General features: G+C 39.8%; 1 long non-coding RNA gene and 1 pseudogene across 1 annotated transcript; one reads left to right on the top strand and one right to left on the bottom strand.

The window, feature by feature from the left end:
• Positions 1–1,564: 1,564 nt before the first annotated feature.
• LOC149119081 (uncharacterized) lies at positions 1,565–28,024 on the bottom strand. The gene is made up of 3 exons (XR_016228808.1): positions 27,900–28,024; positions 4,923–5,058; positions 1,565–1,845 (listed from the first exon to the last, which is right to left on the bottom strand). It is a non-coding gene; the product is annotated as an uncharacterized LOC149119081 (long non-coding RNA).
• On the top strand, positions 2,108–2,175 carry LOC138848195 (U6 spliceosomal RNA; annotated as a pseudogene).
• Positions 28,025–72,089: the final 44,065 nt, after the last annotated feature.

Raw genomic sequence — 72,089 nt, forward strand, 5'->3', positions numbered from 1 at the left:
CTCTCACATGGTAGGTCAATTTTTATCTTAGTTTAATTTTTGTTATTTATTTGAAAGAGTTACAATAGAGGTAGAGACACAGAGAGGTCCTCCATTAGCTGGTTCGCTCTACAGATGACTACAAAGGCCAGAGTTATGCCATTCTGAAACCTGGAGACAGGAGCTTCCTCTGGGTCTCCCTCATGGGTGCATGGGCCCAAGGACTTGGGCCATCTTCTACTGCTATCCCAGGAGATAGCAGAGAGCTGGATTGGAAGAAGAGCAGCTGGAACTAGAACTGGCACCCAAATGGGATGCTGGCCCTTCAGGCCAGGGCTTTAACTCACTGCACAACAGCGCCAGCCCCAATTTTTATCCTTTTTAAGGAATGACCATACTGTTCTGCATAACATCTGTACTAACTTGTGTTTTCACCTACCATATATGGTGGTTTTCTTTTCCCATGTGCTCTCTAGCATTTGTTATTTTTTATCAGTTTGGCATAAAAATGATATAGTATTGTTCATGTTTTTGTGTATTTTGAAATCAGTTAATTTGTTTATTAAATCTTTATTATTTGAAAGGTGGATTTAGAGAGAGAGGGAAAGACATAGATAGCTTTCATCTGCTGGCTCACACCCCAGAGAGTTTCAACAGTTGAGCCTGGGGCATGCTGGAGTCAGGAGCTTCATCCAAGTCTCCCACATGAGTGGCAAGGACCTGAGTCCTTCGTCCATCTTCTGCTGGTTTCCCAGGTGTTTAGCAGTGAGCTAAATTGGAAGTGGAGATTCCTAAACTCAAAGTGGAACTCAGATGTTATGCTGGCCTCACAGATTGCAGCTTTCCCCACTTGGCCACAATGCCAGCCCCTCTATCAATTTAATTCCTCAAAAATAGCTCAGTAATGTTGGCATCTATCTCATTTTGTTTTTTCTCTGTTATTATTCAACTTATTGATGTCTTATTTTTGTTCACATTATTCCTCTCAATTGCTCTACCTGAGGTGAGTAGGGCTGCTGTGTTGCTTAAATGAAGTGTATGCTTTAGATTACTCATTTAATGAGTGCATGTCATTCACATAGCACTTCACTGAAGTTCTACTATGTCCCAAATCCTCTTCTAGGCACAGAATTTAGACCACTTTTCTCTTAGGCCCAGATCTTGCCTTTAACATACTACTTGGAATTTAGTAGCTCATGAAATCTGCAGACTGCATAAATGAATGAATATTTTGAGGGCTGTGCTTTTGTGGAGGAACTTCATAGGAGACCGAAGGAATAAAATAAATCAAAAGTATCCACAGTATATAGAATGTATACTATTTTACAAGTCACAGAGAAGAAGAAGAAGAAGGAAAGTAGTAAGACTAGAAAGTTTGTGGCAAGACTAACAGGCGCTGGTCAAGAACTTAATAAGCACATTAGGAAAGCAGTAAGGTTTCTTTTTTTTTTTTTGAGGAAAAGTTTTTATTTCTAGTGATGAAATTGGCTACAGAACATTATGAAAGTTTAAAAATACAAAGAGAAATTGTCTATAATTAATAGATTCAAAATTTGACAATCAGTGAATATCATTATTAGTCATTACCAACAACAGTTATTGATTTGAAAGGCAGAGTGACAGGAAGAGGGAACCACTGCTTCACTCCCCAGACACTTGCAATAGCCAAAGCTTGACCAAGCCAAAACCAGGAACTGGGAATTCATTCTGGATGTCCCATTTGGGTGCAGGGACCCAAGCACTTCTGCCATCCTCCGTCTCCTCCCAGGGTGCACACTAGCAGAAACTTGCCTCAAAGCAGAGAAGCTACCACTCAAGCCAGGCATTTGTATATGGGATGTGGGTGTGTGGTGGTGATAGCAAGCCCTCATGGATAAAAAAAAAAAAAAAAAAAAAAAAAAAAAAAAAAAAAAAAAAAAAAAAAACAAAGTTATTTCTATGCCAAGGAAATTACTCTGTAGTCTTTCTCTTATAAACTACGTATTGCTGAACCTAGATAATTTTTCCTTTATTTAACAATGACATGAAAATGTCAGTTGAGTTGGCTTTCCTGAAGACCTTGTTTCTTGAATATTAGTGGCTAGCTGAGATAAATTCTTTTCATCTCTTTCTCGCTTCGGCAGCACATGTGCTCGCTTCGGCAGCACATATACTAAAATTGGAATGATACAGAGAAGATTAGCATGCCCCTGCGCAGTAAGGTTTCTTTACCTCCCTGTAGGCTCTGCTCTCCAGAGGTGAACAGGGTCCTCTAAACCCACTTGCTGCACACACAAACACCTGAGTGTTGTATTCTCCCACAGGTGTTGGAGACTGATATGGTGTTCTGATTTATATTTACATAATGGCTAGTGACATCGGGCATATTCACATGTTTTGACCATGTACATTTCTTCTGAGAAATGTCTATTCAGATCCTTGCCTGTTTCTTCACTGTATTTTTTGGAGTTTTTCCAATTCATGTAAATGTTCTGGAAATCTGTAAACATTCAGAGTTTTAATTTTTCCTGCCATCTGTTCATTGTATCTACACTCTGATGTTTACTTTGTTGTGAAGAAGTATCTTAGTTGGATATACTCAAATGTCTCTGTTTTTATTTTTGTGACTATTGCTATTGGAATCTTACCCAAAAGCTATTGTGTGTTGACAATATTTAGAGTTTCCCTATGTTTACTTGGGTTTGGGTCTTATGATTACATTTTAATTCACTGTGAGTTCACTTTCACATAGTGTAAGAGATGTTGGAGTCTCTTTTCAGGCTTCTACATATGGATAATCAAGTTCCTCTGCACCACTTGTGAAAGAGATTCTTCTTTCTCCAGTTCATTTTAGTTCCTTTGTTAAATATGAGTTGCTGGTAGAAATTTGGGTTTATTTCTATGCTACCAAGTCTTTTCCATTGAACTATGTGTCTGTTATTATATCAGTGCTAACACTTCTTCTTTTTTTTTTTGCAGTATATTTATTTGAAAGGCAGAGTTACAGAGAGGTAGAGGCAGAGAGAGAGAGAGGTCTTCCATCCACTGGTTTACTCCCCAAATGGTCACAATGGCCGGAGCTCTGTTGATCTGAATCCAAGTGTCAGGAGCTTCTTCCAGGTCTCTATGCAGGTGCAGGGGCCCAAAGACTTTGGCCATTTTCTACTTTTTTCTCAGGCTATACCAGAGAGGGGTATAAGAAGTGGAGCAGCTGGGAAACATACTGGCACCCATATGAGATGCCGGCACTGCAGACGGTGACTTTACCTGCTTTGTCATAGTGCTGACCCCTGTAATATGTCTTAAAATATGGTGTGATGTCTCCAGCTTTTTTTTGCTTTATAATATTGCTTTAGATGTTAAGCATCTCTCATGTTTCTATGTGAATTTTAGCATCATTTTTTCTAGCTCTGAGAACATCGTTGGTATGTTGATTGGGATTACATTGAATTTGCAAATTGCTTTTGGTAGTATGGATATTTTGGTATTATTCTTCCCATTCACAAACATAAGTTTTCTGTGAGACTTTCAAAAAGCCTTGACAAAAATTGGACTTTATTACACAAAAATTCATCACTTTTTGGGATCATTTAAATCCATAATTTTGCACTAATATTTGATAAATAATTAAAGACTTTGAGCATTTTAGTAGGAGAAATTAAAATATTTATCAATTTATTCAAATATTGTTTAGATGTGATATTCAAATATTGTTTAGAGCCATTGTCTATATTCCCTCTAAATTACGATCTTTTTGCTTTTTGCCTGTTAAACTTGTCCCTTGATTCAAGAACCCTTTTTAATGTAATGTAAACTGAAAATGTCATTTCATAAGCTAAAAAAAATGACAAAGAAGGAAAAAGAAGGGAGGGAGGTTGAGTATATAATTATGTTCTCCGAATTTTTTCTATAAAACATATTGAATCATTTAAAAGCTAATGAAAATTAAACTCAAAATTGGACCATTATGACCAATATTTAAAACAAGTGATTAAAAACTGTAGATGTCTTCAATTTTGATTATCATTCTTCTTTAGAATATCTGAAAGAAATCCGGCTTCTCACTTTAAAATATACCAGTGTGTTAGAATTCAGTATTAAATGACTTTGTTTAAAAGTTTTATTTAATCTATTGCTTTAAGTAGTAATACTATGGCCATTGTAAAACAAAATCCTTATCATTTTTCATAAAACAGAAAGGGCCTTTAAAACATCATCACTAAAAATATTAAGAGACCTAAAATATAACATTCTTAAAACCCAAGTGATACCATTCAAAATTTTCAAATATGCAGGGATAGTTCATGTCAAGTAACTAAATAATTGTTAAGTGTATATATGGAATAGCTTCTATAAATTCTTTTGGCAAGGGCTGGCACTGTGGCATAGTGGGTGAGGCTGCCACCTGCAGTGCTGGTATTCCATAGGGGCATCAGTTCAAGACCTGGCTGCTCCACTTCCTATCCAGCTCTCTGCTATGGCCTGGGAAACACTATAAAATGGTGCAAGTCCTTGGGCCCCTGCAACTGCATAGGAGACCAGGAAGAGGCTCCTGGCTCCTGCCTTCCAGTCAGCACAGCTCCAGCCATGGAGGCCAACTGTGGAGTGAACCAGTGAATGGAAGACCACTCTCTCTGCCTGTCCTTCTCTCTCTGTGTAATTCTGACTTTCAAATAATATAAATAAATCTTTAAAAATTCTTTTGGCAAATAGATGAAGCTACTTGTTATACATTTCAAATAAATAGCAAACATACTAGAAAAATATATTGAATAAAATTTAAGCAACTCATAGCTATACACAGAAATTTCTCACCATAACAACATAGCAACCACTAAATTTCCAAATTCAATTTTCCACAACTTAGAATCTTTAACTCCAGAAGGAGTACAAAATTGACAGAACAGTGGCCTATGTATCAGGATACCTAATGCTAATACAGAATTATCCCTGCCACAACTTACCTATGTGACCTTGAACAATTCACTTTACTTCTCTGGGCTTGGCATTTAGCATCCTCATGTGATAAAGGAGGCTTGGATAAGATCAGTTGTACTCTATCTTGAGACTTCAATGATCTCTCAGTTTCCAAACAGGCACCTTAAGGGAAAGTAAACCTTTAGATCAAAGCTTACATTTTTAAATATAAATATATTTTAAACTGTTTCTACAACTAGTACAAAACAACACATTCAAATGTGTACCATGCCACTTTTCAATATTTGGGAATAATTAATGCATCATTTTAGAGCATTGTCTTGAGGCCAGTGCTGTGGTGTAGCTAGTAAAGCCACTGCATGCAGTGGGGGCATCCCATATGGAGGCCGGTTCAAGTCCAGGCTGCTCCATTTTCCATTCAGCTGTCTGCTATAGCCTGGGAGAGCAGTAGGAAGTTGGCCCAAGTCCTTGGGCCCCTGAATCTGCATGGGAGACCCTGAAGAGGTCCTGGCTCCTGGTTTCAGATTGGCATATCTCTGACCTTTTAGGCCATCTGGGGAGTGAACCAGCAGATGGAGGACCTCTCTCTCTCTCTCTCTTCCTCTTGTTCACTATCTGTGTAACTCTGACTTCCAAATAAATAAATAAATAAATCTTTTAAAAAATCAAAAGAATATTGTCTGGCACACAGTGAACCACTAAGTACAAGATATTATTAGTAATATTAGATTGAAATATTGAAATAAACTAGGCAATAAGCCTTAAGATGCAAATTAATACCAAGAAATATAATCTCAAATTTCTGTGTTCAACAAGGTAGTCTCTTTTCACTACTAACTTTATACTAAATAAGATATTTTGATATTTTGTTAAGAGTAAATTTATCGGGGGCCAGCGCCGTGGCTCACTTGGTTAATTCTCCACCTGTGGTGCTGGTATCCCTTATGGGCAAAGTGTTCTAGTCCTGGTTGCTCCTCTTTCAGTCCAGCTTTCTGCTATGGCCCGGGAAGGCAGTAGAGGATGGCCCAAGTGCTTGGGCCCTGCACCCGGATGGGAGACCAGGAGAAAGCACCTGACTCCTGGCTTTGGATGGGCACAGCTCCAACTGTGGCAGCCATCTGGGGACTGAACCAATGGAAGGAAGACCTTTCTGATTTCTCACTGTATATAACTCTACCTGTCAAATAAAAAAAATTACTAGTTTTTCATAAAAACTGCAGTATTGAAAAAGTTCTAAAATCCCTCTAATTCTAAATGTCTGTGACTGCTAACTCATTAGCACATATTGCATTCTTTACATCTGGGTAATCATGACAATTCACTTTTAAATGATTAACAGATCTGCTGTTATATATAAATACATGCTTTTCCGAAAATCATACAATAAGCAGGCTACATACTTTACTTCAAGTAGAACTGCCATATCCAGTCCTACAATTGTAAATAAGACAGTTTCAATTGTTCAGCATTATCAATTATAAATTCCAATCGTGTAGCAATACTCATAAGAATTTAGGGGGCCGATGCTGTGGAGTAGCAAGTAGAGCTGTGGCTTGCAGTGCTGACATTCCAATTGGGTGCCAGTTCAAGTCCTGGCTACTCAAATTACTATCCATCTTTTTAGGCAAGTAAGACTTACTATCCAGCAGTAGAGGATGGCCCAGGCCCTTGGGCTCCTGCACCTGCATAGGAGACCCAAAAGAAGCTGCTGGCTCCTGGCTTTGGATTGGCAGAGCTCCAGCCATTGTGGCCAAATGGGGAGTGAACCAGCGGTTGGAAGACTGCTCTCTCTCTCTCTCTCTCCTTCTCTGTGTAACTCTGATTTTCAAGTAAAATAAATGAATCTTTTTTTAAAAAGGATGAAATAAAAAGGAAGATGAAGATTACAAAATTGTTTAATTTTTTTAATAAATATAAATTTCCAAAGTACAGCTTTTGGATTACAGTGGCTTCCCCTCCCCCAAAACATCCCTCCCACCCATAATCCTCCTATTTCCTGCTTCCTCTCCCATCCCAGAAGATTACAAAATTGTATGAAGGACATTTGTACAGTAAACAAATATACTGATTTCCAATGCAATATTTGAATACTTGAAGCAGGAAGGCTAAGTACTTCTTTGCCAAAATAACATGTTTTGTCCAGTGTAAAACCCATTTGCCATCCCAATACACAAAGGGATTTGGGGCAAGAAGGAAAAAAGAAGTCCACACATGCAGAAATTTTAAGCAAAACAAAATAGAGAATGTATTTAGTTTCATGTAAATCACATGAGAATTAATAGTATTCTACCAATTTGCAACAAATATTTTTAACTTTAATGAATGAATGAACTTTCAGTTACATAGCAGGAAACTTCTACCCTCTCCCATAAAACTGAAAGAGAAACTTTTTAAAAGTAAAAACTGATGAAAGAATTCTGCAATACATGTTAATGTTAAGTAGCCCAGCAGAGTTTATTTAGAAATACAAACACACACACAGAAAATAAATACATTAAAATCTTACTGAATAGTCCAGTAATAGTTCAGGATCCAATATGTGTGCAAAAGATTCTGGATTTCCCAGTCACTTTGTATAGGAAATGATGTGCTTTGCTATGTAGCATGTAACTTTAGATTCCTGAACACCTCCACTTTGCTTCTTACCCTGAGTCCCAGCAAATACAGGAACACAGCTGTTGAGTCATTTATTTTCTGGATTTGGGAATATCAAAGAATTAATGAGTATAGAAAGTTGTACAGCAAAGACCAAGAATATCCAAGGGAGGTCAGGAAAATCAATTGAACAAGTCAAAATACTATGACTGTATACTGAATGCTCTGTTTTTAATATGTCTTACTTACCTAAAAAGACATGAGGGCTATTGCTCTCTCTCTTAATACAACTAAGGAGAAGATATCACCAATGCTCAAGAAAAATGAATACACAGCAGAGCTAATACAAAATCCCCAAATTCCAAAATAGAAAAACTGGATATGCACTCCTTACACACACCCTGAAGTGGCAATGAAGTAGAACAAATCTAAAATTAGAAAAAAATCTTTTTTTAAAGATTTATTTATTTATTTGAAAGTCAGAGTTGCACAGAGAGAGGCAGAGAAGAGAGAGGGGTCTTCCATCCACTGGTTCTCTCCCCAGTTGGCTGCAATGGCCAGAGTTGTGCCAATCCAAAGCCAGGAGCAAGGAGCTTCTTCCAGGTCTCCCACATGGGTGCAGGGGCCCAGGACTTGGGCCATCTTCTACTGCTTTCCCAGGCTATAGCAGAGATCTGGATCCATATGAGCTGCCAGCACTGCAAGTGGTGGCTCTACCCACTATGCCACACCACTGGCCCCGAAAATTCTTGTCAAATTAAGAACATTTAACCTTTGTTTTAGAGTGCATTATTAAAATATCTAAACTGGGGGAATACATAATTTCTTTCTTTAGAAATCAGAAGAGAAAAAGAACACTTCAAGCCTACTGTGACACCACACAGAAGGAATGGAGAATCATGATCTCAATTAGCCTAGGGACAGAATAAAAGGGAGGGAAATAGGAACAACAGAATTAAGATGAATAAGCTTTGACAGCTGAGGGAATCTGAATGTAAAGAAAAGGCATGCAGTTAACTGAAACAATAGAGATAATTCTGAGAGGAAAAAACATTGTTAAGTCATATTAATGGGGCCAGAGCTGTGACTTAGTAAAGTAAAAAAAAAAAATCTAAAATTTGTTTTTAAATTATATAATTAAAAAAGATTAAAAAAAGATGTTCAATCTTAAGTCTCTACAGCATAAGATATACATCAATTTTCCCAGGTTCTATTTGCATTTATTAACAAAGTTTCATGGGTATAATCACTAAAGTGGCTCCAATAAGTCTTTTTATAAAAATTATTTTTTATTTTGACAGGCAGAGTGGACAGTGAGAGAGACAGAGAGAAAGGTCTTCCTTTTTCTGTTGGTTTACCCCCTAGTGACCGCTGCCGCCAGTGTGCTGCGGCTGGCACATGGCGCTGATCCAAAGCCAGGAGCCAAGTGCTTCCTCCTGGTCTCCCATGCAGGTACGGGGCCCAAGCACTTTGGCCATCCTCCATTGCACTCCTGGGCCATAGCAGAGAGCTGGACTGGAAGTGGAGCAACTGGGACAGAATCTGGCTCTCCCAGCAGGACTAGAACTTGGTGTGCCTGCACCGCAGGTGGAGGATTAGCTTATTGAGCCATGGAGCCTGCCTCCAATAAGTCTTAACCTGGGATGCAACTAAATTTAACAAGGATACTCAATAGGAATTTTAGAAGAATTCCAAAATATGTATCAGAATAAAAATAAATACTTTACTTGGTACATCTCATTTTAACTATACTATTGTCTAAATTTCCAAATGTCAGATGTACTAAAAAAATCCCCAAAGCAGCAGAGTTGGTCCGACATGATGAGGAATAAAATAAAGAAAATGAGAATTCGCAGATCCCAGATTAAAATAACCAAGAAGGCCCAATAAAAGAAAACTCAATGTCTTCATACACTAACATTTATTACCTCAGATTTATTTAACAAAAAGGTGATTATTCCAGCTACATCCCATTAGGTAGCCCAATTTTACCTGCTAAATCCATTTAAAAAAAGCACCTCATGATATATTACTAAAATCATATTGCTATATGCCATCCACCATGTCCACCGTACCTTATACCTAATGTTAACAGATCTGATGAAAATCAGTAGATAAATGATGTGTCTTAACCACGTGTGGGAAATGTCTTTTGTTCAACGTTTTTCCAAAAACCCCTCAGTCTCAGTTTGCCTTCACCTTGAAAAGACACTTCTGAGGTTTACTAATCAGTCCAGCTTCTTCGGGCCTCCCTCCAATGAAAGGGGCTAAAATCCATCAAAATAAACTCTAGGCACTGTCCTTGTGCTCCCAGTGACTTTTTCACTCTAGGGGCTCACAAACCTTCTAAATTCTTTAGATCACCTGTGATGTCCATTAGTTCTCAAAGACTATGATGCAAGTAATTTCCCCTCTTGGAACCTTGTTATTAACTGTGCTGTATGAGAAATGAAGTCTCCTACACACCTTGTGCTTACGATTCTCCAAACCATGTTGCCTGCTAGGACTTTGGCCATGAATATAGGACAGCAATACCTGAACATGATTACTGAGATCTCCTTAATAAAGGATAGACTGGGGCCAGCACTGTGGTGCAGTGGTGTAATCCTTTACCTGCAATGCTGGCACCCCATATGAGCACCAGTTCTAGTCCCCATTTCTCCTTTTCCCATCCAGCTCTCTGCAATAGCCTGGGAAAGCAGTAGAAGCTGTTCCAAGTGCTTTGGTCCCTGCCAAAATATGGGAGACCTGGAAGCTCCTAGCTCAGATTGGCCCAGCTGCAGACATTGCAGTCATTAGGGGAGTAAATGAGCATATGGAAGACCTTTCTGTGTCTCTTCTTCTCACTCTCTGTAAGTAAACCTGTCAACTACATAAATAAATTCCTTATATATATATTTACATTTATTTATATATTTATGTATATAAATATATTCATATATAAAATATATTATAATTTATCATACAATATATTATATAATATATAATTATAAACAGATAATATTATATAATTTATTATATGTATTTATATATATATATATATATATATATTATTGAGATGACTTCAATAGCCAGAGTGTGGCCAGGTTGAAACCAGGAGCTTTTCCTCTGATGTGTGTCCCAGGAACCCAGGTACTTGGAGCATCTTTCACTGCTTTTTCAATCCATTGGTAAGGAGCTGGATCAGAAATAATTATTTATATATAAATAACAAATTCATATATAATAATTATATACAATTATATATTTATAATAATTATATGCAATTCTATATTATGTATAGAAATATATAGTATAATATATAATATATATTATAATATATAAATATATATATGATGGACCAAAATATGGTATTCTCCATTTGGCAGAAGGGACAGGCTCCAATATCTACTGTCTATGTCAGTATGTCAGCACAATGTAGGAGGTAACCCCTCTACCAAATAAGAAAAGCTATTTCAGTTCAGCTGGACATCATTCTGCTGACTGTTGACCTTATTACTGTTAGTCTGGATGCTTTCATTGGTTGCAATCCAGAGACCCAATTTTCCCATAGATATAAACATCAGCAAACATGAAAATTTGGTAAGAAAAGCTTAAACTGAGAGTTATGATTAATAACTATTTTTTTTAATTTTTATTTAATGCATATAAATTTCCAAAGTACGACTTATGGATTACAATGGCTTCCCCCCCATACCGTCCCTCCCACCCACAACCCTCCCCTTTCCCACTCCCTCTCCCCTTCCATTCACATCAAGATTCATTTTTGATTATCTTAATATACAGAAGATCAGCTTAGTATACATCAAGTATGGATTTCAACAGTTTGCTCCCACACAGAAACATAAAGTGAAAAATAATAGATGATTTTTTTTTTAAAATGATGATGAAATCAGAGCAGACGTATTGTCATGTTTAATCCCAGTGAGAGTCAAGTTGGGAATTGATAATTTCTTTTTTTTTTTTTAACAGAGGATCAGTTTAGTATGCATTAAGTAAGGATTTCAACAGTTTGCACCCCCATAGAAACACAAAGTGAAATATATTGTTTGAGTACTCGTTATAGCATTAAATCTCAATGTACAGCACATTAAGGATAGAGATCCTACATGAGGAGTAAGTGCACAGTGACTCCTGTTGTTGACTTTACCAATTGACACTCCTGTCTATGGCATCAGTAATCTCCCTATGCTCCAGTCATGAGTTTCCAAGGCTATGGAAGCCCTCTGAGTTCTCCGACTCTTATCTTGTTTAGACAAGGTCGTAGATAACCCCACGGTTCGACCCAGCCATCCCACTCCTTGGAATTTACCCAAAGGAATTTAAATTGGCAAACAAAAAAGAGGTCTGCACCCTAATGTTTATTGCAGCACAATTCACAATCGCTAAGACCTGGAACCAACCTAAATGCCCATCAACGATAGACTGGATAAAGAAATTATGGGATATGTACTCTTTAGAATACTATACCGCAGTAAGAAACAACGAAATCCAGTCATTTGCAACAAAATGGAGGAATCTGGAACACATCATGCTGAGTGAAATAAGCCAGTCCCAAAGGGACAAATACCATATGTTCTCCCTGATCAGTGACGACTGACTGAACACCAAGAGGGAAACCTGTTGGAGTGAGGTGGACACTATGGGAAACGGTGGCTTGATCAGCATAGCCCTGACTGTTAATGAACAACTTAATACATTATCCCTCTTAGTAGTTTTTTTTTTTTATCTGTTCTACTTAATATGACTGGTTTAGATCTGTAATTGATGCACAGTTATTCTTAAGTGTTGAAAATTAACTGAAATGTGATCCCTGTTGAACATGGTGGTGGGAATGGGAGAGGGAAGAGATGTATAATTTGGGACATGCTCAGGCTGACTTGCCCCAAGTGGTGGAGTTGGAAGCATACCAGGGGATTCCAATTCAATCCCATTGAGGTGGCATGTACCAATGCCATCTCACTGTTCCAGGTGATCAGTTTCAGTTCACAGTTGGTCATGGTGGAGGGACTGGGAGTCAAAGGGAGCACGTAGACAAGTCTAGTACCTGCTAACGCTAACCGATGGAGTAAATAAAGGGGAGAGTGATCCAACATGGGAAGTGAGATACTCAGCAGACTCATAGAATGGCAGATGTCCTAAATAGCACTCTGGCCTCAGAATCAGCCCTAAAGGCATTCGGAGCTGGCTGAAAAGCTCATGAGAGTATTTCAGGCATGGAAAGCCAAGACACTCTGGCAAAAGATCTCTGCGAGTGAGATCCCAGTGGACAGAACAGGTCATCAAAGAAGGAGGTACCTTTCTCTGAAGGGAGGAGAGAACCTCCACTTTGACTATGACCTTGTCTAAACAAGATTAATAACTATTTTAACAAAATTTCTCAGAACCCATCTAATCCAAACCTTGGACAATTGGAAGACATTGTACTTGGCCCACCCATAATCAAAATGGATTCTAAATCCTTCAACTGCAAGGAGAGTATCATAGACATTAATGCTCCAAACGGATCCAGTTCTCTGCTAATGTGTCTGGAAAAGCAGCACAGGGTGACTCAAATATTGGGGCTCCTGCACCCTTGTGAGAGACCTGGAAGAAGCCCCTGGCTCCTGATATCAGTCTGGCCTAGCCGCAGTCATTGCAGCCATTTGAGGAGTGAACAAACCAGGAGGAAGATCAATCTCTCCCATTCTCTCCATCTAGTGCTGCCTTTCAAATTCATAAAAGGATCTTTAAGAAAATAGATCACTTCAATAAATTTGCCATTGCTCAGTCATGATGACTTTTACTACCTTCAGTTCTTTTTCAAAAGATTTATTTATTGGAAAGGCAGATAGAGGAGCTGGTGGTTGTGGTGCAGTGGACAAAGCTGCTATCTGTTACATTGGCATCCTGTATGTGCACCAGTTTAAGTACCAGCTATTCCATTTCTGATCCAGCTCCTTACCAATGGACTGAAAAAGCAGGGAAAGATGGCCCAAGTGCCTGGGATGCTGCCACGCACATTGCAGGAAAAGCTCCTTGCTGCCATGCACATCGGAGGGAAAGCTCCTGGCTTCAACCTGGCCACACTCTGGCTATTAAAGTCATCTCAAAAATGAATTAGGTGGTGGAAGATTTCTGTCTCTCCCTCTCTCTGTAACTCTTTCAAGTAAGTAATTAAATATTTTAATATGATAAAAAAGGCAGAGACACACAGAGACAAAGAGAGAAGGAAGGAGAAGCAGAGAGATCTCCCATCTGCTGGTTCACTTTCTATATGGCTACCACTGTGCAAGACCAGGTTCTCAAGTCCCCATTGAGGTTACAGTTCTCCAATTTGACGACAGGAATGAAAGAATTTGAGCTATTATACATTGCTTCCCAGGGATATTAACATGAAGCTGATTTGGAAGTGTAGTACCCAAAACTCAGATTAGCACTGCAATATAGGATGTGGGCATCTGTTGTGACTGCTAACAAATTTGGAAATCCTAGAGTAAAAATCAACAGATTCCTGGACATACACAATATACCAAAATTGAGTCATGAAGACACATAGAAAAGCTAAACAAATCAAAAACCAAGACAGAGATTGGATGAGTAATAAAGACCCTCCCAACAAGCAAAAGTCCAGGATCAGACAGCCTCACTATTGAATTCTACAGGACTTTTAAAGAACTAATGCTTCTCAAACTATTCAACACAATTGAAAGAGAGACAATCCTCTCAAACTCCTTCTATTAATCCTGCATCACCTTAATTCTTCAACTAGAAAAAGATACAGTGGAGAGAGAGTACTATAGAAAAATATCCCTGATGGGGGCCAGTGCCATAGCACACTGGGTTGATCCTCCACCCGTGGAGACGGCATCCCATATGGGTGCCAGTTCTGGTCCCGGTTGCTGCTATTCCAGTCCAGCTTTCTGCACTGGACTGGGAGGGCAGTGGAGGATGGCCCAAGTGCCTGGGTCCCTGCACCCGCATGGGTGACCAGGGAGATGCTCCTGACTCTGGCTTCCGATTGGACCAGCACTACCTGTTGGGCCATATGGAGCATAAACAAGCAGATAAAATACTTCTGTCTCTCTGCCTCTGCCTCTCCATCTCTGTAACTCAATCTTTCAAATAAATAATTCTTTTGAAAAGGTCAACAAACAATAAAGGCTGGTGGAGAGGGAGAGAAAAAGGTACCCTAATCCACTGTTGGTGGGAATGAAGCTAGTGCAACCATTATGGAAGGCAGTATCAAAGTTCCTCAGAAATCTGAAAACAAACATACCATGTGATCCTGCCATCTGACTACTGGGAATTTATCCGCATGAAATGAAATAGAATATGCACAGGCATGAGTTATCTGTACCCTCATGTTTATTACAGCTCAATTCACAATAGCTAACATGGAATCAACCCAGATGTCCATCAACTGGTGACTGGAACAAAAATATGAGCTATATATACAGTGTAAAATACTATTCAACCATAATTGAGAATGAAATCCCATCTTCTGTAACTAAATGGATGAACTGGAAACAAGTATGCTTCATGAAAGAAGCCAGTCCCCAAAAGACAAATACCATATGTTTTCTCTGACTGGTGGTAATTAATATATAGACAACAAAAAGCAGCATATGAGTTAAATTGACATTTTGAGATTTGAGTATTGTTCATAGCACTTTTCTGTACTCTTTGATAGAGTACACAACATATACTCATTGATATTTCTGCTACTACTTGCTGAATTCTTTATTTTGTAGAGGGTTAAAGCTTGTGATTCTAAAATAAAATCAAAGCATGCAGCTGTCAAAATTAAAAGAAAATAAAACAAGAAGGAGGGAGTTGGAAATATGAGAACAAGGGAAGATAGGATAGGATGTTATCAGTTTGCTCTTCAATCTGTATATATAAATTACATGAAATTTGTTCACTTAATATGCATTTAAAAATATAAACTTAACACTGGAAGAAAAAGACCTGAGATCAGTGTTTTCTGGATTACCACTAATAAAATTTAGTCTTCATTTATGTCTGACCATATTTAATTTCTTATTTATTTATTTTATAAGAAAATTAACATCACCATTCCTAACAAGTCCATCCTGCTTCATGCATATCTATCAGTTCCCACTATGCTAATAATTTCTCATGAACTTAAATCCATATCATCTTAAAAAGATGCAATGTGGGGCTGGCGCTGTGGCATAGCAGATAAAGTTGTTGCCTGCAGTGTCGGCAAGCCATATGGGTGCCAGTTCAAGTCGCGGCTGCTCCACTTCTGAACCAGCTCTCTGCTATGTCCTGGGAAAGCATTAGAAGGTGGCCCAAGTCCTTGGGGCCTTGCACACATGTGAAAGACCCTGAAGAAGCTCCTGGCTTCAGATTGACACAGACCAGTCATTGCGGCCAACTGGGAGTAAACCAGCCGATGGAAGACCTCTCTGTCTCTGTCTGTCTGTCTCTCTCTCTCTACCTCTTCTCTATTTGTGCAACTCTTTCAAATAAATAAATTAATATTTAAGAAAAAAGCCTGATTCATGTTATTATTTATGTGTTTTAGAGGCTTTGCAGATGTTGATTACATGTGCCATGAAAACCCATTAAAATGCAAATCCTATAAGAGGCAACTCCATGTGCACTAAACTGGTAAAATCCAGTGCATGTGTTGAGAAAAACACACTAGCAATACATTTCAAAAAGCTGTGAAATATTATAAGTGGCTGTCAAAAGCTAAAAATCTGACAATGACTCATTATGTCATTTATTTATATATAATGCTGAGAAAATCAGAAGTATTTGTTAAAACTTCTGCTAAAATGCACTAGATTTATAATTTTTAAATGCATCTTTCCTAGATGTAATGCAGTCCTGTACTACTTTAGAGTATCAGAAATTTAAAATGTTGGACCGGTGCTGTGGTGGAGCAGGTTAACACCCTGGTCTGAAGCGCCAGCATCCCATATGGGGGCCGGTTCAATACTCAGCTGCTCCACTTCTGATCCTGCTCTCTGCTATGGCCTGGCAAAGTAGTAGAAGATGGCCCAAGTCTTTGGGCCCCTGTACCCATCTGGGAGACCGGGAACTAGCACCTGGCTCCTGGCTTCAGATCAGCACAGCTCTGGAAGTTGCAATCAATTAGGGAGTGAACACCAGATGGAAGACCTCTCTCTTTCTCTCTGTCTCTCCTCTCTGTCTGTAACTCGACTTGTACATAAATAAATAAATCTTTAAAACAATTAAGAAATTTAACATGTGAAAGGTTTTTAAAACATGTATTTCTTTATTGTGAGGCAGAGTTACAGATATAGAGAGGAAGAGAAAGAGAGGTCTTCTATCAACTGGTTCACCCCTAAATGGCCAGAATGGCTGGAGCTGGGCCGATCTGAAGCCAGGTGCCAGAAGCCAGGAGTCAGCAGCTTCCTCCAGGTCTCTCACATGGGTGCAGGGGCCCAAGAACTCAGGGCATATTGCACTGCTTTCCTAGGCCATTAGTAAAGAGCTGGATTGGAAGTGCAGGAGCAGGGACTCAAACTGGTGCCCATGTGGGATGCTGGTGCTGCAGGTGGATGCTTAATCTACTATGCCACAGAGTGGGCCCAGTGAATGGTTTTAGGAAGACATCTTTCATGTAGACTAGGCTGCAATATTGCAAGGTAAGGTTTAGCTTTTATTCCCACACATCAGTATTCATCTTTTAGCAACTATAAATACTGAATATCATACATATAGACATAAATATAGGTAACTGCAGATTTTGTTGTCATTCTTTCTAATTCTCTTTTTAATGTCTGCTAATAGGCCATCTTATGGATTATTATATTGATGTTACCCATACACAAGCATCAGGCATTTCCACTGTTGAATGTGTTTATGAGTACAGGTAGATTTGTGTGTACATGAATGCACATTTGATGGAGATAGCACTGACAGTAATACTGTGAGAAATCCTAACGCTGATTCCAAACTTTCTGTCCTCCGCAGAGATGGCTGTCATTGAAGTAGACCACAGGGCCCCTTTTGCTGTTATGGACTGAAATGTGCCTCCCTAAAACTCTAACACGGAAGTGCTAACCAGCAACATGACTCTACCTGAAGAAAGTGCTTTTAAGCAGATCAAATGGTAGATGTGTCTGTCACATCGGAGAAAGGCTTCTGGAAAAATCGAGCCTATTTAAGCACCTTGATCTGATATTTTCAAGCTCTACAACTCTGAGAAGTAAAATTCCATGATTTAAATCATATTCTCTGTGGTATTTTCTTAGCAAATTAATATATCCTCATTTCTGCCAGCATTTTCTATTGTCATCCAGAAGGTCCTAGTGATTAGCAGAGAAATATAGAAACTAAAAACTGTGATTTTAGATTATCAAGTATCTACTAACACAAAAAGATCCCAGAAGCCACCTACTACCATCGTCCAGGACCCAGAAAAAAAACAGGAAGGAGTCAAGTTGCAGGGCAGTAGAAAAAAGTGAATAATGAAAGATCACAGCAGAAGTAAATAAGGAAGTGTTTGGTGCTGTGGTGTAGTGGATTAAAGCCTTGACCTGCTGTGCATGCATCCCATATGTTGCTGCTAGGAGACCAGGTGCTCCACTTCCAATCCAGCTCCCTACTAATGCACCTGGGAAATTGGTGGAAGATGGACCGTGTTCTACGGTGCTGGCACCCACATGAGAGACTTGGAAGAAGCATCTGGCCTTTCCAATAAATAAATAAATCTTAAAAATATAGAAACAGTGTTAGCACTGTTGGAAAACAGACTCATAGTTCAGTGTAAAAGTATAGGCAGCTGAAATAAACCGACTTTTCTACAGGCAACTCCTATTTAACAAAGGAAAGAAAACAAACAGGAGAAAGAAGAACCCCTTTAGCATATGGTTTAAAGGAAAGTGATTATCCATATGTAGAAGCCTGAAAATATACCCAAAACCTCATACACTATGTAAAAGCAACTCAAGGTGAATTAAAAGTCTAAATATAAAACCAGAAACTAAGTAAACATATGAGAAACTATAAAACATAAGCATAGATAACAGTTTTAGGTAAGATTCCAAAAGCACAAGTAACAAAAATAAAATATAGAAATTTGAGCATATCATATTAAGATACATCTTCACAACAAAGTAATCAACAGAGTGAACATACAATGGACAGAATGGCAGGAAACATTGAAAACTCTGATTATGACAAAAGATTGATAGCCATAACATACATATATAGAACTGGGAAAATCTCCAAATAAGAAGCAAAATGTACAGCTAAGAAATGGGCAAGGATCAAAACAGATGTTTCTCAGAAGAAGAAATCTCAATGGTCAAGACATAGATGAACATGCCCAATATCACTAGCCATTAGGGAAATGTAAATCAAAACCAATAGCAGACTCCATCTGTGGGAGAAGACAATGCTTGGGTTTTCATTTGTGCAACAAGTGGGTTTAGAGGACCCTGTTCACCATAAGAGGGCAGAGTCTACATGGAAGTAAGGAAACCTTAATGTTTTCCTAATGGGCTTGTTAAATTCTTGACCAGTGCCTATTACCTTTGCCGCAAACTTTCCAGTCTCACTACTTTCCTGCTTCTTCCTCTTCGCTGTGGCTTGCAAAAACAGTGTACCTTCTATATACGGAGGATACTTTTGTTTTGTTTTATTCCTCCTATCTCATGATGTTCCTCTAAGAAATCACAACCCTCCAAGTATTCATTAATTTATGCAGTCTGCAGTTTTCATGGGCTACTACATGGCAAAGTACTAGGTTAAAGGAAAGGTATAGGTCAGGAACTGAGCAAAGTTCACAATGATGAAGCCATTGGGGAAATGAACCTGATGGAAGACCTCTCTCTCTCTCTCTCTCTCTCTCTCTCTGCCTCTCCTTCTCTCTCTGTGTAACTCTGATTTTCAAATAAATAAATAAATCTTTAAAAACTAACAAAATATACTAAAAACCTGGTGGCAACACCTTTCTATCAGAACATGTGAAGCACTCAAACACAGTTTGTCCCAGAAAGTCAACCATAGGGCATATCTTCTACTGCACTTGTGGACATCTCTGAGGGGGGTAAGGGGCACTTATTTCTTCCCCTCTTCTTTCTTAGCACTCTCACAGTTATAACTTCTATCGATGCTTCCAAAGACCAGTCTCTATGAAATTGTAGAACTAATATCCTCCCATGTCAAAAGTGTCATGGGTTTAAACACAGAACCCAAAATAAGATAAGTAACTGGCCTTCTTAATTACACAGTGTGGAATGTAAGATTCTCAGTGGAGCACTGGGTAATATAAAGTGCTGGGCAGAGAAAAACTGTTACTTATCTGTATTTATGATGCTGTAATTCTCCTCTTTATGCAAACTCAGATTAAAAGAGCTCCCATTAGTGGGCAGCACTGTTGCATAGTGGGTAAAGCTACTGCTGCCTTGTCAGCATCCTATATGGGTGCCGGTTGGGATCCTGGCTGCTGCACTTCCCATCCAGCTCTCTGCTGTGGACTGGGAAAACAGTAGAAGTTGGCCCAAACCCCTCATCTCCTGCACCCACCTATGAGACCTGGACAAAGTTCTGCCTTTCAAATAAATAAATAATTCTTTAAAAAAACAGCTTCATCTCAGAAGGAGCTCCTGGCTACTGGCTCCAAATTGGCATACCTCCAGCTATTGCTGCCAATTGGGGAATGAACCATCGGATGGAAGACCTCTCTCTCTTTCTCTCTCTCTCTCTCTCCTCTCTGTGTAACTCTTTCAAATGAATAAATAAATCTTTAAAAAAGTAGCTCCAGTTATTGACAACACAGTAGACTTGCATTAATTTTGGTTCCCTTCTCACTTTGCAAAGGGATCAGTGGCAGGTCAAAACAGTTGACAGCCTTGCTAACAGGAGAAGAGATAGCTGAAGACAGAAAATGAAAAGCAGCCAAATACATCATCAAAGAAAGAGAAGTGGACCCCATCCAACACAAACCTTTAAAAGTGGATGCTCACAATTAATGAGTGAAACAGCTGCCCACTGAAATCTTGTCTAGGGAGGGAAGATGTCCTAAGTTCTGCTTTTGTAAACTCCAGTCATAAATCTGTCCTAATAAATCTGTCCCTGGCATCTCTTTTACAAACATACTGGACCCACTGACCATTGGAAATGTGGTTCTAATCATGTAGGCTGCCATTTAAACCCACCAATGCTGTAACAGCTAAGAAACTTGAATTTGATGCTCAATTCTCAGGAAATCATTCCAGCTGAGCCTAGGGCCATTAATAGAAACTCCTTGGATCCTCCACTGTCTCTGTGCCTGTTTGAAAGAAGGGAGATTTCCCACCCCATGTTTCTGGAACAGCTTCAAATTCCACATTGGAAAAATTTGATAATTAATACTTGAGAGGGATCAACACACAAAGCAGCTATTCACGCTTCACACTGCTCCCCACCAGGAAGATGAGGTGCAGGATGAGAGCAGTGGGGCAGATCCTAGACAGATCCTCCTGCCCACCCCTCTGCTGCCCCAGGCTCCCTCCTGAGGGCCATCCAGCCCCACCCTGCAGGAACCAGCCCAGGAAACATCAAGAGACCAGGCCAGACTGCATTCTGAGACCACCCACAGTGGGAACCCGGCTTATTTAACTGTGGAGATCAGGAGTCTTTCTGCCTTCCTTCCCTGTGAGTGCAGGTTCCCAGAACACTGCCCCCTCTCTCCTGTAACCACTAAATAAAGCACATTAGGGACAGTTTAGGTGAGGTACTGCAGGAGAGAGTCCGGGCACTTTGAGCCTGGGAAATAGAGGTGGGAGACAGAGCAGCCCGGGTCCCAGCCCTGACCTCGGGAGAAGCTGCCAGGATCGCTGGCACACTTCTCCCACATGTGTCTCCGCCCCTTCCTGCATGCCAAACCTGCAGCAGAAAGTCCCTGGAGCAGGTACCCTTTCTTCCAGATACACGGGGAGTGAAATTGGGAGTGTGGAGAAGAGAGTCCCTGGCATGTGGGACCCACAGTTGGTGGATGAAGAGGGAAGAAGCAGCAGGAGGCAGGCTCAGGGTGAGCACTCGGAAACTGCCTGGGATCGCACGTGCAGAGCAGGAGTTGCAGTAAATGCCAGAGAAGGAGCAGCATAGCCCCCAGGGTTGACACTGATCAAGGAATGAACTCCCCTGGTCCAACTCTGAGCCCCAGGGACTGGCAGTGGGAGGTGCATGCCCACAGGTATTTGGAAAGCAGAATACCTCGGAGCTACTGGGAACTCTGGGAAATGGAGTCCAGGCTGCAGCATCCCTAGAGACACCAGCTGTTCCTCCGAAAAGCTGCAGTCAGGGGTGGGTGCCCACAACCAGAGGGCATTTGCTTTTGTTAAGTCCCTCCTTCCTTTCCTTCCCACACCAAAATCTCAGGGATCAGTTGCTGTTCCTTTCCTGCATCAAATCTGAAAGAGTGACACTCACTTCTGCTAACTGACCCCAAATCCTGGCTCCCTCATAACCTCTGTCTCTTCCAGAAAAATCTTATTTACTACTTTGGCCCTAGAAATCATAAATGACTATGATAGAATGTAACTTTTAACAGAGGTGTAGAAGGCATGGTTTAATATCCAGTTTTGAGAATACAATTTTCATTTGTGTTTTATTGATGTTTATACTTCTTTTAAGATTCATTTTTTTATTTAGAAGTCAGAGTAACAGAGAAGGAGAGGCACAGAGAGAGAGAGAGAGAGAGAGAGAGAGGTGTTTTCCATCTCCTGCTTCACTCCTCAATTGGCAGCAGCAGCACAGCGCTGACACCTTATAGTTCTTTACAAATCATTTTACACTGTCTTTTTATTCATCTAGTAAAGAGACAGAAGAATGGACACAGAGCTAACTCTGTCCAAAATCTTGCTTGTATTGCATCAGAATACAAAATTTGGGAAGGAAGAAGGCAAAACTGACTCAGACCCAGAAAACATGTAGGAAACTGCCACTCAAGAAACCAAAAGTCAGCTGAGGCACCCAAAACAAGGACAGCAAGCCAGAATTGGAGCAAGCCAACAGCTGTGCCCTGATTGAAAAAGACCATTCCTCTTGTGCCCTGAACTCAATATTGCCGGCTCAAAACAAAAGCTCACATCAGAAAATTCATTACAAACCATGATACATAAGAAAAAAGAGAAAAAAGCCAAAAAAATGCAAAAATCCATAAAGATATTGGGCTTGATTTAGTCGCAGGGAAACCGGCCGTTCCCGGATTCATTCACCCCTCCAGCTGACTGCTTGTGGAATTCTGACTGAATTAACCTGAAAATCACAGTGAAACTCAGTTTGGAGGCAATTAATATCTGTCACCTCAGCCAAAGTGTTCCATTTGATTTTCCAAAACACAAAAACTCACCTTGGTCATGTTGCCTGTAAATTTCTAAGCTTCAAACACCTATTAGTTGTCTTTTTTAATTCATAATGGCTACTCTGTCCAAACTCTTGTTTGTATGGTGTCAGAATACAAAATTTAGGAAGGAAGAAGGCAAAACCAACTCAGACCCAGAAAACATTTAGGAAATTGCCGCTCAAGAAACCAAAAGTCAGCTGAGGCACCCAAAACAATGACAGCAAGCCAGAATTGGAGCAAGCCAACAGCTGTGCCCTGTTTGAAAAAGACCATTCCTCTGTTACCCTGAACTCCATATTGCCGCCTCAAAACCAAAGCTCATATCAGAAAATTCATTACAAACCATGATAAATAAGGGAAATGTGGAAAAAACAAAGAAATGCAAGAGTCCTTTGTAATATTGGACTGGATTTAGACACAAGGAAACTGGCTGTTTCCAGATTCGTCCCCCTTCCACAGACTGACTTTGGAATCTGATTGAATTCATCTCAAAATCGCACTCACACTCAATTTGGAGGGTATTAGTATCTGTCCCCTCAGCAGAAGGGTTCCATATCATTTTCCAAAACACAGAAACTCATCTTGGTCGTGTTGCCTGTAGATTTCTAATCCAAAAAGGACAATGCGCTGTGTTTTTATTTTTCTTTCATAATGTCTACTCTGTCCAAAATCTTGCTTCTATTGCATCAGAATACAAAATTTGGGAATAAGAAGGCAAAACCGACTCAGACCCAGAAAATATGTAGGAAATTGCCACTCAAGAAACCACAAATCGGCTGAGGCACCCAAAACAATGACAGGAAGCCAGAATTGGAGCAAGCCAACAGCTGTGCCCTGTTTGAAAAAGACCATTCCTCTTGTGCCCTGAACTCAATATTGCCACCTCAAAACCAAAGCTCACATCACAAAATTCATTACAAACCATGATAAAAAAGGGAAATGTGAAAAAGCCAAAGAAATGCAAGAGTCCTTTGTGATATTTGGCTGGATTTAGACACAAGGAAACTGGCTGGTTCCAGATTCATTGCCCCCTTCCACAGACTGACTTTGGAATTCTGAGTGAATTGACCACAAAATCGCACTCACACTCAATTTTTAGGGAGTTAGAATCTGTCCCCTCAGGAAAAGGGTTCCATGTCATTTCCCAAACACAGAAACTCGTATTGGTCGTGCTGCCTGTAGATTTCTACTCCCGAAAGGGCAATTTTCTGTGTTTTTTTTTTTCTTTCCTAATGGCCGAGGCACCCAAAACAAGGACAGCAAGCCAGAATTGGAGCAAGCCAACAGCTGTGCCCTGATTGAAAAAGACCATTCCTCTCGTGCCCTGAACTCAATTTGCCAGCCTCAAAACCAAAGCTCACATCAGAAAATTCATTACAAACCATGATAAATAAGAAAAAGGAGAAAAAAGCCAAAGAAATGCAAGAATCCATAATGATATCGGAGTTGATATAGTCGCAAGGAAACCGGCTGTTCCCGGATTCATCCACTGCTCCAGCTGACTGCCTGTGGAATTCTGACTGAATTAACCTGAAAATCCCAGGGAAACTCAGTTTGGAGGCAATTAATATCTTTCACCTCAGCCAAACTGTTTCATTTTATTTTGCAAAACACAAAAACTCACCTCGGTCGTGTTACCTGTAGAATATAATCTTCAAACGCCTATTTGTAGTGTTATTTTTATTTCATAATGGCTACACTTTCCAAACTCTTGTTTGTATTGCGTCAGAATACAACATTTGGGAAGGAAGAAGGCAAAACAAACTCAGACCCAGAAAACATTTACGAAATTGCCGCTCAAGAAACCACAAATCGGCTGAGGCACTCAAAACTACGACAGCAAGCCAGAATTTGAGCAAGCCAACAGCTGTGCCCTGATTGAAAAAGAACCTTCCTCTTGTGCCCTGAACTCAATATACCAGCCTCAAAACCAAAGCTTACAACAGAAAATTCATTACAAACCATGATAAATAAGAAAAAGGAGAAAAAACCAAAAAAAATGCAAGAATCCATAATGATATTGTTCTTGATTAAGTTGCAAGGAAACCAGCTGTTCCCGGGTTCATCCACCCCTCCAGCTGACTGCCTGTGGAATTCTGACTGAATTAACCTGAAAATCGCAGTGAACCTCAGTTTGGAAGCAATTAATATCTGTCACTTCAGCCAACGTGTTCCATTTGATTTTCCAAAACACAAAACCTCACTTTGGTCGTGTTACCTGTAGATTTCTAAGGTTCAAACGCCTATCTGTTGTCTTTTTTAATTCATAATGGCTACTCTGTCCAAACTCTTGTTTGTATTGCGTCAGAATACAACATTTGGGAAGGAAGAAGGAAACACCAACTCAGACCAAGAAAACATTTAGGAAATTGCCGCTCAAGAAATACAAATCGGCTGAGGCACCCAAAACAATGACAGCAAGCCAGAATTGGAGCAAGCCAACAGCTGTGCCCTGATTGAAAAAGACCATTCCTCTTGTGCCCTGAACTCAATATTGCCGGCTCAAAACAAAAGCTCACATCAGAAAATTCATTACAAACCATGATACATAAGAAAAAAGAGAAAAAAGCCAAAGAAATGCAAAAATCCATAATGATATTGGGCTTGATTTAGTCGCAGGGAAACCGGCCGTTCCCGGATTCATTCACCCCTCCAGCTGACTGCTTGTGGAATTCTGACTGAATTAACCTGAAAATCGCAGGGAAACTCAGTTTGGAGGCAATTAATATCTGTCACCTCAGCCAAAGTGTTCCATTTGATTTTCCAAAACACAAAACCTCACCTTGGTCGTGTTTCCTGTAGATTTCTAAGCTTCAAATGCCTATTTGTTTTGTGTTTTATTTCATAATGGCTACTCTGCCCACAGTCTTGTTTGTATGGCGTCAGAATACAAAATTTGGAAAGGAAGAAGGGAAAAGCAACTCAGACCCAGAAAACATTTAGGAAATTGAGGCTCAAGAAACCACAAATCGGCTGAGGCACCCAAAACAATGACAGTAAGCTAGAATTGAAGCAGGCCAACAGCTTTGCCCTGTTTGAAAAAGACCATTCCTCTCGTGCCCTGAACTCAATATGCCAGCCTCAAAACCACAGCTCAAATCAGAAAATTCATTACAAACCATGATAAATAAGTAAAAGGAGAAAAAAGCCAAAGAAATGGAAGAATCCATAATGAAATCAGAGTTGATAGAGTCGCAAGGAAACGGGCTGTTCCCGGATTCATCCACTGCTCCAGCTGACTGCCTGTGGAATTCTGACTGAATTAACCTGAAAATCCCAGTGAAACTCAGTTTGGAGGCAATTAATATCTGTCACCTCAGCCAAACTGTTACATTTTATTTTCCAAAACACAAAAACTCACCTTGGTTGTGTTACCTGTAGATTTCTAAGGTTCAAACGCCTATTTGTTGTGTTTTTATTTCATAATGGCTACTCCACTGAAACTCTTGTTTGTATGGCGTCAGAACACAAAATTTGGGAAGGAAGAAGGCAAAACCAACTCAGACCCAGAAAACATTTAGGAAATTCCAGCTCAAGAAACCAAAATCGGCTGAGGCACTCAAAACTACGACAGCAAGCCAGAATTTGAGCAAACCAAAAGCTGTGCCCTGATAGAAAAAAAACCTTCCTCTTGTGCCCTGAACTCAATATACCAGCCTCAAAACCAAAGCTTACAACAGAAAATTTATTACAAACCATGATAAATAAGTAAAATGAGAAAAAACCAAAAAAATGCAAGAATCCATAATGATGTTGTTCTTGATTAAGTTGCAAGGAAACCAGCTGTTCCCGGGTTCATCCACCCCTCCAGCTGACTGCCTGTGGAATTCTGACTGAATTAACCGGAAAATCGCAGTGAAACTCAGTTTGGAGGCAATTAATATCTGTCACTTCAGCCAAAGTGTTCCATTTTATTTTCCAAAACACAAAAACTCACCTTGGTCGTGTTACCTTTAGATTTCTAAGGTTCAAACGCCTATTTGTTGTCTTTTTTAATTCATAATGGCTACTCTGTCCAAACTCTTGTTTGTATTGCGTCAGAATACAAAATTTGGGAAGGAAGAAGGCAAAACCAACTCAGACCCAGAAAACATTTAGGAAATTGCCGCTCAAGAAATACAAATCGGCTGAGGCACCCAAAACAATGACAGCAAGCCAGAATTGGAGCAACCCAACAGCTTTACCCTTTTTGAAAAAGAACCTTTCTCTCGTGCCCTGAACTCCATATTGCAGCCTCAAAACCAAAGCTCACATCAGAAAATTCATTACAAACCATGATAAATAAGAAAAAGGAGAAAAAAGCCAAAGAAATGGAAGAATCCATAATGAAATCGGAGTTGTTATAGTCGCAAGGAAACCGGCTGTTCCCGGATTCATCCACTGCTCCAGCTGACTGCCTGTGGAATTCTGACTGAATTAACCTGAAAATCCCAGGGAAACTCAGTTTGGAGGCAATTAATATCTGTCACCTCAGCCAAACTGTTTCATTTTATTTTCCAAAACACAAAAACTCACCTTGGTTGTGTTACCTGTAGATTTCTAAGGTTCAAATGCCTATTTGTTGTGTTTTTATTTCATAATGGCTATTCTACCCAAACTCTTGTTTGTATGGCGTCAGAATACAAAATTTGGGAATGAACAAGGCAAAACCAACTCAGACCCAGAAATCATTTAGGAAATTCCTGCTCAAGAAACCTCAAATTTGCTGAGGCACCCAAAACTACGACAGCAAGCCAGAATTTGAGCAAGCCAACAGCTGTGCCCTGATAGAAAAAAAACCTTCCTCTTGTGCCCTGAACTCAAGATACCAGCCTCAAAACCAAAGCTTACAACAGAAAATTTATTAGAAACCATGATAAATAAGAAAAAGGAGAAAAAACCAAAAAAATGCAAGAATCCATAATGATATTGTTCTTGATTAAGTTGCAAGGAAACCAGCTGTTCCCGGATTCATCCACCCCTCCAGCTGACTGCCTGTGGAATTCTGACTGAATTAACCTGAAAATCGCAGTGAAACTCAGTTTGGAGGCAATTAATATCTGTCACCTCAGCCAAAGTGTTGCATTTGATTTTCCAAAACACAAAAACTCACCTTGGTCGTGTTACCTGTAGATTTCTAAGCTTCAAATGCCTATTTGTTGTGTTTTTTATTTCATAATGGCCACTCTGCCCAAACTCTTGTTTGTATGGCGTCAGAATACAAAATTTGGGAAGGAAGAAGGCAAAACCAACTCAGGCCCAGAAAACATTTAGGAAATTGCCGCTCAAGAAATACAAATCGGCTGAGGCACCCACAACAATGACAGCAAGCCATAATTGGAGCAAGCCAACAGCTGTACCCTGTTTGAAAAAGAACCTTCCTCTTTTACCCTGAACTCAATATGCCAGCCTCAGAACCAAAGCTCACATCAGAAAATTCATAACAAACCATGATAAATAAGAAAAAGGAGAAAAAAGACAAAGAAATGCAAGAATCCGTAATGATATCGGGCTTGATATAGTCGCAAGGAAACCGGCTGCTCCCGGATTCATCCACCCCTCCAGCTGACTGCCTATGGAATTTTGACTGAATTAACCTCAAAATAGCAGTGAAACTCATTTTGGAGACAATTAATATTTGTCACCTCAGCTAAAGTGTTCCATTTTATTTTGCAAAACACAAAAACTCACCTTGGTCGTGTTACCTGTAGATTTCTAAACTTCAAATGCCTATTTGTTGTGTTTTTTATTTCATAATGGGTATTCTACCCAAACTCTTGTTTGTATGGCGTCAGAATACAAAATTTGGGAAGGAAGAAGGGAAAAACAACTCAGACCCAGAAAACATTTAGCAAATTGCCACTCAAGAAACCACAAATCAGCTGAGGATCCCAAACAATGAAAGCAAGCCAGAATTGAGGCAGGCCAATAGCTGTGCCCTGTTTGAAACAGAACCTTCCTCTTGCTCCCTGAACTCCATTTTGCAGCCTCAAATCCAAAGCTCATATCAGAAAATTCATTACAAACCATGATAAATAAGAAAAAGGAGAAAAAAGCCAAAGAAATGCAAGAATCCGTAATGTTATTGGGCTTGATTTAGTCACATGGAAGCCGGCTGTTCGCGGATTCATTCACCCCTCCAGTTGACTGCCTGTGGAATTCTGACTGAATTAACCTGAAAATCGCAGTGAAACTCAGTTTGGAGGCAATTAATATCTGTCACCTCAGCCAAAGTGTTCCATTTTATTTTCCAAAACATAAAAAATCACCTTGGTCATGTTACCTGTAGATTTCTAAGCTTCAAACGCCTATTTGTTGTGTTTTTTATTTCATAATGGCTACTCTGCCCAAACTCTTGTTTGTTTGGCGTCAGAATACAAAATTTGGGAAGGAAGAAGGCAAAACCAACTCAGACCCAGAAAATATTCAGGAAATTGCCGCTCAAGAAACCAAAAGTTAGCTGAGGCACCCAAAGCAATGACAGCAAGCCAGAAGTGGAGCAAGCCAACAGCTGTGCCCTGTTTGAAAAAGAACCTTCCTCTTCTGCCCTGAACTCAATATGCCAGCCTCAGAACCAAAGCTCACATCAGAAAATTCACTACAAACCATGATAAATAAGAAAAAGGAGAAAAAAGAAAAGAAAAGCAAGAATCCATAATGATATAGGGCTTGATTCAGTCGCAAGGAAACCGGCTGTTCCCGGAATCATCCGCCCCTCCAGCTGACTGCCTGTGTAATTCTGACTGAATTAACCTGAAAATCGCAGTGAAACTCAGTTTGGAGGCAATTAATATCTGTCACTTCAGCCAAAGTGTTCCATTTTATTTTCCAAAACACAAAAACTCACCTTGGTCGTGTTACCTTTAGATTTCTAAGGTTCAAACGCCTATTTGTTGTCTTTTTTAATTCATAATGGCTACTCTGTCCAAACTCTTGTTTGTATTGCGTCAGAATACAAAATTTGGGAAGGAAGAAGGCAAAACCAACTCAGACCCAGAAAACATTTAGGAAATTGCCGCTCAAGAAATACAAATCGGCTGAGGCACCCAAAACAATGACAGCAAGCCAGAATTGGAGCAACCCAACAGCTTTACCCTTTTTGAAAAAGAACCTTTCTCTCGTGCCCTGAACTCCATATTGCAGCCTCAAAACCAAAGCTCACATCAGAAAATTCATTACAAACCATGATAAATAAGAAAAAGGAGAAAAAAGCCAAAGAAATGGAAGAATCCATAATGAAATCGGAGTTGTTATAGTCGCAAGGAAACCGGCTGTTCCCGGATTCATCCACTGCTCCAGCTGACTGCCTGTGGACTTCTGACTGAATTCACCTGAAAATCCCAGGGAAACTCAGTTTGGAGGCAATTAATATCTGTCACCTCAGCCAAACTGTTTCATTTTATTTTCCAAAACACAAAAACTCACCTTGGTTGTGTTACCTGTAGATTTCTAAGGTTCAAATGCCTATTTGTTGTGTTTTTATTTCATAATGGCTATTCTACCCAAACTCTTGTTTGTATGGCGTCAGAATACAAAATTTGGGAACGAACAAGGCAAAACCAACTCAGACCCAGAAATCATTTAGGAAATTCCTGCTCAAGAAACCTCAAATTTGCTGAGGCACCCAAAACTACGACAGCAAGCCAGAATTTGAGCAAGCCAACAGCTGTGCCCTGATAGAAAAAAAACCTTCCTCTTGTGCCCTGAACTCAAGATACCAGCCTCAAAACCAAAGCTTACAACAGAAAATTTATTAGAAACCATGATAAATAAGAAAAAGGAGAAAAAACCAAAAAAATGCAAGAATCCATAATGATATTGTTCTTGATTAAGTTGCAAGGAAACCAGCTGTTCCCGGATTCATCCACCCCTCCAGCTGACTGCCTGTGGAATTCTGACTGAATTAACCTGAAAATCGCAGTGAAACTCAGTTTGGAGGCAATTAATATCTGTCACCTGAACCAAAGTGTTGCATTTGATTTTCCAAAACACAAAAACTCACCTTGGTCGTGTTACCTGTAGATTTCTAAGCTTCAAATGCCTATTTGTTGTGTTTTTTATTTCATAATGGCCACTCTGCCCAAACTCTTGTTTGTATGGCGTCAGAATACAAAATTTGGGAAGGAAGAAGGCAAAACCAACTCAGGCCCAGAAAACATTTAGGAAATTGCCGCTCAAGAAATACAAATCGGCTGAGGCACCCACAACAATGACAGCAAGCCATAATTGGAGCAAGCCAACAGCTGTACCCTGTTTGAAAAAGAACCTTCCTCTTTTACCCTGAACTCAATATGCCAGCCTCAGAACCAAAGCTCACATCAGAAAATTCATAACAAACCATGATAAATAAGAAAAAGGAGAAAAAAGACAAAGAAATGCAAGAATCCGTAATGATATCGGGCTTGATATAGTCGCAAGGAAACCGGCTGCTCCCGGATTCATCCACCCCTCCAGCTGACTGCCTATGGAATTTTGACTGAATTAACCTCAAAATAGCAGTGAAACTCATTTTGGAGACAATTAATATTTGTCACCTCAGCTAAAGTGTTCCATTTTATTTTGCAAAACACAAAAACTCACCTTGGTCGTGTTACCTGTAGATTTCTAAACTTCAAATGCCTATTTGTTGTGTTTTTTATTTCATAATGGGTATTCTACCCAAACTCTTGTTTGTATGGCGTCAGAATACAAAATTTGGGAAGGAAGAAGGGAAAAACAACTCAGACCCAGAAAACATTTAGCAAATTGCCACTCAAGAAACCACAAATCAGCTGAGGATCCCAAACAATGAAAGCAAGCCAGAATTGAGGCAGGCCAATAGCTGTGCCCTGTTTGAAACAGAACCTTCCTCTTGCTCCCTGAACTCCATTTTGCAGCCTCAAATCCAAAGCTCATATCAGAAAATTCATTACAAACCATGATAAATAAGAAAAAGGAGAAAAAAGCCAAAGAAATGCAAGAATCCGTAATGTTATTGGGCTTGATTTAGTCACATGGAAGCCGGCTGTTCGCGGATTCATTCACCCCTCCAGTTGACTGCCTGTGGAATTCTGACTGAATTAACCTGAAAATCGCAGTGAAACTCAGTTTGGAGGCAATTAATATCTGTCACCTCAGCCAAAGTGTTCCATTTTATTTTCCAAAACATAAAAAATCACCTTGGTCATGTTACCTGTAGATTTCTAAGCTTCAAACGCCTATTTGTTGTGTTTTTTATTTCATAATGGCTACTCTGCCCAAACTCTTGTTTGTTTGGCGTCAGAATACAAAATTTGGGAAGGAAGAAGGCAAAACCAACTCAGACCCAGAAAATATTCAGGAAATTGCCGCTCAAGAAACCAAAAGTTAGCTGAGGCACCCAAAGCAATGACAGCAAGCCAGAAGTGGAGCAAGCCAACAGCTGTGCCCTGTTTGAAAAAGAACCTTCCTCTTCTGCCCTGAACTCAATATGCCAGCCTCAGAACCAAAGCTCACATCAGAAAATTCACTACAAACCATGATAAATAAGAAAAAGGAGAAAAAAGAAAAGAAAAGCAAGAATCCATAATGATATAGGGCTTGATTCAGTCGCAAGGAAACCGGCTGTTCCCGGAATCATCCGCCCCTCCAGCTGACTGCCTGTGTAATTCTGACTGAATTAACCTGAAAATCGCAGTGAAACTCACTTTGGAGGCAATTAATATCTGTCACCTCAGCCAAAGTGTTCCATTTGATTTTGCAAAACACAAATCTCACCTTGGTCGTGTTACCTGTAGATTTCTAAGCTTCAAACGCCTATTTGTTGTGTTTTTCTATTTCATAATGGCTACTCTGCCGAAACTCTTGTTTGTATGGCGTCAGAATACAACATTTGGGTAGGAAGAAGGCAAAACCAACTCAGACCCAGAAAACATTTAGGAAATTGCCGCTCACAAACCACATATCGGCTGAGGCACCCAAAACAATGACAGCAAGCCAGAATTGGAGCAGGCCAACTGCTGTGCCCTGTTTGAAAAAGACCATTCCCCCGGTGCTCTGAACTCCATATTGCAGCCATAAAACCAAAGCTCACATCAGAAAATTCATTACAAACCATGATAAATAAGAAAAAGGAGAAAAAAGCCAAAGAAATGCAAGAATCAAGAATGATATTGGGCTTGATTTAGTCGCAAGGAAACCGGCTGTTCCCGGATTCATCCACTGCTCCAGCTGACTGCCTGTGGACTTCTGACTGAATTCACCTGAAAATCGCAGTGAAACTCAGTTTGGAGGCTATTAATATCTGTGACCTCAACAAAGTGTTCCATTTTATTTTCCAAAACACAAAAACTCACCTTGGTCGTGTTACCTGTATTTTTCTAAGCTTCAAACGCCTTTTTGTTGTGTTTTTTATTTCATAATGGCTACTCCGCCCAAACTCTTGTTTGTATTGCGTCAGAATACAACATTTGGGAAGGAAGAAGGCAAAACCAACTCAGACCCAGAAAACCTTTAGGAAATTGCCGCTCAAGAAACCACAAATTGGCTGAGGCACTCAAAACAATGACAGCAAGCCAGAATTGGAGCAGCACAACAGCTGTGCCCTGTTTGAAAAAGACCATACCTCTGGTGCCCTGAACGCCATATTACAGCCTCAAAACCAAAGCTGACATCAGAAAATTCATTACAAACCATGATAAATAAGAAAAATGAGAAAAAAGCCAAAGAAATCAAGAATCCATAATGACATTGGGCTTGATTCAGTCGCAAGGAAATGGGCTGTTCCCGGATTCATCCACCCCTCCAGCTGACTGCCTGTGGAATTCTGACTGAATTAACCTGAAAATCGCAGTGAAACTCAGTTTGGAGGCAATTAATATCTGTAACCTCAGCCAAAGTGTTCCATTTCATTTTCCAAAACACAAAAACTCACCTTGGTCGTGTTACCTGTAGATTTCTAAGCTTCTAACACCTATTTGTTGTGTTTTTTATTTCATAATGGCTGCTCTGTCCAAACTCTTGTTTGTATTGCGTCAGAATACAACATTTGGGAAGGAAGAAGGCAAAACCAACTCAGACCCAGAAAACCTTTAGGAAATTGCCGCTAAAGAAACCAAAAGTCAGCTGAGCCACCCAAAGCAATGACAGCAAGCCAGAATTAGAGCAAGCCAACAGCTGTGCCCTGTTTGAAAAAGAACCTTCCTCTTCTGCCCTGAACTCAATATGCCAGCCTCAGAACCAAAGCTCACATCAGAAAATTCATTACAAACCATGATAAATAAGAAAAAGGAGAAAAAACCAAAAGAAAAGCAAGAATCCATAATGATATTGGGCTTGATTCAGTCGCAAGGAAACTGGCTGTTCCCGGAATCATCCACCCCTCCAGCTGACTTCCTGTGTAATTCTGACTGAATTAACCTGAAAATCGCAGTGAAACTCACTTTGGAGGCAATTAATATCTATCACCTCAGCCAAAGTGTTCCATTTGATTTTCCAAAACACAAAAACTCACCTTGGTCGTGTTACCTGTAGATTTCTAAGCTTCAAATGCCTATTTGTTTTGTGTTTCATTTCATAATGGCTACTCTCCCCAAACTCTTGTTTGTATGCCCTCAGAATACAAAATTTGGGAAGGAAGAAGGCAAAACCAACTCAGACCCAGAAAACATTTAGGAAATTGCCGCTCACAAACCACATATCGGCTGAGGCACCCAAAACAATGACAGCAAGCCAGAATTGGAGCAGGCCAACAGCTGTGCCCTGTTGAAAAAGACCATTGCCCCGGTGCCCTGTACTCCATATTGCCGCCATAAAACCAAAGCTCACATCAGAAAATTCGTTACAAACCATGATAAATAAGAAAAATGAGAAAAAAGCCAAAGAAATGCAAGAATCCATAATGACATTTGGCCTTATTAGTCACAAGGAAACCGGCTGTAGCTGGATTCTTCCTCTGCTCCAGCTGACTGCCTGTGGAATTCTGACTGAATTAACCTGAAAATCGCAGTGAAACTCAGTTTGGAGGCAATTAATATCTGTCACCTCAGCCAAAGTGTTCCATTTTATTTTCCAAAACACAAAAACTCACCTTGGTCGTGTTACCTGTAGATTTCTAAGCTTCAAATGCCTATTTGTTGTGTTTTTTATTTCATAATGGCCACTCTGCCCAAACTCTTGTTTGTATGGCGTCAGAATACAAAATTTGGGAAGGAAGAAGGCAAAACCAACTCAGGCCCAGAAAACATTTAGGAAATTGCCGCTCAAGAAATACAAATCGGCTGAGGCACCCACAACAATGACAGCAAGCCATAATTGGAGCAAGCCAACAGCTGTACCCTGTTTGAAAAAGAACCTTCCTCTTTTACCCTGAACTCAATATGCCAGCCTCAGAACCAAAGCTCACATCAGAAAATTCATAACAAACCATGATAAATAAGAAAAAGGAGAAAAAAGACAAAGAAATGCAAGAATCCGTAATGATATCGGGCTTGATATAGTCGCAAGGAAACCGGCTGCTCCCGGATTCATCCACCCCTCCAGCTGACTGCCTATGGAATTTTGACTGAATTAACCTCAAAATAGCAGTGAAACTCATTTTGGAGACAATTAATATTTGTCACCTCAGCTAAAGTGTTCCATTTTATTTTGCAAAACACAAAAACTCACCTTGGTCGTGTTACCTGTAGATTTCTAAACTTCAAATGCCTATTTGTTGTGTTTTTTATTTCATAATGGGTATTCTACCCAAACTCTTGTTTGTATGGCGTCAGAATACAAAATTTGGGAAGGAAGAAGGGAAAAACAACTCAGACCCAGAAAACATTTAGCAAATTGCCACTCAAGAAACCACAAATCAGCTGAGGATCCCAAACAATGAAAGCAAGCCAGAATTGAGGCAGGCCAATAGCTGTGCCCTGTTTGAAACAGAACCTTCCTCTTGCTCCCTGAACTCCATTTTGCAGCCTCAAATCCAAAGCTCATATCAGAAAATTCATTACAAACCATGATAAATAAGAAAAAGGAGAAAAAAGCCAAAGAAATGCAAGAATCCGTAATGTTATTGGGCTTGATTTAGTCACATGGAAGCCGGCTGTTCGCGGATTCATTCACCCCTCCAGTTGACTGCCTGTGGAATTCTGACTGAATTAACCTGAAAATCGCAGTGAAACTCAGTTTGGAGGCAATTAATATCTGTCACCTCAGCCAAAGTCTTCCATTTTATTTTCCAAAACATAAAAAATCACCTTGGTCGTGTTACCTGTAGATTTCTAAGCTTCAAACGCCTATTTGTTTTGTTTTTTATTTCATAATGGCTACTCTGCCCAAACTCTTGTTTGTTTGGCGTCAGAATACAAAATTTGGGAAGGAAGAAGGCAAAACCAACTCAGACCCAGAAAATATTCAGGAAATTGCCGCTCAAGAAACCAAAAGTTAGCTGAGGCACCCAAACCAATGACAGCAAGCCATAAGTGGAGGAAGCCAACAGCTGTGCCCTGTTTGAAAAAGAACCTTCCTCTTCTGCCCTGAACTCAATATGCCAGCCTCAGAACCAAAGCTCACATCAGAAAATTCACTACAAACCATGATAAATAAGAAAAAGGAGAAAAAAGAAAAGAAAAGCAAGAATCCATAATGATATAGGGCTTGATTCAGTCGCAAGGAAACCGGCTGTTCCCGGAATCATCCGCCCCTCCAGCTGACTGCCTGTGTAATTCTGACTGAATTAACCTGAAAATCGCAGTGAAACTCACTTTGGAGGCAATTAATATCTGTCACCTCAGCCAAAGTGTTCCATTTGATTTTGCAAAACACAAATCTCACCTTGGTCGTGTTACCTGTAGATTTCTAAGCTTCAAACGCCTATTTGTTGTGTTTTTCTATTTCATAATGGCTACTCTGCCGAAACTCTTGTTTGTATGGTGTCAGAATACAACATTTGGGTAGGAAGAAGGCAAAACCAACTCAGACCCAGAAAACATTTAGGAAATTGCCGCTCACAAACCACATATCGGCTGAGGCACCCAAAACAATGACAGCAAGCCAGAATTGGAGCAGGCCAACTGCTGTGCCCTGTTTGAAAAAGACCATTCCCCCGGTGCTCTGAACTCCATATTGCAGCCATAAAACCAAAGCTCACATCAGAAAATTCATTACAAACCATGATAAATAAGAAAAAGGAGAAAAAAGCCAAAGAAATGCAAGAATCAAGAATGATATTGGGCTTGATTTAGTCGCAAGGAAACCGGCTGTTCCCGGATTCATCCACACCTCCAGCTGACTGCCTGTGGACTTCTCACTGAATTAACCTGAAAATCGCAGTGAAACTCAGTTTGGAGGCTATTAATATCTGTGACCTCAACAAAGTGTTCCATTTTATTTTCCAAAACACAAAAACTCACCTTGGTCGTGTTACCTGTATTTTTCTAAGCTTCAAACGCCTTTTTGTTGTGTTTTTTATTTCATAATGGCTACTCCGCCCAAACTCTTGTTTGTATTGCGTCAGAATACAACATTTGGGAAGGAAGAAGGCAAAACCAACTCAGACCCAGAAAACCTTTAGGAAATTGCCGCTCAAGAAACCACAAATCGGCTGAGGCACTCAAAACAATGACAGCAAGCCAGAATTGGAGCAGCACAACAGCTGTGCCCTGTTTGAAAAAGACCATACCTCTGGTGCCCTGAACGCCATATTACAGCCTCAAAACCAAAGCTGACATCAGAAAATTCATTACAAACCATGATAAATAAGAAAAATGAGAAAAAAGCCAAAGAAATCAAGAATCCATAATGACATTGGGCTTGATTCAGTCGCAAGGAAATGGGCTGTTCCCGGATTCATCCACCCCTCCAGCTGACTGCCTGTGGAATTCTGACTGAATTAACCTGAAAATCGCAGTGAAACTCAGTTTGGAGGAAATTAATATCTGTAACCTCAGCCAAAGTGTTCCATTTCATTTTCCAAAACACAAAAACTCACCTTGGTCGTGTTACCTGTAGATTTCTAAGCTTCTAACACCTATTTGTTGTGTTTTTTATTTCATAATGGCTGCTCTGTCCAAACTCTTGTTTGTAATGCGACAGAATACAAAATTTTGGAAGGAAGAAGGCAAAACCAACTCAGACCCAGAAAACATTTAGGAAATTGCCACTCAACAAACCAAAATTGAGCTGAGGCATGCAAAACAATGACAGCAAGCCAGAATTGGAGCAAGCCAAGAGCTGTGCCCTGTTTAAAAAAAAAAAAACCTTCCTCTTGTGCCCTAAACTCCATATTGCAGCCTCAAAACCAAATCTCACATCAGAAAATTCATTACAAAGCAGGATAAATCAAAAAATGAGAAAAATGCCAAAGAAATACAGGAGACCTTTCTGATATTGGGCTGGATTTAGTCGCTAGGAAACCGGCTGCTCCCAGATTCATCCACCCCTCCTGCTGACTGCCTGTGGAATTCTCACTGAATTAACCTGAAAATCGCAGTGAAACTCAGTTTGGAGGCAATTAATATCTGTCACCTCAGCCAAAGTGTTCCATTTGATTTTCCAAAACACAAAACTTCACTTTGGTCGTGTTACCTGTAGATTTCTAAGCTTCAAACGCCTTTTTGTTGTGTTTTTTATTTCCTAATGGCTACTCTGCTGAAACTCTTGTTTGTATTGCGTCAGAATACAAATTTGGGAAGGAAGAAGGCAAAACCAACTCAGACCCAGAAAACCTTTAGGAAATTGCCGCTCAAGAAACCACAAATCGGCTGAGGCACTCAAAACAATGACAGCAAGCCAGAATTGGAGCAGCACAACAGCTGTGCCCTGTTTGAAAAAGACCATACCTCTGGTGCCCTGAACTCCATATTGCAGACTCAAAACCAAAGCTGACATCAGAAAATTCATTACAAACCATGATAAATAAGAAAAATGAGAAAAAAGCCAAAGAAATGCAAGAATCCATAATGACATTGGGCTTGATTCAGTCGCAAGGAAACGGGCTGTTCCCGGATTCATCCACCCCTCCAGCTGACTGCCTGTGGAATTCTGACTGAATTCACCTGAAAATCCCAGTGAAACTCAGTTTGGAGGCAATTAATATCTGTCACCTCAGCCAAAGTGTTCCATTTGATTTTCCAAAACACAAAAACTCACCTTTGTTGTGTTACCTGTAGATTTCTAAGCTTCAAATGCCTATTTGTTGTGTTTTTTATTTCATAATGGCTACTCTGCCCAAACTTTTGTTTCTATTGCGTCAGATTACAAAATTTGGGAAGGAAGAAGGCAAAACCAACTCAGACCCAGAAAACATTTAGGAAATTGCCGCTCAAGCAACAAAGGGCCGCTGAGGAACCCAAATCTTTGAAAGCAAGACAGAATTGGAGCAAGCCAACAGCTGTGCCCTGATTGAAAAAGACCATTCCTCCGGTGTCCTGAACTCGATATTGCAATCTCAAAACCAAACCTCAGATCAGAAAATTCATTACAAACCATGATAAAAAAGAAAAATCAGAAAAAATCCAAAGAAATGCAGGAGTTCTTAGTGATATTGGGCTTGATTTATTCCCTTGTTAATGGCTGTTTCCAGATTCTTCTACACCTCCCAGCTGAGTGTCTGTGGTTTCTGACTGAATTAAAATGAAATTCGCTGTGAAACTCGGTTTGGAGGCAATTAATATCTGTCACCTCAGCAAAAGTGTTCCATGTCTTTTTACAAAACACAAAATCTCACCTTGGTCGTGTTACCTGTAGCTTTCCAAAGCCTATTTGATGTGTTTTTTATTTCATAATGTCTACTCTGTCCAAAGTCTTGTTTGTATGCCATCAGAAAAGAAAATTTGGGAAGGAAGAGGAAAAAAACAACTGAGACTCAGAAAACATTTAGGAAATTGCCACTCAAGAAACCGAAAGTCAGCTGAGGCACCCAAATAAATGGCAGCAAGCCAGAATTGGAGCAGGCCAACAGCTGTGACCTGTTTGAAAAAGACCATTCCTCCGGTGCCCTGAACTCCATATTGCAGCCTCAAAACCAAAGATCACATCAGAAAATTCATTACAAACCATGATAAATAAGAAAAATGAGAAAAAAGCCAAAGAAATGCAAGAATCCATAATGATATTGGGCTTGATTTAGTCGCAAGGAAACCGGCTGTTCCCGGATTCATCCACCCCTCCAGCTGACAGCTTGTGGAATTCTGACTGAATTAACCTGAAAATCGCAGTGAAACTCAATTTGGAGGCAATTAATATCTGTCACCTCAGCCAAAGTGTTCCATTTGATTTTCCAAAACACAAAAACTCACCTTGGTTGTGTTACCTGTAGATTTCTAAGCTTCAAACGCCTATTTGTTGTGTTTTTTATTTCATAATGGCTACTCTGTCCAAACTCTTGTTTGTATTGCGTCAGAATACAAAATTTGGGAAGGAAGAAGGAAAACCAACTCAGACACAGAAAACATTTAGGAAATTGCCGCTCAAGAAACAAAGGGCCGCTGAGGAAGCCAAAACCTTGAAAGCAAGACAGAATTGGAGCAAGCCAACAGCTGTGCCCTGATTGAAAAAGACCATTCCTCCGGTGTCCTGAACTCGATATTGCAACCTCAAAACCAAACCTCAGATCAGAAAATTCATTACAAACCATGATAAATAAGAAAAATCAGAAAAAATCCAAAGAAATGCAGGAGTTCATAGTGATATTGGGCTTGATTTATTCCCTTGTTAATGGCTGTTTCCAGATTCTTCTATACCTCCCAGCTGAGTGTCTGTGGTTTCTGACTGAATTAAAATGAAATTCGCTGTGAAACTCGGTTTGGAGGCAATTAATATCTGTCACCTCAGCAAAAGTGTTCCATATCTTTTTCCAAAACACAAAATCTCACCTTGGTTGTGTTACCTGTAGCTTTCAAAAGCCTATTTGATGTGTTTTTTATTCCATAATGTCTATTCTGTCCAAAATCTTGCTTGTATTACGTCAGAATACAAAATTTGGGAAGGAAGAGGACAAAAACAACTGAGACTCAGAAAACGTTTAGGAAATTGCCACTCAAGAAACCTCAAATCGGCGGAGGCACCCAAAACAATGACAGCAAGCCAGAATTGGAGCAAGCCAGCAGCTGTGCCCTGATTGAAAAAGACCATTCCTCCGGTGCCCTGAACTCCATATTGCAGCCTCAAATCCAAAGCTCACATCAGAAAATTCATTACAAACCATGATAAATAAGAAAAATGAGAATAAAGCCAAAGAAATGCAAGAATCCATAATGATATTGGGCTTCATTTAGTTGCAAGGAAACCGGCTATTCCCGGATTCATCCACCCCTCCAGCTGACTGCCTGTGGAATTCTGACTGAATTAACCTGAACGGAGGCAGTTAATATCTGTCACCACAGCCAACTTGTTCCATTTGATTTTCCAAAACACAAAATCTCACCTTGGTCGTGTTACCTGTAGCTTCAAAAGCCTATTTGTTGTGTTTTTTATTTCCTAATGGCTACTCTGTCCAAACTCTTGTTTGTATTGTGTCAGAATACAAAATTTGGGAAGAAGGAAAACCAACTCAGACCCAGAAAACATTTAGGATATTGATGCTCAAGAAACTTCAAATCGGCGGAGGCACCCAAAACAATGACAGCAAGCCAGAATTGGAGCAAGCCAACAGCTGTGACCTGATTGAATAAGAGCCTTCCTCTTGTGCCCTGAACTCCATATGCCAGCCTCAAAACCAAAGCTCACATCAGAAAATTCATTACAAACCACTAAAATTAAGAAAAATGAGAAAAAGGCCAAAGAAATTCAAGAATTCATAATGATATTGGGCTTGATTTAGTCGCAAGGAAACCGTATATTCCCAGATTCATCCACCTCTCCAGCTGATGCCTGAGGAATATTGACTGAATTAACCTGAACGGAGGCAGTTAATATCTGTCACCACAGCCAAAGTGTTCCATTTCATTTTCCAAAACAAAATCTCACCTTGGTCGTGTTACCTGTAGCTTTCAAAAGCCTATTTGATGTGTTTTTTTATTTCATAATGGCTATTCTGTCCAAACTCTTGTTTCTGTTGCGTCAGAATACAAAATTTGGGAAGGAAGAGGACAAAACCAACTGAGACTCAGAAAACGTTTAGGAAATTGCCACTCAAGAAACCTCAAATCGGCGGAGGCACCCAAAACAATGACAGCAAGCCAGAATTGGAGCAGGCCAACAGCTGTGCCCTGATTGAAAAAGACCATTCCTCCGGTGCCCTGAACTCCATACTGCAGCCTCAAAACAAAAGCTCACATCAGAAAATTCATTACAAACCATGATAAATAAGAAAAATGAGAAAATAGACAAAGAAATGCAAGAATCAAGAATGATATTGGGCTGGATTTAGTTGCAAGGAAACCGGCTGTTCCCGGATTCATCCACCCATCCAGGTGACTGCCTGTGGAATTCTGACTGAATTAACCTGAACGGAGGCAGTTAATATCTGTCACCACAGCCAAAGTGTTCCATTTTATTTTCCAAAACACAAAATCTCACCTTGGTCGTGTTACCTGTATCTTCAAAAGCCTATTTGTTGTGTTTTTTATTTCCTTATGGTTACTCTGTCCAAACTCTTGTTTGTATTGTGTCAGAATACAAAATTTGGGAAGGAAGAAGGAAAACCAACTCAGACCCAGAAAACATTTAGGAAATTGCCACTCAAGAAACCACAAATCGGCTGAGGCACCCAAAACAATGACAGCAAGCCAGAAGTGGAGCAAGCCAACAGCTGTGCCCTGTTTGGAAAAGACCATTCCCCCGGTGGCCTGAACTCAATATGCCAGCCTCAAAACCAAAGCTCACATCAGAAAATTCATTACAAATCATGATAAATAACAAAAATGAGAAAAAAGGCAAAGAAATGCAAGAATCCAGAATGATATTGGGCTTGATTCAGTTGCAAGGAAACTGGCTGTTCCCGGATTCATCCACCCCTCCATCTGACTGCCTGTGGAATTCTGACTGAATTAACCTGAAAATCGCAGTGAAACTCAGTTTGGAGGCAATTAATATCTGTCACCTCAGCCAAAGTGTTCCATTTTATTTTCCAAAACACAAAAGCTCACCTTGGTCGTGTTACCTGTAGATTTCTAAGCTACAAATGCCTATTTGTTGTGTTTTTCATTACAAAATGGCTACTCTGTCCAAACTCTTGTTTCTACTGCGGCAGAATACAAAATTTGGGAAGGAAAAAGGCAAAACCAACACAGACCCAGAAAACTTTCAGTAAAATGCCACACAAGAAACCAAATTTGGAGGGAATTAGAATCTGTCCCCTCAGCAAAAGGGTTCCATGTCATTTTCCAAAACACAGAAACACATCTTGTTCATATTGCCTACATTTCTCATTCTGAAAGGGCAATTTGATGTGTTTTTTTTTTTTCTTTCATAATGGCTACTCTGTCCAAAATCTTGCTTGTATTGCATCAGAATACAAAATTTGGGAATAAGAAGGCAAAACCGACTCAGACCCAGAAAACATTTAGGAAATTGGCACTCAAGAAACCACAAATCTCCTGAGGCACCCAAACAATGACAGCAAGCCAGAATTGGAGCAGGCCAACAGCTGTGACCTGATTGAAAAAGAACCTTCCACTTGTGCCCTGAACTCAATATGCCAGCCTCAAAACCAAAGCTCACACCAGAAAATTCATTACAAACCATGATAAATAAGAAAGATGAGAAAAAAGCCAAAGAAATGCAAGAATCCATAATGATATTGGGCTTGATTTAGTCGCAAGGAAATCGGCTGTTCCCAGATTCATCCACAGCTCCAGCTGACTGCCTGTGGAATTCCGACTGAATTTATCAGAAAATCGCAGTGAAACTCAGTTTGGAGGCAATTAATATCTGTCACCTCAGCCAAAGTGTTCCATTTTATTTTCCAAAACAAAAAAAATCATATTGGCGTGTTACCAGCAGATTTATAATCTGTAAATGTCTATTTGTTGCATTGTGTCAGAATACAAAATTTGGGAAGGAATAAGGCAAAACTAACTCAGACCCAGAAAAAATTTAGAAAATTGCCGCTCAAGAAACCAAAAGTCAGCTGAAACCCCAAAACCAATGACAGCAATCCAGAATTGGAGCAAGCTAACAGCTGTGCCCTGTTTTAAAAAGACCATTCTTCCGGTGCCCTGAACTCCATATTGCCGTCTCAAAACCAAAGCTCACATCAGAATATTCATTGCAAACCTTGATAATAAGGGAAATGTGAAAAAGTCAAATAAATGCAAGAGTCCTTTGTGATATTTGGCTGGATTTAGACACAAGGAAACTGGCTGTTTCCAGATTCATCAACCCCTTCCTCAGACTGACTTTGGAATTCTGATGGAATTCACCTCAAAATCGCACTCACACTCAATTGGAAGGTAATTAGAATCTGTCCCCTCAGCAGAAGTGTTCCAAGTCATTATCCAAAACACAGAAACTCATCTTGGTCTTGTTCCCTGTAGCTTTTGAATCCTGAAAGGGCAATTTGCCGTATTTTCTTTTTTTTCATAATGGCTACTCTGTCCAAAATCTTGCTTGTATTGCATCAGAATACAAAATTTGGGAATAACAACGCAAAACCAACTCAGACCCAGAAAGCATTTAGTAAATTACCACTCAAGTAACCACAAATCGGCTGAAGCACCCAAAACAATGACAGCAAGCCAGAATTGGAGGAGGCCAACAGCTGTGCCCTGATTGAAAAAGAACCATCCTCTTGTGCCCTGAACTCAATATGCCAACCTCAAAAACAAAGCGCACATCAGAAAATTCATTACAAACCATGATAAAAAAGAAAAATGAGAAAAAAGCCAAAGAAATGCAAGAATCCATAATGATATTGGGATTGATTTAGTCGTAAGGAATCCGGCTATTCCTGGATTCGTCCACACCTCGAGGTGACTGCCTGTGCAATTCTCACTGAATTAACCTGAAAATCACAGGGAAACTCAGTTTGGAGGCAATTAATATATGTCACCTGAGCCAAAGTGTTCCATTTTATTTTCCAAAACACAAAAACTCACCTTGGTCGTGTTACCTGTAGATTTCTAAGCTTCAAACGCCTATTTGTTGTGTTTTTTATTTCATAATGGCTACTCTGTCCAAACTCTTGTTTGTATTGAGTCAGAATAAAAAATTTGGGAATAAGAAGAAAAAACCGTGTCAGACCCAGAAAACATTTAGGAAATTGCCACTCAAGAAACCTCAAATTTGCTGAGGCACCCAAAACAATGACAGCAAGCCACAATTAGAGCAAGCCAACAGCTGTGCCCTGATTGAAAAAGAACATTTCTCTTGTGCCCGGAAGTTCTTATTGCAGCCTCAAATGCAAAGCTCACATCAAAAATTCATTACCAACCATGATAAATAAGAAAAAAGAGAAAAAAGCCAAAGAAAAGCAAGAATCCATAATGATATTGGGCTTGATTTAGTCGTAAGAAATCCGGCTAGTCCTGGATTCATCCACCCCTCCAGGTGACTGCCTGTGCAATTCTCACTGAATTAACCTGAAAATCACAGTGAAACTCAGTTTGGAGGCAATTAATATCTGTCACCTCAGCCAAAGTGTTCCATTTTATTTTCCAAAACACAAAAACTCACCTTGGTCGTGTTACCTGTAGATTTCTAAGCTTCAAATGCCTATGTGTTGTGTTTTTTATTTCATAATGGCTACTCTGTCCAAACTCTAGTTTATATTGCGTCAGAATACAAAATTTGGGAAGGAAAAAGGCAAAACCAACACAGACCCAGAAAACTTTCAGGAAAATGCCACACAAGAAACCAAATTTGGAGGGAATTAGAATCTGTCCCCTCAGCAAAAGGGTTCCATGTCATTTTCCAAAACACAGAAACACATCTTGTTCATATTGCCTACATTTCTCATTCTGAAAGGGCAATTTGATGTGTTTTTTTTTTTCTTTCATAATGGCTACTCTGTCCAAAATCTTGCTTGTATTGCATCAGAATACAAAATTTGGGAATAAGAAGGCAAAACCGACTCAGACCCAGAAAACATTTAGGAAATTGGCACTCAAGAAACCACAAATCTCCTGAGGCACCCAAACAATGACAGCAAGCCAGAATTGGAGCAGGCCAACAGCTGTGACCTGATTGAAAAAGAACCTTCCACTTGTGCCCTGAACTCAATATGCCAGCCTCAAAACCAAAGCTCACACCAGAAAATTCATTACAAACCATGATAAATAAGAAAGATGAGAAAAAAGCCAAAGAAATGCAAGAATCCATAATGATATTGGGCTTGATTTAGTCGCAAGGAAATCGGCTGTTCCCAGATTCATCCACAGCTCCAGCTGACTGCCTGTGGAATTCCGACTGAATTTATCAGAAAATCGCAGTGAAACTCAGTTTGGAGGCAATTAATATCTGTCACCTCAGCCAAAGTGTTCCATTTTATTTTCCAAAACAAAAAAAAATCATATTGGCGTGTTACCAGCAGATTTATAATCTGTAAATGTCTATTTGTTGCATTGTGTCAGAATACAAAATTTGGGAAGGAATAAGGCAAAACTAACTCAGACCCAGAAAAAATTTAGAAAATTGCCGCTCAAGAAACCAAAAGTCAGCTGAAACCCCAAAACCAATGACAGCAATCCAGAATTGGAGCAAGCTAACAGCTGTGCCCTGTTTTAAAAAGACCATTCTTCCGGTGCCCTGAACTCCATATTGCCGTCTCAAAATCAAAGCTCACATCAGAATATTCATTACAAACCTTGATAATAAGGGAAATGTGAAAAAGTCAAATAAATGCAAGAGTCCTTTGTGATATTTGGCTGGATTTAGACACAAGGAAACTGGCTGTTTCCAGATTCATCAACCCCTTCCTCAGACTGACTTTGGAATTCTGATGGAATTCACCTCAAAATCGCACTCACACTCAATTGGAAGGTAATTAGAATCTGTCCCCTCAGCAGAAGTGTTCCAAGTCATTATCCAAAACACAGAAACTCATCTTGGTCTTGTTCCCTGTAGCTTTTGAATCCTGAAAGGGCAATTTGCCGTATTTTCTTTTTTTTCATAATGGCTACTCTGTCCAAAATCTTGCTTGTATTGCATCAGAATACAAAAATTGGGAAGGCAGAAGGCAAAACCAACTCAGACCCAGAAAGCATTTAGTAAATTACCACTCAAGTAACCACAAATCGGCTGAAGCACCCAAAACAATGACAGCAAGCCAGAATTGGAGCAAGCCAACAGCTGTGCCCTGATTGAAAAAGAACCATCCTCTTGTGCCCTGAACTCAATATGCCAACCTCAAAAACAAAGCGCACATCAGAAAATTCATTACAAACCATGATAAAAAAGAAAAATGAGAAAAAAGCCAAAGAAATGCAAGAATCCATAATGATATTGGGATTGATTTAGTCGTAAGGAATCCGGCTATTCCTGGATTCGTCCACACCTCGAGGTGACTGCCTGTGCAATTCTCACTGAATTAACCTGAAAATCACAGGGAAACTCAGTTTGGAGGCAATTAATATATGTCACCTGAGCCAAAGTGTTCCATTTTATTTTCCAAAACACAAAAACTCACCTTGGTCGTGTTACCTGTAGATTTCTAAGCTTCAAACGCCTATTTGTTGTGTTTTTTATTTCATAATGGCTACTCTGTCCAAACTCTTGTTTGTATTGAGTCAGAATAAAAAATTTGGGAATAAGAAGAAAAAACCGTGTCAGACCCAGAAAACATTTAGGAAATTGCCACTCAAGAAACCTCAAATTTGCTGAGGCACCCAAAACAATGACAGCAAGCCACAATTAGAGCAAGCCAACAGCTGTGCCCTGATTGAAAAAGAACATTTCTCTTGTGCCCGGAAGTTCTTATTGCAGCCTCAAATGCAAAGCTCACATCAAAAATTCATTACCAACCATGATAAATAAGAAAAATGAGAAAAAAGCCAAAGAAAAGCAAGAATCCATAATGATATTGGGCTTGATTTAGTCGTAAGAAATCCGGCTAGTCCTGGATTCATCCACCCCTCCAGGTGACTGCCTGTGCAATTCTCACTGAATTAACCTGAAAATCACAGTGAAACTCAGTTTGGAGGCAATTAATATCTGTCACCTCAGCCAAAGTGTTCCATTTTATTTTCCAAAACACAAAAACTCACCTTGGTCGTGTTACCTGTAGATTTCTAAGCTTCAAACGCCTATGTGTTGTGTTTTTTATTTCATAATGGCTACTCTGTCCAAACTCTAGTTTATATTGCGTCAGAATACAAAATTTGGAAAGGAAGAAGGCAAAACCATCTCCGACCAAGAAAACATTTAGGAAATTGCCGCTCAAGAAACCAAAAGTCAGCTGAGGCACCCAAAACAAGGACAGCAAGCCAGAATTGGAGCAAGCCAACAGCTGTGCCCTGAACTCAATATGCCTGCCTCAAAACCAAAGCTCACATCAGAAAATTCATTACAAACCATGATAAATAAGAAAAATGAGAAAAAAGCCAAAGAAATGCAGGAGTTCTTAGTGATATTGGGCTTCATTTATTCCCATGTAAACTGCTGTTTGCAGATTCTTCCACACCTCCCAGCTGAGTGAATGTGTATTCTGACTGAATTAACCTGGAAATCGCAGTGAAACTCACTTTGGAGGGAATTAGATATTGTCCCCTCAGCAGAAGTGTTCCATGACACTTTCTAAAACACAAAAACTCACCTTGGTCGTGTTACCTATCGATATCTAAGCTTCAAATGCGTAATGTTGTGTTTTTAATTTCATAATGGCTACTCTGTCCAAACTCTTGTTTGTATTGCGTCAGAAAATTTGGGAAGGAAGAAGGCAAAACCAACTCAGACCCAGAAAACATTCAGAAAATGTGGATCAAAAAACAACAATGCTGAGGCACCCAAAACCTTTAAAGCAAGACAGAATTGTAGCAAACCAATAGCTGTGCCCTGATTGAAAAAGAACCTTCCTCTTGTGCCCTGAACCCAATATGCCAGCATTAAAACCAAAGCTCACATCAGAAAATTCATTACAAACCATGATAAAAAGAAAAATGAGAAAATAGCCAAGGAAATGCAAGAATCCATAATGATATTGGGCTTGATTCAGTCACAACGAAACCGGCTGTTCCCAGATCCATCCACCCTTCCAGCTGACTGCCTGTGGACTTCTGAATGAATTAACCGGAAAATCGCAGTGAAACTCAGTTTGGAGACTATTAATATCTGTCACCTCAGCCAAAGTGTTCCATTTTATTTTCCAAAATCAAAAACTCACCTTAGTCGTGTTACCCGTAGATTTCTAAGCTTCAAACGCCTATTTGTTGTGCTTTTAATTTCATAATGGCTACTCTGTCTAAACTCTTGTTTATATTTCTTCAGAATACAAAATTTGGGAAGGAAGAAGGCAAAACCAACTCAGAACCAGTAAACATTTAGGAAATTGCCACTGAGGAAACGACAAATTGGCTGAGGCACCCAAACCAATGACAGCAAGCCAGAATTGGAGCAAGGCAACAGCTGTGCCCTGATTAAAAAAGACCATTCCTCAGGTTCCCTGAACTCCATATTGCAGCCTCAAAACCAAAGCTCACATCAGAAAATTCATTACAAACCATGATAAATAAGAAAAATGAGAAAATAGACAAAGACATGCAAGAATCCATAATGATATTGGGCTAGATTTAGTCGCAAGGAAACCGGCTGTTCCCGGATTCATCCACCCCTCCAGCTGACTGCCTGTGGAATTCTCACTGAATTCACCTGAAAATCACAGTGAAACTCAGTTTGGAGGCAATTAATATCTGTCACCTCAGCCAAAGTCTTCCATTTCATTTTCCAAAACACAAAACCTCACCTTGGTTGAGTTACCTGTAGATTTCTAAGCTTCCAATGCCTATTTGTTGTGTTTTTTATTTCATAATGGCTACTCTGCCCAAACTCTTGTTTGTATGGCGTCAGAATACAACATTTGGGAAGGAAGAAGGCAAAACCAACTCAGACCCAGAAAACATTTAGGAAATTGCCGCTCAAGAAACCACAAATCAGCTGAGGCACCCAAAACAAGGACAGCAAGCCAGAATTGGAGCAAGCCAACAGCTGTGCCCTGATTGAAAAAGAATCTTCCTCTTTTGCCCTGAAATCAATATGCCAGCCTCAAAACTAAAGCTCACATCAGAAATTTCATTACAAACCATGATAAATAAGGGAAATGTGAAAAAGCCAAAGAAATGCAAGAGTCCTTTGTGATATTTGCCTGGATTTAGACAGAAGGAAACTGGCTGTTTAAAGATTCATCCTCCCCTTCCACAGACTGAGTTTGGAATTCTGACTCAATTCACCTCAAAATCGCACTCACACTCAATTTGGAGGGAATTACTATCTGTCCCCTCAGCAGAAGTGTTCCATGTCATTTTCCAAAACACAGAAACTCATCTTGCTCATGTTGCCTGTAGATTTCTAATCCTGAAAGGGTAATTTGGTGTGTTTTTTTTTTTCTTTCATAATGGCTACTCTGTCCAAAATCTTGCTTGTATTGCATCAGAATACAAAATTTGGGAATAAGAAGGCAAAACCAACTCAGACCCAGAAAACATTTAGGAAATTACCACTCAAGAATCCACAAATTGGCTGAGGGACACAAAAAATTGACAGCAAGCCAGAATTGGAGCAAGCCAACAGCTGAGCCCTGTTTGAAAAAGACCATTCCTCTGGTGCCCTGAACTCAATATGCCAGCCTCAAAACCAAAGATCACACAAGAAAATTCATTACAAACCATGATGAATAAGAAAAATGAGAAAAAAGCCGAAGAAATGCAAGAATCCATAATGATATTGGGCTTGATTTAGTCTCAAGGAAACCGGCTGTTCCCGGATTCATCCAACCCTAAAGCTGACTGCCTGTAGACTTCTGACTAAATTAACCTGAAATTCCCAGTGAAACTCAGTTTGGAGGCAATATATAACTGTCACCTCAGCCAAAGTTTCCATTTTATTTTCCAAAACACAAAAACTCACCTTGTTCGTGTTACCTGTAGATTTATAAGCTTCAAATGCCTATGTGTTGTGTTTTTTATTTCATAATGGCTACTCTGTCCAAACTCTTGTTTGTATTGCGTCAGAATACAAAATTTGGGGAGGAAGAAGGCAAAACCAACTCAGACCCAGAAAACATTTAGAAAATTGCCTCTCAAGAAACCAAACACCGCTGAGGCACCCAAAAACTTAAAACAAGACAGAATTGGAACAAGCCAACAGCTGTGCCCTGATTGAAAAAGAACCTTCCTCTTGTGCCCTGAACTCAATATGCCAGCCTCAAAACCAAAGCTCACATCAGAAAATTCATTACAAATCATCATAAATAAGAAAAAAGAGAAAAAAGCCAAAGAAATGCAAGAATCCATAATCATAGTGGCTTGAATTAGTTGCATGGAAACCGGCTGTTCCCGGATTCATCCACCCCTCCAGCTGACTGCCTGTGGAATTCTGACTGAATTAACCTGAAAATCGCAGTAAGACTCAGTTTGGAGGCAATAATATCAGTCACCTCAGCCAAAGTGTTCCATTTGATTTTCCAAATCACAAAAACTCACCTTGGTCGTGTTACCCTTAGATTCACAAGCTTCAAACGCTAATTTGTTGTTGTTTTTTTTTTTTTATTTCATGATGGCTACTCTGTCCAAACTCTTGTTTGTATTGCGTCAGAATACAAAATGTGGGAAGGAAGAAGGGAAAACCAACTCAGACCCAGAAAACATTTAGGAAATTGCCGCTCAAGAAACCACAAATCGGCTGAGGCACCCAAAACAATGACAGCAAGCCAGAATTGGAGCAAGCCAACAGCTGTGCCCTGATTGAACTAGACCATTAATCCAGTGCCCTGAACTCCATATTCCAGCCTCAAAACCAAAGCTCACATCAGAAAATTCATTAGAAACCATGATAAATAAGGGAAATCTGAGAAAGCCAAAGAAATTCAAGAGTCCTTTGTGGTATTTGGCTGGATTTAGACACAAAGAAACTGGCTGTTTCCGGATTCATCCCCCCCTTCCACAGACAGACTTTGGAATTCTGATTGAATTCACCTCAAAATCACACTCACACTCAATTTGGAGGGAATTAGAATCTGTCCCCTCAGCAGAAGGGTTCCATGTCATTTTCCAAAACACAGAAACTCATCTTGGTCGAGTTGCCTGTAGATTTCTAATCCTGAAAGGGCAATTTGCTGTGTTTTTTTTTTTTCTTTCATAATGGCTACTCTGCCAAAATCTTGCTTGTATTGCATCAGAATACAAAATTTTGGAAGGAAGAAGGCAAAACCGACTCAGACCCAGAAAACATTTAGGAAATTGCCGCTCAAGAAACCACAAATCGGCTGAGGCACCCAAAACAATGACAGCAAGCCAGAATTGCAGCAAGCCAACAGCTGTGCCCTGATTGAAAAACAACCTTCCTCTTGTGCCCTGAACTCAATATGCCAGGCTCAAAACCAAAGCTCACATCAGAAAATTCATTACAAACAATGATAAATAAGAAAAATCAGAAAAAAAGCCAAAGAAATGCAAGAATCCATAACGATATTGGGCTTGATTTAGTCGCAAGGAAGCCAGCAGTTCCCAGATTCATCCACGCCTAAAGATGACTGCCTGTGGAATTCTCACAGAATGAACCCGAAAATCACAGTGAAACTCCGTTTGGAGGCAATTAATATCTGTCACCTCAGCCAAAGTTTTCCATTTTATTTTCCAAAACAAAAAAACTCACTTTGGTCGTGTTACCTGCAGATTTAAAATCTTGAAACGCCTATTTCTTGTGTTGTTTATTTCATAATGGCTACTCTGTACAAACTCTTCTTTGCATTGCATCAGAATACTAAATTTGGGAAGGAAGAAGGCAAAACCAACTCAGACCCAGAAAACATTTAGGAAATTGCCGCTCAAGAAACCACAAATCAGCTGAGGCACCCAAAACCTTGAAAGCAAGACAGAATTGGAGCAAGCCAACAGCTGTGCCCTGATTGAACAAGACCATTAATCCAGTGCCCAGAACTCCATATTGCAGCCTCAAAACCAAAGCTCCCATCAGAAAATTCATTACAAACCATGATAAATAAGGGAAATCTGAGAAAGCCAAAGAAATTCAAGAGTCCTTTGTGGTATTTGGCTGGATTTAGACAGAAGGAAACTGGCTGTTTCCAGATTCATCCCCCCCTTACACAGACAGACCTTGGAATTCTGATTGAATTCACCTCAAAATCGCACTCACACTCAATTTGGAGGGAATTAGAATCTGTCCCCTCAGCAGAAGTGTTCCATGTCATTTTCCAAAACACAGAAACTCATCTTGGTCGCGTTGCCTGTAGATTTCTAATCCTGAAAGGGCAATTTGCTGTGTTTTTTTTTTTTTTCTTTTATAATGGCTACTCTGCCAAAATCTTGCTTGTATTGCATCAGAATACAAAATTTGGGAATAAGAAGGCAAAACCGACTCAGACCCAGAAAACATTTAGGAAATTGCCGCTCAAGAAACCACAAATCGGCTGAGGCACCCAAAACAATGACAGCAAGCCAGAAGTGGAGCAAGCCAACAACTGTGCCCTGATTGAAAAAGAACCTTCCTCTTGTGCCCTGAACTCAATATACCAGCCTCAAAACCAAAGCTCACATCAGAAAATTCATTACAAACCATGATAAATAAGAAAAATGAGAAAAAAGCCAAAGAAATGCAGGAGTTCTTAGTAATATTGGGCTTGATTTATTGCCATGTAAACGGCTGTTTCCAGATTCATCCACACCTCCCAGCTGAGTGTCTGTGGTTTCTGACTGAATTAACCTGAATATCGCAGTGAAACTCCGTTTGGAGGCAATTAATATCTGTCACCTCAGCCAAAGTGTTCCATTTTATCTTCCAAAACTCAAAAACTCACCTTAGTCTTCTTACCTGTAGATTTCAAAACTTCAAATGCCTATTTGTTTTGTTTTTTATTTCATAATGGCTACTCTGCCCAAGCTCTTGTTTGTATTGCGTCAGAATACAAAATTTGGCAAGGAAGAAGGCAAAACCAACTCAGACCCAGAAAACATTTAGGAAATTGCCACTCAAGAATCCAAAAGTCAGCTGAGGAACCTACAACAATGACAGCAAGCCAGAATTGGAGCAAGCCAACAGCTGTGCCCTGATTGAAAAAGAACCTTCCTCTTGTGCCCTGAGCTCAATATACCAGTCTCAAAACCAAAGCTCACATCAGAAAATTCATTACAAACCATGATAAATAAGAAAAATGAGAAAAAAGCCAAAGAAATGCAGGAGTTCTTAGTAATATTGGGCTTGATTTATTGCCATGTAAACGGCTGTTTCCAGATTCATCCACACCTCCCAGCTGAGTGTCTGTGGTTTCTGACTGAATTAACCTGAAAATCGCAGTGAAACTCGGTTTGGAGGCAATTAATATCTGTCACCTCAGCCAAAGTGTTCCATTTTATTTTCCAAAACTCAAAAACTCACCTTAGTCTTCTTACCTGTAGATTTCTAAGCTTCAAATGCCTATTTGTTGTGTTTTTTATTTCATCATTGCTACTCTGTCCAAACTCTTGTTTGTATTGCGTCAGAATACAAAATTTGGGATTAAGAAGGAAAAACCGTGTCAGACCCAGAAAACATTTAGGAAATTGCCACTCAAGAAACCAAAAGTCAGCTGAGGAACCCACAACAATGACAGCAAGCCAGAATTGGAGCAAGCCAACAGCTGTGCCCTGATTGAAAAAGAACCTTCCTCTTGTGCCCTGAACTCAATATGCCAGCCTCAAAAGCAAAGCTCACATCAGAAAATTCATTACAAACCATGATAAATAAGAAAAATGAGAAAAAAGCCAAAGAAATGCAGGAGTTCTTAGGGATATTGGGCTTGAATTATGGCCATGTAAACGGCTGTTTCCAGATTCATCCACACCTCCCAACTGAGTGTCTTTGGTTTCTGAATGAATTAACAAAAAAATCGCAGTGAAACTCGGTTTTGGAGGCAATTAATATCTGTCACCTCAGCCAGAGTGTTCAATTTTACTTTCGAAAACACAAAAACTTACCTTGCTCGTGTTACCTGTACATATATAAGCTTCAAACGCATATTTGTTGTGTTTTTTATTTCATAATGTCTACTCTGTCCAAACTCTTGTTTGTATTACGTCAGAATACAAAATTTGGGAAGGAAGAAGGCAAAACCAACTCAGACCCAGAAAACATGTAGGAAATTGCCACTAAAGAAACCAAAAACAGCTGAGGCACGCAAAACAATGACAGCAAGCCAGAATTGCAACAAGCCAACAGCTGTGTCCTGTTTGAAAAAGACCATTGATCCGGTGCCCTGAACTCAATATGCCAGCCTCAAAACCAAAGCTCACATCAGAAAATTCATTACAAACCATGATAAATCAGAAAAATGAGACAAAAGCCAAAGAAATGCACGAGTTCTTAGTGATATTTGGCTGGATTTAGACACAAGGAAACTGGCTGTTTAAAGATTCATCCCCCCCTTCCACTGACTGACTTTGGAATTCTGATTGATTTCACCTCAAAATTGCACTCACACTCCATTTGGAGGGAATTAGAATCTGTCCCCTCAGCAGAAGGGTTCCATGTCATTTTCCAAAACACAGAAACTAATCTTGATCATGTTGCCAGCAGATTTCTAATCCTGAAAGGGCAATTTCTGTGTTTTTTTTTCTTTCATACTTTCTTTCATAATGGCTACTCTGTCCCAATCTTGCTTGTATTGCATCAGAATACAAAATATGGGAATAAGAAGGCAAAACCGACTCAGACCCAGAAAACATTAAGGAAATTGCCGCTCAAGAAACCACAAATCGGCTGAGGCACCCAAAAAAATGACAGCAAGCCAGAATTGGAGCAAGCCAACAGCTGTGCCCTGATTGAAAAAGAACCTCCCTCTTGTGCCCTGAACTTAATATTGCAGCCTCAAAACCAAAGCTCACATCAGAAAATTCATTACAAACCATGATAAATAAGAAAATGGAGAAAAAGCCAAAGAAATGCAAGAATCCATAATGATAGTGGGCTTGATTTAGTTGCAAGGAAACCGGCTGTTCCCAGATTCATCCACAGCTCCAGCTGACTGCCTGTGGAATTCCGACTGAATTAACCTGAAAATCGCAGTAAGACTCAGTTTGGAGGCAATAATATCAGTCACCTCAGCCAAAGTGTTCCATTTTATTTTCCAAAAATAGAAAAACTCACCTTGGTCATGTTACCCTTAGATTTATAAGCTTCAAACGCTAATTTGTTGTTGTTGTTTTTTTTTTTTTATTTCATAATGGCTACTCTGTCAAAACTCTTGTTTGTATTGCGTCAGAATACAAAATGTGGGAAGGAAGAAGGGAAAACCAACTCAGACCCAGAAAACATTTAGGAAATTGCCGCTCAAGAAACCACAAATCGGCTGAGGCACCCAAAACCTTGAAAGCAAGACAGAATTGGAGCAAGCCAACAGCTGTGCCCTGATTGAACAAGACCATTAATCCAGTGCCCTGAACTCCATATTGCAGCCTCAAAACCAAAGCTCCCATCAGAAAATTCATTACAAACCATGATAAATAAGGGAAATCTGAGAAAGCCAAAGAAATTCAAGAGTCCTTTGTGGTATTTGGCTGGATTTAGACAGAAGGAAACTGGCTGTTTCCGGATTCATCCCCCCCCTTCCACAGACAGACTTTGGAATTCTGATTGAATTCACCTCAAAATCGCACTCACACTCAATTTGGAGGGAATTAGAATCTGTCCCCTCAGCAGAAGGGTTCCATGTCATTTTCCAAAACACAGAAACTCATCTTGGTCGTGTTGCCTATAGATTTCTAATCCTGAAAGGGCAATTTGCTGTGTTTTTTTTTCTTTCATAATGGCTACTCTGTCCAAAATCTTGCTTATGTTGCATCAGAATACAAAATTTGGGAATAAGAAGGCAAATCCGACTCAGACCCAGAAAACATTTAGGAAACTGCAACACAAGAATCCACAAATCAGCTGAGGCACCCAAAACAATGACAGCAAGCAGAATTGCAGCAAGACAACAGCTGTGCCCTGATTGAAAAAGAACCTTCCTCTTGTGCCCCGAACTCCATATTGCAGCCTCAAAACCAAAGCTCACATCAGAAAATTCATTACAAACAATGATAAATAAGAAAAATCAGAAAAAAAGCCAAAGAAATGCAAGAATCCATAATGATATTGGGTTGGTTTAGTCGCAAGGAAGCCAGCAGTTCCCAAATTCATCCACGCCTAAAGCTGACTGCCTGTGGAATTCTCACAGAATGAACCCGAAAATCACAGTGAAACTCCGTTTGGAGGCAATTAATATCTGTCACCTCAGCCAAAGTTTTCCATTTTATTTTCCAAAACAAAAAAACTCACTTTGGTCGTGTTACCTGCAGATTTAAAATCTTGAAACGCCTATTTCTTGTGTTGTTTATTTCATAATGGCTACTCTGTACAAACTCTTCTTTGCATTGCATCAGAATACTAAATTTGGGAAGGAAGAAGGCAAAACCAACTCAGACCCAGAAAACATTTAGGAAATTGCCGCTCAAGAAACCACAAATCAGCTGAGGCACCCAAAACCTTGAAAGCAAGACAGAATTGGAGCAAGCCAACAGCTGTGCCCTGATTGAACAAGACCATTAATCCAGTGCCCAGAACTCCATATTGCAGCCTCAAAACCAAAGCTCCCATCAGAAAATTCATTACAAACCATGATAAATAAGGGAAATCTGAGAAAGCCAAAGAAATTCAAGAGTCCTTTGTGGTATTTGGCTGGATTTAGACAGAAGGAAACTGGCTGTTTCCAGATTCATCCCCCCCTTCCACAGACAGACTTTGGAATTCTGATTGAATTCACCTCAAAATCGCACTCACACTCAATTTGGAGGGAATTAGAATCTGTCCCCTCAGCAGAAGTGTTCCATGTCATTTTCCAAAACACAGAAACTCATCTTGGTCGCGTTGCCTGTAGATTTCTAATCCTGAAAGGGCAATTTGCTGTGTTTTTTTTTTCTTTTATAATGGCTACTCTGAAAAAATCTTGCTTGTATTGCATCAGAATACAAAATTTGGGAATAAGAAGGCAAAACCGACTCAGACCCAGAAAACATTTAGGAAATTGCCGCTCAAGAAACCACAAATCAGCTGAGGCACCCAAAACAATGACAGGAAGCCAGAATTGGAGCAAGCCAACAGCTGTGCCCTGATTGAAAAAGAACCTTCCTCTTGTGCCCTGAACTCAATATACCAGCCTCAAAACCAAAGCTCACATCAGAAAATTCATTACAAACCATGATAAATAAGAAAAATGAGAAAAAAGCCAAAGAAATGCAGGAGTTCTTAGTAATATTGGGCTTGATTTTTTGCCATGTAAATGGCTGTTTCCAGATTCATCCACACCTCCCAGCTGAATGTCTGTGGTTTCTGACTGAATTAACCTGAAAATCGCAGTGAAACTCGGTTTGGAGGCAATTAATATCTGTCACCTCAGCCAAAGTGTTCCATTTTATCTTCCAAAACTCAAAAACTCACCTTAGTCTTCTTACCTGTAGATTTCAAAGCTTCAAATGCCTATTTGTTGTGTTTTTTATTTCATCATTGCTACTCTGTCCAAACTCTTGTTTGTATTGCGTCAGAATAAAAAATTTGGGAAGGAAGAAGGCAAAACCAACTCAGACCCAGAAAACATTTAGGAAATTGCCACTCAAGAAACCAAAAGTCAGCTGAAGAACCCACAACAATGACAGCAAGCCAGAATTGGAGCAAGCCAACAGCTGTACCCTGATTGAAAAAGAACCTTCCTCTTGTGCCCTGAACTCAATATGCCAGCCTCAAAAGCAAAGCTCACATCAGAAAATTCATTACAAACCATGATAAATAAGAAAAATGAGAAAAAAGCCAAAGAAATGCAGGAGTTCTTAGGGATATTGGGCTTGAATTATGGCCATGTAAACGGCTGTTTCCAGATTCATCCACACCTCCCAACTGAGTGTCTTTGGTTTCTGAATGAATTAACAAAAAAATCGCAGTGAAACTCGGTTTTGGAGGCAATTAATATCTGTCACCTCAGCCAGAGTGTTCAATTTTACTTTCGAAAACACAAAAACTTACCTTGCTCGTGTTACCTGTACATATATAAGCTTCAAACGCATATTTGTTGTGTTTTTTATTTCATAATGTCTACTCTGTCCAAACTCTTGTTTGTATTACGTCAGAATACAAAATTTGGGAAGGAAGAAGGCAAAACCAACTCAGACCCAGAAAACATGTAGGAAATTGCCACTAAAGAAACCAAAAACAGCTGAGGCACGCAAAACAATGACAGCAAGCCAGAATTGCAACAAGCCAACAGCTGTGTCCTGTTTGAAAAAGACCATTGATCCGGTGCCCTGAACTCAATATGCCAGCCTCAAAACCAAAGCTCACATCAGAAAATTCATTACAAACCATGATAAATCAGAAAAATGAGACAAAAGCCAAAGAAATGCACGAGTTCTTAGTGATATTTGGCTGGATTTAGACACAAGGAAACTGGCTGTTTAAAGATTCATCCCCCCCTTCCACTGACTGACTTTGGAATTCTGATTGATTTCACCTCAAAATTGCACTCACACTCCATTTGGAGGGAATTAGAATCTGTCCCCTCAGCAGAAGGGTTCCATGTCATTTTCCAAAACACAGAAACTAATCTTGATCATGTTGCCAGCAGATTTCTAATCCTGAAAGGGCAATTTCTGTGTTTTTTTTTTCTTTCATAATGGCTACTCTGTCCCAATCTTGCTTGTATTGCATCAGAATACAAAATATGGGAATAAGAAGGCAAAACCGACTCAGACCCAGAAAACATTAAGGAAATTGCCGCTCAAGAAACCACAAATCGGCTGAGGCACCCAAAAAAATGACAGCAAGCCAGAATTGGAGCAAGCCAACAGCTGTGCCCTGATTGAAAAAGAACCTCCCTCTTGTGCCCTGAACTTAATATTGCAGCCTCAAAACCAAAGCTCACATCAGAAAATTCATTACAAACCATGATAAATAAGAAAATGGAGAAAAAGCCAAAGAAATGCAAGAATCCATAATGATAGTGGGCTTGATTTAGTTGCAAGGAAACCGGCTGTTCCCAGATTCATCCACAGCTCCAGCTGACTGCCTGTGGAATTCCGACTGAATTAACCTGAAAATCGCAGTAAGACTCAGTTTGGAGGCAATAATATCAGTCACCTCAGCCAAAGTGTTCCATTTTATTTTCCAAATCACAAAAACTCACCTTGGTCATGTTACCCTTAGATTTATAAGCTTCAAACGCTAATTTGTTGTTGTTGTTTTTTTTTTTTTATTTCATAATGGCTACTCTGTCAAAACTCTTGTTTGTATTGCGTCAGAATACAAAATGTGGGAAGGAAGAAGGGAAAACCAACTCAGACCCAGAAAACATTTAGGAAATTGCCGCTCAAGAAACCACAAATCGGCTGAGGCACCCAAAACCTTGAAAGCAAGACAGAATTGGAGCAAGCCAACAGCTGTGCCCTGATTGAACAAGACCATTAATCCAGTGCCCTGAACTCCATATTGCAGCCTCAAAACCAAAGCTCCCATCAGAAAATTCATTACAAACCATGATAAATAAGGGAAATCTGAGAAAGCCAAAGAAATTCAAGAGTCCTTTGTGGTATTTGGCTGGATTTAGACAGAAGGAAACTGGCTGTTTCCGGATTCATCCCCCCCCTTCCACAGACAGACTTTGGAATTCTGATTGAATTCACCTCAAAATCGCACTCACACTCAATTTGGAGGGAATTAGAATCTGTCCCCTCAGCAGAAGGGTTCCATGTCATTTTCCAAAACACAGAAACTCATCTTGGTCGTGTTGCCTATAGATTTCTAATCCTGAAAGGGCAATTTGCTGTGTTTTTTTTTTCTTTCATAATGGCTACTCTGTCCAAAATCTTGCTTATGTTGCATCAGAATACAAAATTTGGGAATAAGAAGGCAAATCCGACTCAGACCCAGAAAACATTTAGGAAACTGCAACACAAGAATCCACAAATCAGCTGAGGCACCCAAAACAATGACAGCAAGCAGAATTGCAGCAAGACAACAGCTGTGCCCTGATTGAAAAAGAACCTTCCTCTTGTGCCCCGAACTCCATATTGCAGCCTCAAAACCAAAGCTCACATCAGAAAATTCATTACAAACAATGATAAATAAGAAAAATCAGAAAAAAAGCCAAAGAAATGCAAGAATCCATAATGATATTGGGTTGGTTTAGTCGCAAGGAAGCCAGCAGTTCCCAGATTCATCCACGCCTAAAGCTGACTGCCTGTGGAATTCTCACAGAATGAACCCGAAAATCACAGTGAAACTCCGTTTGGAGGCAATTAATATCTGTCACCTCAGCCAAAGTTTTCCATTTTATTTTCCAAAACAAAAAAACTCACTTTGGTCGTGTTACCTGCAGATTTAAAATCTTGAAACGCCTATTTCTTGTGTTGTTTATTTCATAATGGCTACTCTGTACAAACTCTTCTTTGCATTGCATCAGAATACTAAATTTGGGAAGGAAGAAGGCAAAACCAACTCAGACCCAGAAAACATTTAGGAAATTGCCGCTCAAGAAACCACAAATCAGCTGAGGCACCCAAAACCTTGAAAGCAAGACAGAATTGGAGCAAGCCAACAGCTGTGCCCTGATTGAACAAGACCATTAATCCAGTGCCCAGAACTCCATATTGCAGCCTCAAAACCAAAGCTCCCATCAGAAAATTCATTACAAACCATGATAAATAAGGGAAATCTGAGAAAGCCAAAGAAATTCAAGAGTCCTTTGTGGTATTTGGCTGGATTTAGACAGAAGGAAACTGGCTGTTTCCAGATTCATCCCCCCCTTCCACAGACAGACTTTGGAATTCTGATTGAATTCACCTCAAAATCGCACTCACACTCAATTTGGAGGGAATTAGAATCTGTCCCCTCAGCAGAAGTGTTCCATGTCATTTTCCAAAACACAGAAACTCATCTTGGTCGCGTTGCCTGTAGATTTCTAATCCTGAAAGGGCAATTTGCTGTGTTTTTTTTTTTCTTTTATAATGGCTACTCTGAAAAAATCTTGCTTGTATTGCATCAGAATACAAAATTTGGGAATAAGAAGGCAAAACCGACTCAGACCCAGAAAACATTTAGGAAATTGCCGCTCAAGAAACCACAAATCAGCTGAGGCACCCAAAACAATGACAGGAAGCCAGAATTGGAGCAAGCCAACAGCTGTGCCCTGATTGAAAAAGAACCTTCCTCTTGTGCCCTGAACTCAATATACCAGCCTCAAAACCAAAGCTCACATCAGAAAATTCATTACAAACCATGATAAATAAGAAAAATGAGAAAAAAGCCAAAGAAATGCAGGAGTTCTTAGTAATATTGGGCTTGATTTTTTGCCATGTAAATGGCTGTTTCCAGATTCATCCACACCTCCCAGCTGAATGTCTGTGGTTTCTGACTGAATTAACCTGAAAATCGCAGTGAAACTCGGTTTGGAGGCAATTAATATCTGTCACCTCAGCCAAAGTGTTCCATTTTATCTTCCAAAACTCAAAAACTCACCTTAGTCTTCTTACCTGTAGATTTCAAAGCTTCAAATGCCTATTTGTTGTGTTTTTTATTTCATCATTGCTACTCTGTCCAAACTCTTGTTTGTATTGCGTCAGAATAAAAAATTTGGGAAGGAAGAAGGCAAAACCAACTCAGACCCAGAAAACATTTAGGAAATTGCCACTCAAGAAACCAAAAGTCAGCTGAAGAACCCACAACAATGACAGCAAGCCAGAATTGGAGCAAGCCAACAGCTGTACCCTGATTGAAAAAGAACCTTCCTCTTGTGCCCTGAACTCAATATGCCAGCCTCAAAAGCAAAGCTCACATCAGAAAATTCATTACAAACCATGATAAATAAGAAAAATGAGAAAAAAGCCAAAGAAATGCAGGAGTTCTTAGGGATATTGGGCTTGAATTATGGCCATGTAAACGGCTGTTTCCAGATTCATCCACACCTCCCAACTGAGTGTCTTTGGTTTCTGAATGAATTAACAAAAAAATCGCAGTGAAACTCGGTTTTGGAGGCAATTAATATCTGTCACCTCAGCCAGAGTGTTCAATTTTACTTTCGAAAACACAAAAACTTACCTTGCTCGTGTTACCTGTACATATATAAGCATCAAACGCATATTTGTTGTGCTTTTTATTTCATAATGGCTACTCTGTCCAAACTCTTGTTTGTATTACGTCAGAATACAAAATTTGGAAAGGAACAAGGCAAAACCAACTCAGACCCAGAAAATATTTAGGAAATTGCCGCTCAAGAAACCACAAATCAGCAGAGGCACCCAAAACCTTGAAAGCAAGACAGAATTGGAGCAAGCCAACAGCTGTGCCCTGTTTTAAAAAGACCATTCCTGCGGTGCCCTGAACTCCATATTGCAGCCTCAAAACCAAAGCTCCCATCAGAAAATTCATTACAAACCACGATAAATAAGGGAAATCTGAGAAAGCCAAAGTAATTCAAGAGTCCTTTGTGGTATTTGGCTGGATTTAGACACAAAGAAACTGGCTGTTTCCAGATTCATCCCCCCCTTCCACAGACAGACCTTGGAATTCTGATTGAATTCACCTCAAAATCGCACTCACACTCAATTTGGAGGGAATTAGAATCTGTCCCCTCAGCAGAAGTGTTCCATGTCATTTTCCAAAACACAGAAACTCATCTTGGTCGAGTTGCCTGTAGATTTCTAATCCTGAAAGGGCAATTTGCTGTGTATTTTTTTTTCTTTCGTAATGTCTACTCTGCCAAAATCTTGCTTGTATTGATTCAGAATACAAAATTTGGGAATAAGAAGGCCAAACCGACTCAGACCCAGAAAACATTTAGGAAATTGCTGCTCAAGAAACCACAAATCGGCTGAGGCACCCAAAACTATGACAGCAAGCCAGAATTGGAGCAAGCCAACAGCTGTGCCCTGATTGAAAAAGAACCTTCCTCTTGTGCCCTGAGCTCAATATACCAGCCTCAAAACCAAAGCTCACATCAGAAAATTCATTACAAACCATGATAAATAAGAAAAATGAGAAAAAAGCCAAAGAAATGCAGGAGTTCTTAGTAATATTGGGCTTGATTTTTTGCCATGTAAACGGCTGTTTCCAGATTCATCCACACCTCCCAACTGAGTGTCTTTGGTTTCTGAATGAATTAACAAAGAAATCGCAGTGAAACTCGGTTTGGAGGCAATTAATATCTGTCAGCTCAGCCAAAGTGTTCCATTTTATCTTCCAAAACCCAAAAACTCACCTTAGTCTTCTTACCTGTAGATTTCAAAACTTCAAATGCCTATTTGTTTTGTTTTTTTTTTTTCATAATTGCTACTCTGTCCAAACTCTTGTTTGTATTGCGTCAGAATACAAAATTTGGGAAGGAAGAAGGCAAAACCAACTCAGACCCAGAAAACATTTAGGAAATTGCCACTCAAGAAACCAAAAGTCAGCTGAGGAACCCACAACAATGACAGCAAGCCAGAATTGGAGAAAGAGAACAGCTTTGCCCTGATTGAAAAAGAACCTTCCTCTTGTGCCCTGAACTCCATATGCCAGCCTCAAAAGCAAAGCTCACATCAGAAAATTCATTACAAACCATGATAAATAAGAAAAATGAGAAAAAAGCCAAAGAAATGCAGGAGTTCTTAGGGATATTGGGCTTGAATTATGGCCATGTAAACGGCTGTTTCCAGATTCATCCACACCTCCCAACTGAGTGTCTTTGGTTTCTGAATGAATTAACAAAAAAATCGCAGTGAAACTCGGTTTTGGAGGCAATTAATATCTGTCACCTCAGCCAGAGTGTTCAATTTTACTTTCGAAAACACAAAAACTTACCTTGCTCGTGTTACCTGTACATATATAAGCTTCAAACGCATATTTGTTGTGTTTTTTATTTCATAATGTCTACTCTGTCCAAACTCTTGTTTGTATTACGTCAGAATACAAAATTTGGGAAGGAAGAAGGCAAAACCAACTCAGACCCAGAAAACATGTAGGAAATTGCCACTAAAGAAACCAAAAACAGCTGAGGCACGCAAAACAATGACAGCAAGCCAGAATTGCAACAAGCCAACAGCTGTGTCCTGTTTGAAAAAGACCATTGATCCGGTGCCCTGAACTCAATATGCCAGCCTCAAAACCAAAGCTCACATCAGAAAATTCATTACAAACCATGATAAATCAGAAAAATGAGACAAAAGCCAAAGAAATGCACGAGTTCTTAGTGATATTTGGCTGGATTTAGACACAAGGAAACTGGCTGTTTAAAGATTCATCCCCCCCTTCCACTGACTGACTTTGGAATTCTGATTGATTTCACCTCAAAATTGCACTCACACTCCATTTGGAGGGAATTAGAATCTGTCCCCTCAGCAGAAGGGTTCCATGTCATTTTCCAAAACACAGAAACTAATCTTGATCATGTTGCCAGCAGATTTCTAATCCTGAAAGGGCAATTTCTGTGTTTTTTTTTTCTTTCATAATGGCTACTCTGTCCCAATCTTGCTTGTATTGCATCAGAATACAAAATATGGGAATAAGAAGGCAAAACCGACTCAGACCCAGAAAACATTAAGGAAATTGCCGCTCAAGAAACCACAAATCGGCTGAGGCACCCAAAAAAATGACAGCAAGCCAGAATTGGAGCAAGCCAACAGCTGTGCCCTGATTGAAAAAGAACCTCCCTCTTGTGCCCTGAACTTAATATTGCAGCCTCAAAACCAAAGCTCACATCAGAAAATTCATTACAAACCATGATAAATAAGAAAATGGAGAAAAAGCCAAAGAAATGCAAGAATCCATAATGATAGTGGGCTTGATTTAGTTGCAAGGAAACCGGCTGTTCCCAGATTCATCCACAGCTCCAGCTGACTGCCTGTGGAATTCCGACTGAATTAACCTGAAAATCGCAGTAAGACTCAGTTTGGAGGCAATAATATCAGTCACCTCAGCCAAAGTGTTCCATTTTATTTTCCAAATCACAAAAACTCACCTTGGTCATGTTACCCTTAGATTTATAAGCTTCAAACGCTAATTTGTTGTTGTTTTTTTTTTTTTTATTTCATAATGGCTACTCTGTCAAAACTCTTGTTTGTATTGCGTCAGAATACAAAATGTGGGAAGGAAGAAGGGAAAACCAACTCAGACCCAGAAAACATTTAGGAAATTGCCGCTCAAGAAACCACAAATCGGCTGAGGCACCCAAAACCTTGAAAGCAAGACAGAATTGGAGCAAGCCAACAGCTGTGCCCTGATTGAACAAGACCATTAATCCAGTGCCCTGAACTCCATATTCCATCCTCAAAACCAAAGCTCCCATCAGAAAATTCATTACAAACCATGATAAATAAGGGAAATCTGAGAAAGCCAAAGAAATTCAAGAGTCCTTTGTGGTATTTGGCTGGATTTAGACAGAAGGAAACTGGCTGTTTCCGGATTCATCCCCCCCCTTCCACAGACAGACTTTGGAATTCTGATTGAATTCACCTCAAAATCGCACTCACACTCAATTTGGAGGGAATTAGAATCTGTCCCCTCAGCAGAAGGGTTCCATGTCATTTTCCAAAACACAGAAACTCATCTTGGTCGTGTTGCCTATAGATTTCTAATCCTGAAAGGGCAATTTGCTGTGTTTTTTTTTTTCTTTCATAATGGCTACTCTGTCCAAAATCTTGCTTATGTTGCATCAGAATACAAAATTTGGGAATAAGAAGGCAAATCCGACTCAGACCCAGAAAACATTTAGGAAACTGCAACACAAGAATCCACAAATCAGCTGAGGCACCCAAAACAATGACAGCAAGCAGAATTGCAGCAAGACAACAGCTGTGCCCTGATTGAAAAAGAACCTTCCTCTTGTGCCCCGAACTCCATATTGCAGCCTCAAAACCAAAGCTCACATCAGAAAATTCATTACAAACAATGATAAATAAGAAAAATCAGAAAAAAAGCCAAAGAAATGCAAGAATCCATAATGATATTGGGTTGGTTTAGTCGCAAGGAAGCCAGCAGTTCCCAAATTCATCCACGCCTAAAGCTGACTGCCTGTGGAATTCTCACAGAATGAACCCGAAAATCACAGTGAAACTCCGTTTGGAGGCAATTAATATCTGTCACCTCAGCCAAAGTTTTCCATTTTATTTTCCAAAACAAAAAAACTCACTTTGGTCGTGTTACCTGCAGATTTAAAATCTTGAAACGCCTATTTCTTGTGTTGTTTATTTCATAATGGCTACTCTGTACAAACTCTTCTTTGCATTGCATCAGAATACTAAATTTGGGAAGGAAGAAGGCAAAACCAACTCAGACCCAGAAAACATTTAGGAAATTGCCGCTCAAGAAACCACAAATCAGCTGAGGCACCCAAAACCTTGAAAGCAAGACAGAATTGGAGCAAGCCAACAGCTGTGCCCTGATTGAACAAGACCATTAATCCAGTGCCCAGAACTCCATATTGCAGCCTCAAAACCAAAGCTCCCATCAGAAAATTCATTACAAACCATGATAAATAAGGGAAATCTGAGAAAGCCAAAGAAATTCAAGAGTCCTTTGTGGTATTTGGCTGGATTTAGACAGAAGGAAACTGGCTGTTTCCAGATTCATCCCCCCCTTCCACAGACAGACTTTGGAATTCTGATTGAATTCACCTCAAAATCGCACTCACACTCAATTTGGAGGGAATTAGAATCTGTCCCCTCAGCAGAAGTGTTCCATGTCATTTTCCAAAACACAGAAACTCATCTTGGTCGCGTTGCCTGTAGATTTCTAATCCTGAAAGGGCAATTTGCTGTGTTTTTTTTTTCTTTTATAATGGCTACTCTGAAAAAATCTTGCTTGTATTGCATCAGAATACAAAATTTGGGAATAAGAAGGCAAAACCGACTCAGACCCAGAAAACATTTAGGAAATTGCCGCTCAAGAAACCACAAATCAGCTGAGGCACCCAAAACAATGACAGGAAGCCAGAATTGGAGCAAGCCAACAGCTGTGCCCTGATTGAAAAAGAACCTTCCTCTTGTGCCCTGAACTCAATATACCAGCCTCAAAACCAAAGCTCACATCAGAAAATTCATTACAAACCATGATAAATAAGAAAAATGAGAAAAAAGCCAAAGAAATGCAGGAGTTCTTAGTAATATTGGGCTTGATTTTTTGCCATGTAAATGGCTGTTTCCAGATTCATCCACACCTCCCAGCTGAATGTCTGTGGTTTCTGACTGAATTAACCTGAAAATCGCAGTGAAACTCGGTTTGGAGGCAATTAATATCTGTCACCTCAGCCAAAGTGTTCCATTTTATCTTCCAAAACTCAAAAACTCACCTTAGTCTTCTTACCTGTAGATTTCAAAGCTTCAAATGCCTATTTGTTGTGTTTTTTATTTCATCATTGCTACTCTGTCCAAACTCTTGTTTGTATTGCGTCAGAATAAAAAATTTGGGAAGGAAGAAGGCAAAACCAACTCAGACCCAGAAAACATTTAGGAAATTGCCACTCAAGAAACCAAAAGTCAGCTGAAGAACCCACAACAATGACAGCAAGCCAGAATTGGAGCAAGCCAACAGCTGTACCCTGATTGAAAAAGAACCTTCCTCTTGTGCCCTGAACTCAATATGCCAGCCTCAAAAGCAAAGCTCACATCAGAAAATTCATTACAAACCATGATAAATAAGAAAAATGAGAAAAAAGCCAAAGAAATGCAGGAGTTCTTAGGGATATTGGGCTTGAATTATGGCCATGTAAACGGCTGTTTCCAGATTCATCCACACCTCCCAACTGAGTGTCTTTGGTTTCTGAATGAATTAACAAAAAAATCGCAGTGAAACTCGGTTTTGGAGGCAATTAATATCTGTCACCTCAGCCAGAGTGTTCAATTTTACTTTCGAAAACACAAAAACTTACCTTGCTCGTGTTACCTGTACATATATAAGCTTCAAACGCATATTTGTTGTGTTTTTTATTTCATAATGTCTACTCTGTCCAAACTCTTGTTTGTATTACGTCAGAATACAAAATTTGGGAAGGAAGAAGGCAAAACCAACTCAGACCCAGAAAACATGTAGGAAATTGCCACTAAAGAAACCAAAAACAGCTGAGGCACGCAAAACAATGACAGCAAGCCAGAATTGCAACAAGCCAACAGCTGTGTCCTGTTTGAAAAAGACCATTGATCCGGTGCCCTGAACTCAATATGCCAGCCTCAAAACCAAAGCTCACATCAGAAAATTCATTACAAACCATGATAAATCAGAAAAATGAGACAAAAGCCAAAGAAATGCACGAGTTCTTAGTGATATTTGGCTGGATTTAGACACAAGGAAACTGGCTGTTTAAAGATTCATCCCCCCCTTCCACTGACTGACTTTGGAATTCTGATTGATTTCACCTCAAAATTGCACTCACACTCCATTTGGAGGGAATTAGAATCTGTCCCCTCAGCAGAAGGGTTCCATGTCATTTTCCAAAACACAGAAACTAATCTTGATCATGTTGCCAGCAGATTTCTAATCCTGAAAGGGCAATTTCTGTGTTTTTTTTTTCTTTCATAATGGCTACTCTGTCCCAATCTTGCTTGTATTGCATCAGAATACAAAATATGGGAATAAGAAGGCAAAACCGACTCAGACCCAGAAAACATTAAGGAAATTGCCGCTCAAGAAACCACAAATCGGCTGAGGCACCCAAAAAAATGACAGCAAGCCAGAATTGGAGCAAGCCAACAGCTGTGCCCTGATTGAAAAAGAACCTCCCTCTTGTGCCCTGAACTTAATATTGCAGCCTCAAAACCAAAGCTCACATCAGAAAATTCATTACAAACCATGATAAATAAGAAAATGGAGAAAAAGCCAAAGAAATGCAAGAATCCATAATGATAGTGGGCTTGATTTAGTTGCAAGGAAACCGGCTGTTCCCAGATTCATCCACAGCTCCAGCTGACTGCCTGTGGAATTCCGACTGAATTAACCTGAAAATCGCAGTAAGACTCAGTTTGGAGGCAATAATATCAGTCACCTCAGCCAAAGTGTTCCATTTTATTTTCCAAAAATAGAAAAACTCACCTTGGTCATGTTACCCTTAGATTTATAAGCTTCAAACGCTAATTTGTTGTTGTTTTTTTTTTTTTTTATTTCATAATGGCTACTCTGTCAAAACTCTTGTTTGTATTGCGTCAGAATACAAAATGTGGGAAGGAAGAAGGGAAAACCAACTCAGACCCAGAAAACATTTAGGAAATTGCCGCTCAAGAAACCACAAATCGGCTGAGGCACCCAAAACCTTGAAAGCAAGACAGAATTGGAGCAAGCCAACAGCTGTGCCCTGATTGAACAAGACCATTAATCCAGTGCCCAGAACTCCATATTGCAGCCTCAAAACCAAAGCTCCCATCAGAAAATTCATTACAAACCATGATAAATAAGGGAAATCTGAGAAAGCCAAAGAAATTCAAGAGTCCTTTGTGGTATTTGGCTGGATTTAGACAGAAGGAAACTGGCTGTTTCCGGATTCATCCCCCCCCTTCCACAGACAGACTTTGGAATTCTGATTGATTTCACCTCAAAATCGCACTCACACTCAATTTGGAGGGAATTAGAATCTGTCCCCTCAGCAGAAGGGTTCCATGTCATTTTCCAAAACACAGAAACTCATCTTGGTCGTGTTGCCTATAGATTTCTAATCCTGAAAGGGCAATTTGCTGTGTTTTTTTTTTCTTTCATAATGGCTACTCTGTCCAAAATCTTGCTTATGTTGCATCAGAATACAAAATTTGGGAATAAGAAGGCAAATCCGACTCAGACCCAGAAAACATTTAGGAAACTGCAACACAAGAATCCACAAATCAGCTGAGGCACCCAAAACAATGACAGCAAGCAGAATTGCAGCAAGACAACAGCTGTGCCCTGATTGAAAAAGAACCTTCCTCTTGTGCCCCGAACTCCATATTGCAGCCTCAAAACCAAAGCTCACATCAGAAAATTCATTACAAACAATGATAAATAAGAAAAATCAGAAAAAAAGCCAAAGAAATGCAAGAATCCATAATGATATTGGGTTGGTTTAGTCGCAAGGAAGCCAGCAGTTCCCAGATTCATCCACGCCTAAAGCTGACTGCCTGTGGAATTCTCACAGAATGAACCCGAAAATCACAGTGAAACTCCGTTTGGAGGCAATTAATATCTGTCACCTCAGCCAAAGTTTTCCATTTTATTTTCCAAAACAAAAAAACTCACTTTGGTCGTGTTACCTGCAGATTTAAAATCTTGAAACGCCTATTTCTTGTGTTGTTTATTTCATAATGGCTACTCTGTACAAACTCTTCTTTGCATTGCATCAGAATACTAAATTTGGGAAGGAAGAAGGCAAAACCAACTCAGACCCAGAAAACATTTAGGAAATTGCCGCTCAAGAAACCACAAATCAGCTGAGGCACCCAAAACCTTGAAAGCAAGACAGAATTGGAGCAAGCCAACAGCTGTGCCCTGATTGAACAAGACCATTAATCCAGTGCCCAGAACTCCATATTGCAGCCTCAAAACCAAAGCTCCCATCAGAAAATTCATTACAAACCATGATAAATAAGGGAAATCTGAGAAAGCCAAAGAAATTCAAGAGTCCTTTGTGGTATTTGGCTGGATTTAGACAGAAGGAAACTGGCTGTTTCCAGATTCATCCCCCCCTTCCACAGACAGACTTTGGAATTCTGATTGAATTCACCTCAAAATCGCACTCACACTCAATTTGGAGGGAATTAGAATCTGTCCCCTCAGCAGAAGTGTTCCATGTCATTTTCCAAAACACAGAAACTCATCTTGGTCGCGTTGCCTGTAGATTTCTAATCCTGAAAGGGCAATTTGCTGTGTTTTTTTTTTCTTTTATAATGGCTACTCTGAAAAAATCTTGCTTGTATTGCATCAACATACAAAATTTGGGAATAAGAAGGCAAAACCGACTCAGACCCAGAAAACATTTAGAAAATTGCCTCTCAAGAAACCAAACACCGCTGAGGCACCCAAAAACTTAAAACAAGACAGAATTGGAGCAAGCCAACAGCTGTGCCCTGATTGAAAACGAACCTTCCTCTTGTGCCCTGAACTCAATATTCCAGACTCAAAACCAAAGCTCACATCAGAAAATTCATTACAATGCATGATAAATAAGAAAAAAGAGAAAAAAGGCAAAGAAATGCAGGAGTTCTTAGTAATATTGGGCTTGATTTATTGCCATGTAAACGGCTGTTTCCAGATTCATCCACACCTC

Source organism: Oryctolagus cuniculus, unplaced genomic scaffold, assembly GCF_051225735.1.
Source record: "Oryctolagus cuniculus isolate XC-2025 breed Fujian yellow rabbit unplaced genomic scaffold, ASM5122573v1 ptg000038l, whole genome shotgun sequence".
Taxonomy (NCBI): Eukaryota; Metazoa; Chordata; class Mammalia; order Lagomorpha; family Leporidae; genus Oryctolagus; species Oryctolagus cuniculus.